General features: G+C 46.5%; 1 protein-coding gene and 2 non-coding genes across 4 annotated transcripts; 1 reads left to right on the forward strand and 2 right to left on the reverse strand.

Annotated features, from left to right (window-relative positions):
- Window positions 1–8230: 8230 nt before the first annotated feature.
- Window positions 8231–8302, reverse strand: trnaw-cca (transfer RNA tryptophan (anticodon CCA)). The gene has a single exon. It is a non-coding gene; the product is annotated as a tRNA-Trp (tRNA).
- A 4507-nt stretch (window positions 8303–12809) lies between these two features.
- trnap-cgg (transfer RNA proline (anticodon CGG)) lies at window positions 12810–12899 on the forward strand. The gene is given in 2 exon segments: window positions 12810–12845; window positions 12864–12899. It is a non-coding gene; the product is annotated as a tRNA-Pro (tRNA).
- An 11489-nt stretch (window positions 12900–24388) lies between these two features.
- On the reverse strand, window positions 24389–54146 carry LOC132812361 (gastrula zinc finger protein XlCGF7.1-like). 2 transcript variants are annotated; one of them, XM_060822928.1, is made up of 2 exons: window positions 54000–54146; window positions 24389–25785 (listed from the first exon to the last, which is right to left on the reverse strand). In XM_060822928.1, the coding sequence occupies exon 2, from the start codon at window positions 25433–25435 to the stop codon at window positions 24719–24721; it is 717 nt and encodes a 238-aa protein (XP_060678911.1). In that variant the 5' UTR covers window positions 25436–25785; window positions 54000–54146; the 3' UTR covers window positions 24389–24718. The 2 variants fall into 2 exon arrangements, with proteins under 2 accessions (XP_060678911.1, XP_060678909.1); XM_060822926.1 differs by lacking the exon at window positions 54000–54146 and adding an exon at window positions 38935–39081.
- Window positions 54147–72089: the final 17943 nt, after the last annotated feature.

A 72089-nucleotide genomic window follows, 5' to 3' on the forward strand; every position in this document is an offset into this window, starting at 1 on the left:
TACTGCTCCTCAGATGCTGCCTGATCTGCTGTGCTTTTCCAGCATTGCACTTTGATTCTGACTCTGACTGTCCAGTCCTCAATTTCACGTCAGTGTCTGACAGTCACTGAATCCATCGGCACTATAACAATTTTCGACTCTGATTCTGTGAGAAGGAACCAAGCTTTTTGGTTCCTGTTTCAGTCCGTTTTCAGCGTCAGTGAGACTGGAAGAGAGACCCGACTGTTGCAGCACTCTGATTGTGGAGCCAGAAAACGTTATACAGACTGGGAAGAGGAATTCACGGCAGGGAGATGCTGTACTCGCGTTTGTGTGCAGCTGAAGCTTTGGTCATGGAGAAAGCCAAGGAATCCCGTCCCTTGGAGAAGCCATGGAAGTGTGGCGACTGTGGGAAAAGCTTCTGTTTCCCTTCTGACCTGGAGTTTCATGGGTGCAGTCACACCAGGGAGAGGCCGATCTCCTGCCCTGAGTGCGGGACGGGCTTCAGCAATTCCTGCCACCTGCTGGGCCATCAGCGGGTCCACATTTGGGAGAGACCCTTCAGCTGCCCTGAGTGCGGGAAGGTCTTCAGCAATTCTTCCGTACTGCAGAGGCACCAGCGGGTCCACACGAGCAACAGGCGTTTCCCCTGCCCCGAGTGTTGAAAGAGCTTCAGCAATTCCTCCTGCCTGTTGAAGCACCAGGGGGTCCACACGGGAGAGAGACCCATCAGATGTCCCAAGTGCTGCAAGATCTTCAGCAGTTCCTCCATTCTGCAGAGGCACCAGCGGGTCCACACAGGCGAGAGGCCATTCGCCTGTCCCGAAAGCAGGAAGGTATTCAGCTATTCTTCCGTCTTGCTGACCCACCGCCGTGTCCACATATTGGAGAAAACCCTTCAGCTGCTCCAAGTGCGGAAAGGCCTTTAATGATACCTCTGCCCTGCTGAGGCACTAGCGGGTCCACACCGAGGATAGGCCATTCTCCTGTCTGAAGTGCGGGAAGGGTTTACCCAGGCATCCCACCTTCGGGTCCATACGGGGGGAGGCCCTTACTCTGCCCAGAGTTCGGGAAGACCTTCTGCAATTCCTCCCTCCTGCTGAGACACAGGCGGGGCCACACCGGAGAGAGGCCGTTCACCTACCCCAAGTGCAGGCGGAGGTTCTCATCATTCTGCACCTAGCAGAAGCACCAGCGGGCACCCCAGTGCTCCCAACAATCTGATTCTGCTGGTGAAACTGCTGTGGGTCACTGCAAGGACTGAACCCCTGCCCAATCTGACAGTGCTTATAATGGGAGAGTTGGTCGGATTTTTTTAGTTTTATGCTGTCGTGCTCCCCCACCCCGCAACTTTGCTTCCAGTGGGCGTTGCTGCTCGTTGAGACCAGGAGCTGTTCTCTCTAGTTTTTTTTCTGTCCAGTTAAAGAATTATTGGCTCTGTCAGGGAACTAGCCCCAGTCTGTAAGAAATAGCTGAATGCTTCAGAGTGTCGATTCGCATTCAGCAGTGACTTTGAAATTAAATTTATGGTTATGTGCCTGTGAACAACTCATTGTCGAAGGATTGCCCAACGGCTTGGCAATCCAGTGTTGGAAACTGTTTGCTTGAATTGATAATTTTTAAAATTCTCTTCCTTAATTTATGCCTTAAGTTTCTGTCTATGAGATGGTGTGGGACTTGATCAAGGGGCTTAAATCATTGCTATTAACTGAATTATCATGTTTAATTTTGCCCTAGTAAATTTGTGGTATTCATAATTGTTTGTTTTTGTTTAAATTATAATTCTGGTGTGCAAGATCTGTTCATCAAGTGTGGTTCTCTTGATGAAACTGCTGTGGGTCACTCCCAGGACTGAGCCCCTGTGCATTCTGACAGTGTGTGTTGCAGTGGGAGAGTCAGTGATCTTTTTTGATTTATGCCCTTGCCTCGCCTTGCCCCGCCGCCAACTTTGCTTCCATTAGGCATTGCTGCTTGTTGAGTCCAGGCACTGTTCTCTCTTGATTCTACTGTCCAGTTAAAGAATTGTTGGCTCTTTCTGGGAATGAATCCCAGCCTGTAAGAAATGGCTAAATACTTTGGGGTGTCTATTCACATTCAGTAGCGGCCTTTAAATTAGATTTTCAGTTACGTATCTGTGAAAAACTCATAGTCCAAGGATTGCACGAAGGCTTGGCAATCCATTGTTGGAAACTGTTTCTTTGAATTGGTAAGTTTAAAAAAAATCTTTCTTAATTTGCCGCTTAAGTTTCTGTCTCTGAGATGGTGGGGGACTTGATCAAAGGATTTAAATCATTGCTACTAATTAGATTATCTTCTTTAAATTTGCCCTGGAAAAGTTGCCGTGTTTAAATTATAATGTTGGGTTTTTGTTTAAATTATTATGTTGATGTGCAAGGTCTGTTCTTCATCAAGTCTGGTTAAGAACAGTTGAGAAATAGAGGGACATTGCATGTTTTAATTTCACTCTGTTGTGAATCTGGTGACAGTGACATTCATTTGTATTAGGTTGCTTACCCTTAGTTGTAATGTCTTCCAACCCAACTATTCACTGTGGTAGGAAGTTCCACAGTCTCACCACACTCTGAGGTTTTTCATGAAATTCTTAGTACACAATTGTAAGGGAAAAAGTTGACGAGGGCGGAATATAGGGTGTTAACTGCAAAAGCCAGGAAGACATTCGACAAAGTAAAACCATGACAATGTAGGGACAAATAAGGAACTTTGGCAGAAATGAAGAGGTCACACGTCAGAGTTCAAGATAATGGTCGTGACAAAAAGAAAAAGTACTCTGAAGATATTGGATATTGTAATTAAGCAAGTTTCTAGATGCTGTAGTTGGTTGAATACGATAACGTAACAGATGAAATAACCAAAACCACGAATGTAATTTGATGTCGGTAACCATAAAGCAAGTGTACACTATTGACTAATGTAGGTCAATTGCGTGCAAGAAGGCCATTCAGCACATCGAGTCAACATTGACTGACCATCCCACCCCAGACCCAGTTCGTTACCCTATCCCTGTAACCCTGCATCTCCCATGGTCAATCTACCCTCACCCGCATATCCTTTGGACTGTGGGAGGAGGCCAGAGCACCAGAGGAAATCCACGCAGACACAAGGGGAGAATGTGCAAACTCCACACAGTCGGCCCGAGGGTGGGATCAAACCCAGGTCACTGATGCTGTGAGGCAGCAGTGCTCACCACCGTGCCACCACGACATGCTGCTCTCTAAAGAAGTGAATTTCAAAGACTCGGGAACACTTGAGAGAAAAACAAGACTCTCTTATCTGAAATGAGAGGCTAGTCTCTGGGTGGAAGTGAGTGGACATTACATTTACATTAAGTCCTCTCCAGATGTTGTACAGCTCCATAAGATCATCTGTTTCTTCTAAACTCAAACTGATACAAGCCCAGCCTGACATCCCCTTGTCCCCGATTATAAGTTGAGTAAATCAGCGACCCTCGACCTCACTGGCATGACACAGGATGCCCTCAATCTAAGTTGACCTTAACTGTCTAACCTCTTGACCCCCCACGCCACTATGTGCAACTCAGCCCTAAACGAGAGCAGGGGAACTGAACAGACAGTAGTGAGGTGGACATTGCATTCCCAGAGAATATTATTCACGTGAAAAAGTTGTTCAGCACTCATTCGGATCATTGCGGGTACAATGTTTCCTGTCATTTAAATATCTTTGATCTCAATAACAGTCTAGTTTTGTTGTACATTGTGTGTGTTTTATCTGTGTTTCACGACATGATTTTCTGTTGCTGTCATTCCCATTAGGGGGTGTGAATTCAGTTCCAGATAATATTCTCAGTTCTGAATTTTCCTTGAGGACTAGTGTAGAACGTACTCAGTGTCAGTCATAATGGAAGAAGCTCGACAGTTTATTTAACCCTTTGCTGTCATTGTCTTGGAACTATATGAATGGGGAAGTGTAGAGGAGGTTTTACTCTGTATCTAACCCAATGCTGTCTCTGTCTTGGCTGTGTTTGTTGGGGACAGTGTTGAAGTAGTTTCACTTTCAAATTAAGAGTAGAGGAAGCTTTATTCTGATTGTGATCCCATGCTGTCCTTGTCCTGGGAGTTTTAGATGGCGTCTATAATTGCAATGAATGCAGACTTGGCTGTGGGAGTGGAGGGTACTTCTACCTGAGCAGACCCATCTTTGAGATTTCTGTGCTGATCAAGACAATCTCAGACACCTTCATTCACTTTTCCAACCAACCACAGGGTGGTTAAGGATGGTATAAATGCAGGCATTGCCAGCGATGCCCACACCCCATGTATGAATAAATACTTTCTGTTTATAAGTTACATTCACGTTCCAAACCCTCTAATGTATGATTACTTACATGGAAAATTCCTGTATGGTTGGAATATCATTTTAAAACATAGGAATGTGTCAACCATGTAGAAATATAACAAGAACAACAAATGGAGCAGGTAACAGGAAATGAGCGGGACCAGAATGCTGAATCAGTCTGACCTCCATGCCTGAGAGAGTTCTCCCAGATGTTGAAGTTACACCAGTGCCTTTTACTCTTGCAGCTTCCCAAACGTTTGTCTCTGATGTAAGATCTTTCAATGACCCGAAGAACTAACTGTTTTTATCTCCATAGCTGCTGCCAGACTTGCTGAGTAATTCCAGCCCTTCTGCTTTTTTCTTTTATGGGATTTGAGCTTCCCTACATCAGTGTAATGAAGAACTGCAGATTCTGGAGACCTGAAACACAAAAGTGCATAAATTGCTGGAGAAACTCAATAGGAATGGCAGCACATGTGGAGAGAGAAGCAGAGTTAGCATTTGAAGTGCTGTGACCCTTCCTCACAACAGTTCTGGACTCAGGCCAGGATATTGGCTCTGTTTCTTTCTCCCTCTCTCCACCGGTATTGCCAGACTGGCTGAGTTTCTCCAGCAATTTCTGTTCTGACACTTTCACAAGGTTGATATTTGTTATCCAACCCTAATTGCAAGGTATCTTGTTTGAGCCAATTCAGAGGGCAGTTTAAGAGTCAACCACATTGCTGTGGGACTGGAGTCACATGTAAGTCTGATCAGATAAGGATGGCAGTTTCCCTCCTGAAAGGACATTGTGAACATGGATTTTTATGACAATTAACGTCAGTGCCACCGATACCATACTGAGACTAACTTTGTGTTCCCCATTTATGATTTGAATTATTCACATCTCATCTCTTGCTGTGGTGGGATTATGAACTCATGTTCCCTGGATTACTCATCCTGTGACATTATGTCTAAACTGTTGCTTCCCATCCTTTGTTATTTTGTGTCTGCTCTTTACGTCTTTGTCCTCTGATGTTTGGGAAATTGAACCTGTTTAAAAGATTGCTCGAAACCTGCCCCTTTGACCAAGTCTTTGGTCACCTGTCTTAATCTGTGTTCCGGTCTTGTGATTTTTAAAGGAATTCTCATTATGTTTACGTGAAGCACATTGAGATAGTTAACTGTACCACAAGTATTATTAGAATGCAGCTTCTATCCCTATCTTAATATCTGAAAATAGAGGGTCATATTGTAAAAGTAGAAGACAAAAATTAGGATGATTTCTTTTCTTTGTGAGGGTTGTGTGTCTTCCTCAAAAGTTAAATATGTCACATCGATACACAAGTCAAATTTACACAGTTGTGCTGGCACGCTTGTGGAGCTCTGAGTTGTCTTGTCCTGTTCTCTGTCGGTGTGTCCTGATCTCGTGTGAAACATCTTCGCTCAGATGGCAATGAACCGGTGAAGTGTAACACATGACTTGCTGGTTTGCCCCATTTCCTGCAATAAAGAAACCAACGCCCGTGTAAGAAAAGACTCTCTGCAGGATTGCTGTGTCAAGACAAATTCTGAACACTAAGCAGGCTGCACAAAAATGCACTCATATCAATTTACCTGAGGGAAGAGTCTCCGGTGTCCATTTCTCTCTGTCCCGACAGCACAGTATCTTCCTATCTCTCTGTTAACAAGACCTTTGGAACACGTTCAAAGTTGCCCATTTCCTACGCATTAGTGTAACCGACTTCTCCTGCCTCACGAAATAGAGAGAGAGAGCAGAAGAGCGAGTGGGCTCCTTCTTCCACCAGACACAGCTTGCAAGTCGAAACAAAATGGTTCAATATCCACCAGTAGTCCTGCGAGCAGGGAGACAGAGTGAGAAGCAGATGTTCTTGAAACTCTATGCTGCTTGTAATTCCCGGAGTAATGTACAATGTATTTCGTACTCAGCAAGTCTCAGTTGCTTCAGGAGCTGGGCGCGCCCATGGTTCTTGGCTAGTTGGTCTCGGAGTATGATGCTAGCTTTGGGTTTTCTAGCATATACAGACGGTGGGAGGGGCTGGGTTCCAATCTCAGGCGAACCCTCATTTCTTAAATTGACCTGAGCAAAAATGCTGGGTCAGTTTTCTCAAAAAGCTGCTTCGTTAAATCAGATCGTACTGCCTGAATTAGGGATGGGACAGAGGTACCATTGCAGTGAACACGGCGAAGGGAAACACTTGCTCAAAGTGAAAACAAGTATTGCAGATTTTTCGCCCGTGCAATCCGAGTCTGAATGAATCCTCCACCTGTATTACGCTCAATTCTGAGGGTGATACTTCAGGAAGCGGGGAAGTGAAGTGATTGCAGACGGCGCTGAACAGGTTGAAGTGAATGGTACCGTGTACGAGGAATGTCAGCAATGAAGGGAGATTGGAAAGTTAGGGCAGCTCTCTTTGGTGAACAGAAGGCTGAAAGCTGGTCTGATTGAAGTTTTCCACATCATGAGGGTTTTAGACAGAGGAAATAATGCAGTGAAAATGCTCCCAGGCCTGAAAAGATCGAGAACGTTTTGGCAGAGATTTAAAGTCATCAGGAAAATAAGTAAAAGTGACATTAGGAAGACCGTTTTCGCACAGGGAGTGGGGTCAGTAAGTCGCTGTCTGACAGTGACAAAGAGGCAGATTCAATGGACACAAAAGGGAATTCGGTGGGCATGTTCAATGTAACAACGTGCAGATTTACAGGGAGAAGGCGACAGAATGAGACACTTATTTACATATTGTGTTGAACCAGCAGAGCTAAGGTGGGCTGCATGGCCTCAGTCTGCGCTGTCAGACATTTTGTGATTCTGAGTGAAATCGGAGTTAGACCAACAGAACGTGGAAAATTTGACAACGGGTATATTCTGCCCAACAGGATACTCCATCACAGCAATGAAGGTGTTTTGACATCATTCTCGAAGATACATGACACAATGCAGATTCAAAACTGAGTATTCCTTTGAATCACTGAGTAATTTGTTACAGTTATTCAGTTGGGGTGAGCGGAGTTGCGCATTGGGCACCACTCCAGTTGATCTGTCGAAGCCGTTTTCTCCTGTGTGATAGTCCCACCAGCACTCCAATTTGCTGTGCTTCCAGTCAGTAGATGCAGATTACTGTCCCATACTGATCCACGGGCCACGATGACCCAGCTGTGGTGACAAGCTTGTGAAGGTCTGAGTGCTCTTCTCCTGTTCTCTGTCGGCCTGCTATGATCCTAATCATCAAACCTCTCTTCTCCGAGATGGGAATAAACTGATGAAGGTGAAACACATCAGTTGCGGTGTGTTCCATGCGCAGGAGGCCCTGCAGTAATTCCCCACGCTGTCTCACACAGCAGCATCCTCTCGGTGAATTACGCTTGGCAAATAAAAACGATTGAACCAAATCAGTGTCCTCCATTGGATTTTACTGACACCGTTTATACAATTCAGGCTCACCGTTAACGTGGAGAGGGGCCGTCAGACTGTAGTTTCCGCTCCTTCTGTTGAATAAAGATAATTTTAACTGTGTCCAGTGAGAGGAAAGGATTTGCTGTTGGTGGGAAACATTTCTATCTGAACTCGTTTGTCACTCTGCTATGACAGAAGGAGCTGGGACCTCCTGATAGTTTGAAACACAAAGCTGATAATCTCTAGATTATGTTGTAAAAATATCGGTATAATGTTATTCACACCGCGCTGTCACCAACTGAATGAAACGGCTGTGTGTTTGAATCCCGTGATGAACAGTTTGTCTTTTATTTCTCACATTGGGGGTAGCTGAGCATTTACCCAAACACTGGACACACCACCTCCCTGATTCAGTGTTCACAAATCAAACTGACAGAAAAGCTTTACTGTGATCGAAAGTTTCCGGAAAGAAGATTTGGCTCAACAGAAAAACGGAGTAAACATCCTCCTTCCTTGGTTTGAAACATCAATGGTCGACTTCAGTGAGCCTGACGTGATTTGCACACGCAACCTTCTGATCTGGAGTCAGACGCGCTACCGTTGCGCCACAAGCTCACAGATGGCCAGTGGTCTCTATTCATGATTAAAGGAAATGATCGCACTTCAATGATTTTACGTTTTGAGTAGCAACGGAGATCAACAGTTCATATCTGTTCTGTTCCTCCCCCCTCTCTTTCTGTCTCTCGAAACAATTTCCAACTCTCTCTCAATGAAAATCTGAAAGAATTGTGGATGCTGTATATCAGAAACAAAAAAAACAGGAGTAGCATGTGACCCTTCCACAGAACTGATGGTGATTGGGAAAATGTCGGTTTATATGCTGGAGATATTGTGGGAGGAAGGCGGAGATCAGGACAGAGCCCAAAGCGAAGGAAGAACTGTTGGACAGATAAAGGAGTTGATAACGATCTGCGTGGGAGGGTGAATAACTGTTAATGGAGACTGTTCGTGGCTAAGTAGTGTGGAATGACAGACGATGTGATAACAAGGCTTGGTGTGTGTGGGAGGGACGAGGATACTATGGAGTTCAGGCCCTAGAATTATTGAATTCGATATTGGGACCGGAGGGATGTATGGTCCCCAAGTGGAATATCCGGTGCTCTTCGTTCTGCTGGTGCTGAGCTTCACTGGAACAATACAGCAAACCTGAGACACAGATGTTGGCCAGGGAACAGGGTGGGGTGTGGAATTGGCAGGCAGCTGGAAGCTCAGGGTCTTTTTTGCAGGCAGAGCGCAGATGTTCTGTTCAGCAGTCACCCAGTTTATGCTTCGGTTCCCCAATATAGATGAGACCACATTGTGAGCAGCAAATGCAGTAGACTGGTCGTGGGAAGTGCAGGTAAAGTACCACTTCACCTGGAAGGTAAGTTTGGGCGCTTAGATAGTGAGGAGGGAACAGGTAAATGGGCTGGCGTCACACATTCGGCAGTTGCAGAGGAAAGTGGCGTTGGACTATTGGGGTAGGAATGGGGGTAGGGTTGATGGGAATGAATGAAGTGTGGACCCAAGGCATAACTCCTGCCCATTTACCTATCTGTCAAAAAGAGGAATATGTTAAGTGTGTACAAGGAAATTTTCTAATTCACAATGTGGATGTACCTACTGGAGAGGGTGCAAAACCTAAGGCCAGCAACCCCAATTCTATTAACATTAGAATCGTGATTGAAAATAATATATCAGATCTAAAAGTTGAAGTTCTAAATTGGAGGAAGATTCAGGTATTAAGCAAGATCCTACAAAAGCTGATTGGGGGCAGATGTTCGCAGGTTGCTGGAAAATGGAAAGCCTTCAGATATGAGATAACAAGAGTCCAGACAAGTATATTTCAGTTAGGGTGAAAGGAAAGGCTGGTATATGTAGGGAATGCTGGATGACTAGAAAAAATGAGATTTTGGTTAAGAAAAACAAGGAAGCATATGTCAGGTATAGACAGAGAGATCGAGTGAATCCTGAGAGTATAAAGGCAGTACAAGCATACTTGAGAGGGGAATCATGAGGGCAAATAGGGGGCATGAGATAGCTATGGCAAATAGAGTTAATGATAATCCAAAGGGTTTTTATAAATACCTTAAGGACAAAAGGAAAAAAGGGAGATAATAGGGCACCTGAAAGATCAGCAAGGCGGCCTTTGTGTGGAGCTGCAGTAGATGGGGGGGGGGGGGGGGGGGTGGGGGGGAATACTGAACGGATATTGTGCATCAGTGTTTACTGTGGAGAAGGGCATGGAAGATATAGAATGTGAGAAAATAGATGCTGACATGTTGAAAAAATGTCCATATTACAGATGAGAAATTGCTGGATATCTTGAAATGCATAAAAGTGGATAAATCCCAAGGACCTGATCAGGAGTACCCTAGAACTCTGTGGGAAACTAGGGAAGTGATTGCTGGGCCTCTCACTGAGATATTTGTATCATCCATAGTCACAGGTGAGGTGTCGGAAGGCTAGAGGGTGGCTACTGTGGTGCCAGTATTTAAGAAAGGTGGCAAGGAAAAGCCAGGGAACTATAGACCGGTGAGCCTGACATCCGTGATGGGCAAGTTGTTGGAGAGAATCCTGAGAGATAGGATTTACATGTATTTGGAAAGGCAAGAATTGACTAGCCATAGTCAGCATGGCTTTAAGCTTGGGAAATCATGTCTCACAAACATGATTGAGTTTTTTGAAGAAGTAACAAAGTGGATTGATAAGGGCAGAGCAATAGACGTGATCTATATGGACTTCGGGAAGGCGTTCATCAAGGGTCCTCATGGGAGACTGGTGAGCAAGGTTTAATCTCATGGAAGCTGAAAATGTGTTGCTGGAAAAGCGCAGCAGGTCAGGCAGGATCCAAGGAGCAGGAGAATCGACGTTTCAGGCATGAGCCCTTCTTCAGGAATTCATGGAATGCAGGGACAACTAGCCATTTGGATACAGAACTGGCTCGAAGGCAGAAGTCAGAGGGTGGTGATGGAGGGTTGCTTTTCAGACTGAAGGCCTGTGACCAATGGTGTGTCAGAAGGATTGATGCTGGGTCAGCTACTTTTTGTGATTTATATAATGATTTGTATGTAAACGGAGGAGGTATAGTTAGTAAGTTTATAGATGACACCAAAATTGGAGGTGTAGTGGACAGCAAAGAAGGTTACCTCAGATTGCAACGGGACCTTGATCATGGGCCAATGGGCTGAGAAGTGGCTTTTGGAGGTTAATGTAGATAAATATGAGGTGCGGTATTTTGGAAAAACAAATCGTGGGTGGCACAGTGGTTAGCACTGCTGCCTCACAGTGCCTGAGACCGGGTTCAATTCCTGACTCAGACGACTGACTGTGTGGAGTTTGCACGTTCTCCCCGTGTCTGCGTGGGTTTCCTCCCACAGTCCAAAGATGTGCGGGTCAGGTGAATTGGCCATGCTAAATTGCCCGTAGTGTTAGATAGGGGTAAAAATGTAGGGGTATGGGTGGGTGGTGGGTCGGTGTGGACTTGTTGGGCCGAAGGGCCTGTTTCCACACTGTAAGTCTAATCTAAAAAAAATCAGAGCAGGACTTTTACACTTAATGGTACGTTCCTTGGAAGTGTTGCTGAACAAAGAGACCTTGGAGTTCAGGTTGATAGTTCCTTAAACGTAGAAACGCAGGTAGATAGGATAGTAAAGAAGGCTTTTGGTGTGCTTTCCTTTGTTGGTCAGAGCATCGAGGATAGATGTTGGGAGCTCATGTTGCCACTGTACAGAACATTGGTCAGGCCACGTTTGGAATATTGCATGTAATTTTGGTCTGCTTCCTATTGGAAAGATGTTGTGAAACTAGAAAAGGTGCAGAAAAGATTTACAAGGATGTTGCCAGTGTTGGAGGGTTGAGCTATAGGGCGAGGTTGAATAGACTGTTTTCTCTGGAGCGTCAGAGGCTAAGGGGTGACCGTATAGAGGTTTATAAAACCATGAGGGATATGGATAGGGCAAATAGACAAGTTCTTTTACCTGGGATGGGGGAGTCCAGGACTAGAGGGCATAGGTTTAGGAAGGGGAGGGGAAAGATATAGAAGGGACATAAGGGGCAACCTTTTCACGCAGAGGGTGATGCATGTACGGCATGAGCTGCTGGAGAAATGATGGAGGCTGGTATAATTACAGCATTTAAAATGCTTCTGGTTGTGTAGATGAATAGGAAGGTTTTATGAGGATTTGGGCCAAGTGCTGTCAAATGGGACTGGATTAGATTAGGATATCTGGGCTGCATGGACGAGTTGGACTGAAAGGTCTGTTTCCATGCTGTACATCTGTGTCACTCTGTGAGACTCCATGGGATTATCTGCCTAACAGAGCAGTTGAGACAGCTTCATGAAGTATATTGAAGACACAGTTGGATGGGTTTTTGCATGGTAGGGGAATTAAAGGTAGTCGGGATAATGCAGGTTGGTGGAGCTGTGATCATAATGAATGACGAAGCAGGCTTGACCAAAAGGTCCTCTCCTCCTGCTTCAGTTACTATGAATCTGCAATACTGCGTTTCCCGCGACAGCAGTTTTCCCACGGCACAAAGGAGGTTTTCTAAAATAAATTTAAACCCATTGCTTTGCTTGAACTCAAACTGCATTGACTTGGAGGAGAGTGGGATTTGCAAAGTGTCCTCCCCTCCACACGTGCCTCAACCTCAGGGCAGCTGTCCGGCCCGCCTCCATTGTTGACGTCACAATGCGGATGCAGCCCCGTCAGTTTCAGAGTGAAACTTCCTCTCTCTGGGCAGTATCTTGGAGCAAAGCAATGTCTCCCTCTTTCCATATACCATCCTCCAGCAGCGAGGGGGGAGGGGAGGTAGGGGTGGGTGAAACACTGTTCACGTGTAGCAACTGGAGTGAATCCAGGGAGGGGGCAGACACTCCAAAGGTGCTCAAATACTTTCTATCTCTCTTAAAACTATTTTCCTTGTGTATTCACTTAGTTTGGCACGTGTACAGTTTGCACCCTCGAAAAGGATTGCTTCTTTACTCATGTTCACAACTAAAAGGTTAGATTCTCATGGATCTGAGCAGCATTTAAGGGATTGGCACGTGTTAAAAAATTGCAGGCCTGCTGGGGCATGTGGCTCGTTGGTCTAGGGGTATGATTCTCGCTTCGGGCCTCCTGCTGCGTGGACGTGCGAGAGATCCCGGGTTCAAATCCCGGACGAGCCCTTGCTTCTTACATTGCCTTGTGCGAAAACGGCCAATCAATTCTCTCAAGAAGCAGCTTCGTTAAACGAGATCCGACTTCCTGAGTCGGGGATGGAGCAGAGCTACCATTACAATGAACGCGGCAAGGGCAACACTTATTCAAAGCGAAAACAAGTTTTACTTCACACAGAGGGTGGTGGGCGGTTGGAACGCATTGCCAGCAGAGGTGGTAGAGGCAGGCACGGTAGATTCATTTAAGATGCGTCTGGATAAATGCATGAATGGGTGGAGTAGAGGGATACAAATACTTAGGAATTGACCAACAGGTTTAGACAGTACATTTCGATCGGCTCAGGCTTGAAGGGCCTGTTCCTGGGCTATAAAACTTCTTTGTTCTTTGTTCTATATGATGTATATCTGATATTGTTGGCTGTTGTAAAAGTTTCTTTGTAATTATTATTCACCTTCTAATGTAGTAATGGAGTTACGTCCTTTTTTGTCATAATTTTTTATTTAATAGGCCAGCAGGAAGTCATTCAGCAATTTTACTGCCTTTCTTTTCTCCAGCAGTCTTAACATTTCATTTTCATATCCTTGATTCAGCTCCATTTCCAGCATCTTTGTAGGCAGTTTGTTCCATGTTATTGTCACTGAAATGAAGTTTTCCTCCATACACACCTAAGCCTATCTGTCTGCAAGATAGGCTGTGGCCTGGATAATATGTGATCAGCAGGCATCTGGCAATCTACAGGAATTGCCACCTTTGTTATGTTCATTTAACTGTACTGACAGTGATCACTTAATTTGTGATTTTTCTTTGCAGGAAGACGTGCAGAAAGAAATCTGAAAGCAAATGATACATCAACTTCTGACAGAGGCACTTGATTCATTGGGTCTTGAATATCAGCACCCATTCCAATCAAGAAGACATGTTTGCTTTTGTTTGCTTGAAAGATTTTGGATACTGGTGTGGCAGGAAGAATACTGAGACGCCGGAGTGAGGGAGATTCATTGCGCTGACTGTGAAAAGTGCTTCAAACCATTTACTCAGCTATAGGGAATCAAAATCTCACCCCTCACTGTGGGAAAGACTATGTCCCCGTTCTGTTTGTAATTTCAAACCCAGAGCAACACAAGGAAAGCTCCCTCAATGGGGGAAGCCGTGGAAATGTGGGGACGGTGGGAAAGGATTCCTTTCCCCATCCCTGCTGGAAACCCACAGACTCATTCACACCGGGAGAGGCCATTCACCTGCTCAGTGTGCAGGAAGGGCTTCAGTCGGATCAGCCATCTGCAGACGCACGAGTGGGTCCACAAGGGAGAGAAGCCATTCACGTGCCCCATGTGCGGGAGAGGGGTCACTCAGACAGCTGCACTGCTGACCCACCAGCGGCTCCACACCGGAGAGAGGCCATTCACCTGCTGTAAGTGCCGGAAAGGATTCACCTGCTCCTCCCACCTGCGGAGGCACCAGTGAGTTCACGCGCCATCGCAGGGGGATTGAAGGAGCGATGGCCGAGTGCCAAGTGCTTATGCACGAAACGCGATTCTCCTGCCCCTTGGATGCTGCCTGACCTGCTGAGCTTTTCCAACACCACGCTCTCGACTCTGATCTCCAGCATCTGCAGTTTTCACTTTCTCCTCGAGGGCAAGGTTGGACTTGTCTTTTATTCACTCATTCACTCCTTACAGCCTCTCCTTTGTTGTGGCCTAACTGCACATACATCAATGCAAGTTTCAGAAAGATTTTTGCAGCTTTTGTTTTGGAAAAAAATAACATTCTTCCCGACTTTAACGAAGTTTCTGAATATACGGTTTTAGTTATTCTCAATTTTAAACATCAACTATTTCCCACACGCCGTGTTTCCCAGGTAAAGTCATCACCATCCATTCTCTATCTCCCCTGAGAAAGACTTCATACCGCGATCAAAGAGGGTTGAGGCACGAGAAAGGACGATTGTGGGGGTACAGGGGATGAGGGGGTCGCTGGTGATGGTGGAGAAAGGAGGGAAATGGACAGGGGAACAGAGTGGGGTTCAGAGCGTTGGGGGGAGAATAGAGGGTGCAGTGTGAGGAGAGAGAATGGGCAGGGGGCAGTGAATGGGGAGAAAATGGACAGGGGGGCAGAATGTGAAGAGAGAGACGGCACAAATGCCACCTTCTCCAGGCCTGGTGTCAATGTCCCACGAACTGGAACCCACTTCTCCTACATTTCTTAAAATATGCTTGGCTAAGGCAGTGGAACCATATCATCCCTCCAGGCCATTCACACCAACCTTCCCAACAGCATCCCACTTAGACTCACTCGGTTACGCTACAGCCCTGCAGTTCCCCATGGCTATTTCCTGATGAAGGGTTTTGCCCGAAACGTCAATTCTTCTGGTCCTCCGATGCTGCCTGACCTGCTGTGCTTTTCCAGCTCCACACTGTCGACTCTAATATCCAGCATCTGCAGTCCTCACTTTCGCTCAGTAAGGGGTGAATGTTCTATTCCTAGTCTTTTAGATCTTTTAAAATCTTTCCCCCATATCCTAAGCCTCTACCCTCTAGTTTTGGAATACCTCTACCCTGGGGAAAGGACAGAAACGTTGAACAGACAGACAAAATGCAAAAGAAATAAAATGTAGAGGCACAGGGGAAAAAAATCGGCCAAATAAAATAGCGTCGGCATTTGTCTCCCGTATTCGCATTTGGACGCTTAATATTTGTTATGATCGGGAGGTGCCTGTGTTGGACTAAGGTGTACGTGCTCAACGTTGGACTGCTGTGCTGTATCAGAGTTGAATATTGTGGCGCTGGAAAACCACAGTAGGTCAGGCAGCAACTGAGGAGGAGGAGGGTTGACGTTTCAGGCACGAGCCCTACATCAGGAGTGATGTGTGGATAGACAAAGGGGCCTCAGTGTCCTTCTACACCAGTCACTGCCAGTTGTCAGAAAGTGCAACAAGCAATGAACAAAGCAAGTGGTATATCAGCGAGAGGAATTGAGTTCAGAAGTGGGATGTCTTCCTACAGTTAGGTCGGTTATTGAATTTATTCAAGGCCGAGTTCATGTGACTTTGAAGAACGAAGAAGTTATGGGAGGAGGCAAGAAAATGGTTTTAAGACCAGTACAGAACAGTTACAGAGTCATACAGCACAGAAACAGACCATTCAGTCGAACACGTCCATGCTGATGGTGTTCTGAAACTAAACTGGTCCCACCTGCCAATGACTGGCCCATATCCCTCCGAACTTTCCCTATTCATGTACTTATCCAAATGCCTTTTAAACATTGTAACTGCACCTGCATCCAGCAACTCCTCTGGACATTGATTCCGCACACGATCTACTCTTTATCTTTTAGAAAAAAGGTGCCCCTCATGTCTTTTTAAAATATTTCTTTCTTCACCTTCAAAATTTGCTCCCTAATCTTGAAACACCCACACTAGGGAAAGAATACTTGCCGTTCACCTCATTTATACCTCTCATGATTTTATAATCCTCTCTAAGGTCACCTCTCAATCTCTGATGCTCCAGTGAAAAAAGTCTCAGCCTATCCATCTAGATGCAGGTATGTTTATATCCAGTTATGAACTGTTCAATGCTGGTGCCAGCTGGAAATATAAATGACCTATTGCTGCTTCCAATTCTCTCACTGTGTCCAGGACGGCAGGAGACCATACAACATAGGTGCAGAAATTAAGCCATTTAGTCCATCAGATCTGCTCCACCATTCAATCACGGCATATATGTTTCTCAACCCCATTTTGAAATATGGACTTTGGAAAGGCAGATCAGGGCAGGATCTACACATTTAATGGGGAGTGTTGTTGAATAAACATACCTTGGAATGCTGGTTCATATCGGAGTCGCAGGTAGACAGGATAGCAAAAAAGGTATTTGGTATATTTGCTTTTATAGGTCAGTGCATTTCTATATAGATGTTGGGAGGTCATGTTGCGATTGTAAAGGACATTGATTAGGCCACTTTTGGAATACTGCATTCGGTTCCGGTTTCGCTGCTACAGGAAAAGTGTTACAAACTTTTGCAAGGATTTGGAAAAGATTTACAAGGCTATTGCCAAAGTTGGAGGGTTTGATCTATCTGGAGAGGCTGAATCGGCTGGGTTGTTTTCTCTGGATCATTGGGGGCTGAGGGGTTACTTTATAGAAGCTCATAAGGAGCATGGATAGGGTGAATAGCCAAAATCTTTTCCCCAGAGTAGGGGTTTCCAAAACTAGAGGGCATAGGTCTGAGGTGAGAGGGGAAATATTTAAAAGGAACTTTACAGGCACCTTCCTTACGCAGAGGGTGTTGTGTGTATGGAAAGAGCAGCCAGAGGAAGTGGTGGAGGCTGGTATAATTAAAGTATTTTAAAAGGCATCTGGTAATAGGGAGAATTGAGAGAGATATGGGTTATGTGCTGACAAATGAGACTATGTTAATTTGGGATATCTGGTCAGCAGGGACAATTTGGACTGAAGGAAAGCAGAAGTGTCATTGTGAAGACTGGACTTTCAGAGCAGCTTTCAAGGATGTTTCATCCTTACTGGGAGCAGAAGCTACAATGAAATCTTTCATTTGTGAGACAGCAACTGAGTGAGTGAGGACATCCAGAATATTGGTGGAAAGTGGGAATTTGTTTTAATGTGGAGTAAGTGATTCTATGATTTACCGCAGTTGTGTTTGCCATGGACCGCAGCACCAGAAACTCCCACCTTCTGCAAATCGAAAGTCAAGTCCCACCCTGCCCTCTTGTACGTGTGTTATCTAACTGCTTAATCATTTCTAGTGAACACAGCCCACACCTCCCGCTGCTGCCAGTAACCTTTACAATGCTGTTGAGACAATGCAATACCTGCAGTACTGAAAATCGTAAGGCTTCTAACGATACCAGTTACTGATTCACCGCTCCCACTGATGGACAGCATTGGAAATACAATGTTGGAGGCTGAAAGAAATGAGCAGTTTAAAACAAAAACTCACCTAACCCTTCACTAGGCTCCCTGCTCAGCACACTTTACTTCAATCACTTCAACAGCGTGGAAGCAGGCCATTCATCGCATCAAGTCCACACTGACCCATCCAACGAGCATGCCACCCAGACCCACGCTATCTAGTCGTTTCTGCCTGTGAGTGAGACTAGGTCACAAGATTAGGGAGTAGGTTTAAGACAGAGGAGAAGGAACTGCTTTTCCTGGAGAGTGGTGAATCTATGGAAGTCTCTGTCCAAGGAAGCAGTAGAAGCAGCCATATTCAAGACTTAGTTCGATGGGATTTTGTATAGTAGGTGAATTTAGGATAGTCAGGATAATGCAGGTAAGAGGAGCTGAGACGATGGATAGATGAGCCATGATCTTAATGAATGGTGGAGTAGCTCGATGGACCAAATGGCCTACTCCTGCTTCTATTACTGCGAATGTATAAACATGCATTTTTCATGGCCAATCCGAATCAAGGCAGGTGAGCAATGTAGTGATGTGGAAATTGAACATCAGAGAATGATAGAAAGGGACACGGAAAGTAAATGTCCCAGTCCAAAGATGTGCAGGTCAGGTCAAATGACCATGCTAAATTGTCCATAGTGTGAGGTTCATTAATCAGAAAGAAATGGGTCTGGGTGGGTTACTCTTCGGGGTGTCAGTGTGGACTTGTTGGGCCGAAAGGCCTGTTTCCACACTGTAGGGAATCTAATCTAATTAATCAAAACTGGATTCTACAGAACACAGAAATTGAAACTGAAGACCGTATGGCTGCAATGTGTGCTGCAATGTAACAAAACTGAACGAATTGACTGCACACATTGAAGAGAATAATTATGATCTGAGACTCCTTACAGGGACATGGCTTCAGGATGACAAGGATTTGATCTGAATATTGATGGGATACGTGACATTCAAGTTGAATAGGAAGCGAGGTGAAGATAGAGGTTTGGCACTGCTAATCAAAGCACTAATAACATGGTACTCTGGTGTCAGATTAGATTAGATTAGACTTACAGTATGGAAACAGGCCCTTCGGCCCAACAAGTCCACACCGACCCGCCGAAGCGCAACCCGCCCATACCCCTACGTTTACCCCTTACCTAACACTACGGGCAATTTAGCATAGCCAATTCACCTGACCCGCACATCTTTGTGACTGTGGGAGGAAACCGGAGCACCCGGAGGAAACCCACGCAGACACGGGGAGAACGTGCAAACTCCACACAGTCAGTCGCCTGAGTCGGGAATTGAACCCGGGTCTACAGGCGCTGTGAGGCAGCAGTGCGAACCACTGTGCCACCGTGCCGCCCACGGCTCGGCTTTCAGGTCCTGATTTCTCTGTCCTCTTCTCCCTGTTGCCACAGAGTAAGATGTTGTCTGTTCTTGGCTCAGCTGGCTTTCTAATGAAACTTTGAGCCCCTTTTACACCTTCCAGAGCAATAAAACATTCAGTCGATCAAGGCCCAATCCACAATATTCTCAGTCTGATAACCATCCAGACTGAGAGAGTAATCGGAGCAGGGAATAAAACAAGAAACATGAGACAAAATTAGACATAAATGCACATTTGGTGCTTAAAGTATGTTAATTAGATAGTAGAACAGAATTAGGGGTCTCCCAGGATTATTATCATCCCCTACTTGAGGAATTCTCTCTCCCTAAAAATATTTACATCAACAGAAATAAAACATTTGTTATCAAATAGACATAGAGATATACAGCACGGAAATAGACTTTTTGATCCAACACATCTATGCTGACAAGATGTCCTATATAAATCTAGTATCCCATTTGCCAGCATTTGGCCCATATCCCACCAAACCTTTCCTATTCACACACCCATCCAGATGCCTTTTAAAATGTTGTAATTGTACCAGCCTCCACCACTTCCTCTAGCCTATTTACCCTAAACATGCCCCTCAATTTTATAAATGTCCATAAGATCACCCCTCAGCCTCCGACACTCCAGGGACACTCCCCATCCTATTCAGGCTCTCCTTATACCACAAACCCTCCAACCCTGGCGACATCCTTATCAATCTTTTCTGCACACTTTCAAGTTTCACAACATCATTCCTATCCTGTCGTAGGGAGACCAGAATCGAATGCAATAATCCAAAAGTGGCCGAACCAATGTCCTGTACAGCTACAACATGACCTCCCAACTCCTATACCGAATGCATTCAATGGGCCAAATGGCTTATTTCTGCACCGCAGCGATTTAATGATTTGATTTTGTATCAGAGTCAATGTCAGTCACTATCTCTGGTTTATGGTGTGTCAGGGTGGGATCACTGGGACCAGAATTGCATGCAATACTCCAAACGTGGCCTAACCAATGTCTTCTACAGTCGCAACATGACCTCCCGACTCCTGCAGTCGTGCACTGACCAAGAAAGGCAGGCATATCAAACACCTTCTTCACTATCCTGTCTATGTGCGACTCCCCTTTCAAGGAACTATGAACTTACCATCGAGCCATACAGCATGATCATGGACCTTTGGTCCAACCAGTCCATGCCAACCATAATCCCAAACTAAATCAGTCTCTCCTGCCTGCTGTTGGCCTGTATCCCTCCAAACCTTTCCTATTCATGTACCAAAATAAATGTATTTTTATTGCACCCGCATCCACCGCTTCCTGAGGAGGTTCATTCCACAGATCAACCACCCTCTCTGTAAAATTAGTATTTGAATGGCAAGGATGAAATGGTTCATTAAAATAAACAGCTTCTACCAAACCCCCTATAGCAGATATTTTAGGAAATCTGGAGTCTCTCAAATCGGTATTTCCATGGAGTGGAGGAGGGAGTAAAGTGTTGGATTCACAGAGGTGGGCGTCTTCTGAGAGTGTAAAGCTAAAATTGCTGGAACTCAAACCGCATTGAGGTGGAGGAGAGCGAAAAGAGTTTGCAAAGTGTCCTCCCCTCCCCACCTGCCTCAGCTGCAGGGCAGCGCAGGCGCAGTGCGTGCCCCCACCCCATTGCGGATGTCACAATGTGGAGGTAGCCCTGTCAATTTCAGAGTGAAACTCCCTCCATCTGGGTAACATCTGGGAGCAAAGCACTGTCTCCCCCTTTCCATTCCTCATGCTGGGAGGGGAAAGAGAGGCGGCGGGTGCGAGGGGAGGGGGTCGAGTGGAGACTGTTCACTTGTAGCAACTGCATGGAGGGAGCAGGCTCTCCAAGGGTACTCAGATGCTCTCTGTCCCTCTCAAAGGTATTTTCCTTGTGTATTCCCTCAGTTTGGCACGTATAGAGTTTGTACCCTGGAAAAGGTTTGCTTCTTACCTCATGTTCAGAATTATAAGGGTAGTTTCTCATGGAACAGAGCAGTATTTAAGGGATTGGCACATTTATTTCAAATGTAGATATATGTTGCTTCATATGGTGTATATCTGATATTGTTGGCTGCCATAAAAACTTTGTGGCTATGATTTTACACCTTCTCATGCAGTAATAGAGTTATGTTCTATATTTCTTGTCTTTTTTATTTACTAGGACAGCAGGAAATCATTCAGTAACTTCACGGGCTCTTTTCCCAAGCAGCCTTGACATTTCATTATCATATTCTTGATTCAGCTCCATTTCCAGCACCTTCGTCGACAGCTTGTTCCAGGTTATTGCGATCTAAATTAAGTTTTCCTCCATACACACTTAAGGCTATCTTGTTGCATGAGGGTTTTCTGTGTCCTGCATAATATATGGTCAGCACTCATCGAACAATCTACAGGAATTGTTATGTTCATTTAACAGTACTGACAGTGATCACTCAATTTGTGACTTTTTTTGCAGGAAGGCATGCAGAAAGAAATCTGAAAACAAATGATACATCTTCTGACAGAGGCACTTGAGTCAATGGGGCTTGAATATCAGCAGCCATTCAATTCAATAAGAAATGTTTGCTTTTGTCTGTGTGAGAGATTTTGAACACTGGTATGGCAGGAATAATACTGAGACACCCGAGTGAGGGAGATTCAGTACGCTGTCTGTGAAAAATGCGTCAAACAATTTACTCAGCTTGGGGGATCAAAATCTCACCCCTCACAGTGGGGAGAGACTATGTATCCATTCTGTTTTTAATTTCAAACCCAGCACGACACAAAGAATGCTCCCCTCATGGGGAAACCATGGAAATGTGGGGACTGTGGGAAAGGGTTCCCTTCCCCATTGGGGCTAGACACCCACGGATGTATTCTCACTGGGGAGACGCCATTCTCCTGCTCAGTATGAAGGAAGGGGTTCAGTTGGCTGTGCAGCCTGCAGACACACCAGCAGGTTCACCAGCAGAAATGACTGGATAGGGCACGGCTTCATCCCCACAGTGCAATGAATCCCCACTTTCCACCAAAATCCCAGATGTACTCACTCACTCAGTTGTTGTCTCACAAATGCAAGATTTCATTGTAACTTCTTCTGTTCCCAGTCAGGGAAAAACATCTTTGAAAGCTGCTCTGAAAGTCCAGTCTTCACAACCACACTTCTGCTTTCTCCAAAGACAATTTGTGTTTGTGTCATATAGCACGGAAACAGATCCTTTGGTCCAATTCGTCCAATCAGATATCCTAAAATAATCTAGTCTCATTTGTCTGCATGTAGCCCATATCCCTCTGAACCCTTCCTATTCATATCCCCATCCAGATGCTTTTTAAATGTTGTAATTGTACCAGCCACAATCACTCCCTCTGGCAGCTCATTCCATACATGCACCACTCTCTGCGTGAAGTTGCCCCTCAGATCCCTTTGAAATCATTCCCCTCTCACCTCAAACGTATGGCCTCGAGCTTTGGACTCCCTTATTCTGGGGAAAAGATCTTGGGTTTTCACCATATCCATGCCTCTTACAAAGATCTGTAAGGTCACCCCTCAGACTCTGATGCTTCAGGTGAGGATCTAAAATTTGAATTTAGGTTATTGTCAGACGCAACAAGTATATGTAGATTTTTACTAAACACAAAATGGCTTTTCAATTTAAAATAATACAACAAAATGGCTGAGAATAATGATTGAACTCTGAACTTGTCCTGCTGTTTTGCAGAATTAAGCTAAAATCCAAAGATAAGAGGACAATGGACTTTTCTTAAAATGAATACTGACACATTAATTGACCATTTGAACTAACCTTAAATTATCATGCCATGGTAGCAGTTCATGTAATTAAGATCCCTTTCCCAGGAAATATCATTGGATTAACCTGCTGTAAATCATGTTATCTTAATTACAAAAGACTAATCAAATGTAATAAGACTGTACTGTCTCAAAAAAAACACAAATAAATAATGTGTAATTTTCTAATGTAATCACACATCGCAATGGAACACAGAAGCTTTAATCATTGCGTTGCTGGACAGAACTGCGTCAAGATGCCTTATTAAACTGATAACCTTGCTTTGTACAGACTGCATTTCATTGATTCTTTTGAGCGATCTCAGACCAAAAGGCCCCTTGAGAGGTCAAGACCTTCACGATGGCTAACTCAGCCTTGCCAATTCACCATACCCGCACATCCCTGAACACTAATTTAGCACAGCCAATCCACACAAACCTGCACCTCCTTGGGCACTATGGTTACTTTAGATGGTCAATCCACCCTAAACTGGACAAAGTTAAAAATCACACAAACCCGGGTTATCGTTCAACAGGTTTATTTGGAAGGAACAGCATTTGGAGTGCTGCTCCTTCATCAGGTGGTTGTGTAGAATAAGGCACAGAATTTATAGAAAAACATTAGTGTCCTGCCACTGAAGTGATATATTGAACAAACCTGGATTGTTAAGCCTTTCAACTTTCAGAATGGGTTGCAGATATTTCTACTTTGCTCAAAAAGTGCACAAACTGCAGGCAATCAATCCGTGTAATATTTTATAAATCCCTTGTAAATACTTTGAATCAGACTGGTTCTAGTTCCAAGATTGGGATACTGACAGACTCGAATCTCACACTTTTAATGCATTGTCTGGGCTGAGATGTCACTTTTTTTAAAAAAAAACCTAAAGTCATCTCGACAATGTGAATTAATAGTAGTTCTGGGATTCACAGATTAATGAACTGAAACCTGCAACTCATTCTAAAAGGTGAAAGACTTAACAGCAATCTTGGTTTGTTCAATATGTCATTTCAGTTGCATGACCCTGTGATCTTTTGCTATAAAATCTGTGTCTTATGATCCTGCTCCACAGTTACCCGATGAAGGAGCAGTGCTCCAAAAGCTCATACTTCCAAAAAAACCTGTTGGACTATAACCTGGTGTTGTGAGAGTTTTAACTTTATCCAGCCCAGTCCAACATTGGCTCCTCCACATAATTTCTTGCGAACACTGCCCACACCTCCTGATGCTGCCAGGAAACTTTACAACGCCGATGAAATGACACACTCTGCACTCCTGAAAAATTGACAATTTCTCATGATACTGGCTGCTCATTCATGACTCCATCTGATACGCGACTTTGGAAGCTTAGTGCAGGAGGCTGAAAGAAATGAGCAGCTTTAAAACAAAAACCCCCTTGGCGCTCAAAGCTTTCAATGAGAGTCTGAACCCAGCAGCAAGTTCAGGTAACCTTTATTGCAACCCAACTTTGTTACAGCTTCAGATCCCCTCAGCAAAAAGGCAGAGAAAAAGTAGCTTTTTAAACAGCTCAAAGTCAAAGCGCACACTCTTCCCCTCCCACCACTTTCTTTACTATTGGTCACCACTGAGTTGTCCCTTTGTAATTGGATCCTTGGTACAGCCTTAACCTGGAGGAAGTATTGCCTCACTCAGCAATTTCAACCCAGACCCTGTATAGCGCCATCTGCCGCAGTGGGATTCAAATCCGGGAGTCCCTGGAACTGGGTTGATGGTCCAGTCGATAATGGCACTCGGCCGTCGCTCCTTCAATCCCCCTGCGACGGTATGTGAACTCTCTGGTGCCTCCGGAGGTGGGAGGAGCGGGTGAAATACTTTCTGCACAGGGGGCAGCTGAACGGCCTCTCCCTCGTGTGGACCCGCCGGTGGGTCAGCAGGTTGGAGGCCTGGGTAAATCTCTTCCCACACTCGAGGCAGGAGAACGGCCTCTCCCCCGTGTGAATCTGCTGGTGGGTCAGCAGGTGGGAGGAATCGCTGAAGGCCTTCCCGCACTCAGGGCAGGGGAATGGTCTCTCCTTGGTGTGGACCCGCCGGTGCTTCAGCAGGGTGGAGGAATTACTGAAGGCCTTCCCACAGTCGGGGAAACTGAAGGGCCTCTCCCCCGTGTGGACCTGCTGGTGCCTCAGCAGGTGGTAGGAATCGCTGAAGGCCTTCCCGCACTCAGGGCAGCTGAAGGGCCTCTCCCTAGTGTGGACCTGCCGGTGCCTCAACAGGTTGGAGGAAGTGTTGAAGGCCTTCTCGCACTCGGGGCAGGGGAATGGCCTCTCCCCGGTGTGAGCCCGCTGGTGCCTCATCAGGGCGGAGGTGTGGGCAAAGCCCTTCCCGCACTCTGGGCAGGAGAATGGTCTCTCCCTTGTGTGGATGCGCCGATGAATCTGCATGGCAGACGGGAAACAGAAGCCATTCCCACCATCACTGCACTTCCACTGTTTCTCCACGGGGCAGGATTCCTCGGGTTTCTCCATGGTCGAAGCTTCAGCTGCACAGAATACCTTTCCAGTCCCTCCCGGCCATCAATTCCTGCTGCTACACGCCCCACACTCGATGTGCTGCATCAGTAGGGTCTCTCATCCAGGAACCAAAACGCTTTGCACCTTCTCACAGACTCACGGTTAAAAATTGTTTCCGGTCCCGCTGGATTGAGTGACTGTCAGACATTGACGTTAAAGTGAGGACTGCAGACGCTGGAGGGTCAGTGTCAAAATGTGTGGTACTGGAAAAGCGCAGGTCAGGCAGCATCCGAAGAGCAGGAGAGTCAACGTTTTGGGCATCAGGACTTCATGCGTCGATTTTGAATCTTCTATCTTCAAATACACTGTTAAAAAGAGATTACAAAGGTCATCACTGTCAGTGCAGGGTAGAAATTCTGTACAAGCAATTCTACTTTCTATGGAATATTCTTGTCTTTTGTTATTCCACAAAATTGAAAGCACCATCCCACTTTCACTCCCCTTCTTTCTCACTCTGATCTAATTCCCCTGAAGTTGCTGATTCAGGGTCTTACAGGGGCAGATGAGCAAAAACAGAAAGACTGACATCTCTCTGAATTTTGGATACCTCCACCTGAAAGTTAATATCTTTCACAACACTGGGATACTGCTGAGAGTGAGCAGGTCTGATTTTAGGAAGCAAAAAAAAAGTATCAATTCAGGGTGAACCTGCAATGACAAAATAGTTAACGACCCGAGAAGGTGGGAGCAAAATGAGATGTCAAGGCATTAACACTAATACACTTCAGTCAAACTCTGCTGCTTCCCAGTCAGGGCAAAACATGCTCTGAAAGTCCAGCCTTCACAACCACACTTCTGCTTTCACTGAAGACAATTAGAGTCACACAGCACAGAAACAGACTCTTTGGCCCAACCTGCCCAGATTTCCTAAATTAATCTAGTCACGTTTGCCATCACTTGGCCCCTATATGGGCTGGGTGCTGGCAGCTGGGACTAAATTGGGTTGGCTATCTTGTCAGCAAGGACGAGTTGGATCGCAGGGTCTGTTTCCATGCTGTACATCTCTATGACTCCAGTCGCATTTGCCACCACTTGGCCCCTCTCCATCTGAACCCTTTGTAATCATCCGCCCATCCAGATGCCTTTTAACTGTAGGAATTGTACCAGCCCCCACCACTTCCTCTGGCAGCTCATTCCATGAACACATCACCCTCTTCATGAAAACGTTGCCCCTTTTACATTTCCCCCACTGCCCTCACCCTGAACCTATGACCCTCCAGTTCAGGACTCCCCATCCCAAGGGAAAGACCTTGTCTATTTATCCTATCCATGCTCATGATTTTATAAAAGTCTATAATGTCACCTCTCAGGCTCTGGAGCAATGGGGAAAACAACCCCTGCCCATCCTTCTGTCCCACCTCACCCGGGTAATTAAGACAAATACCTGAGTTTGCAGCATCTGCTCCCTCCCCGGATTCACTCCAATTGCCACAAGTGAATAGATTTCCCCCCTCTCCCCCTCCCAGGATGAAGAGTTGCCCAAAGAGAGGGAGTTTCACTCAAACTGACAGGGCCACTTCCGCGTTGTGACGCCATCAATAGGTCGAGGGTGGGGGGACGAAACAAAAGGGGCGGGGCAAGGTGCACAGTTTGCAGGAATCCCTTCCCTTCACGGAATCCCCACAGCATGGAAGCAGGCCACTCGGCCCAACAAATCCAAACCAATCCTCGAAGGGGAACCCACCCACACCCATTCCCCTAGACCTGTTGCTCTACTCCCTGACTATCACACCTAACCTGCACATCCCTGGGCACTATGGATAATTTAGCAACCTAACTTGGACAAAGTTAAAAATCACAACACCACATTATAGTCCATCAGGTTTATTTGGAAACTCTAGCTTTTGGAGCGCTGTTCCTTCATCAGTTGGTTGTGGAGAATAAGATAAGACACAGAATTTATAGAAAAACATGACAGTGACCTGCCACTGAAATAATACATTGAACAAACCTGGATTGTTAAGTCTTTCATCTTTTCAAATGGGTTGCAGGTATCATTAATATGCAAATCCCAGTCTTCCTGGAAGGCACCTTCTCCATAAAACTTAAATTTTGATAAAGTGACATTTCTGTTCAGCTCTGCAAATGTAATTCTGCAAATATACATTCACTCCTGTGGACTTGTGTGGGCGCGCGCATGAGAGGGGAATGTCTATTTCCATCCTGCTTATCTCTGTCTATTTGAGAACAGATGTCTTACTTCTGTTGGTGTAAATATTGTTGTAAATCATAGCTGGGTTCTCAGTTAGATGTAAGAGAGAGAGATTTCCTCAAGTAGGACAGTCCCAGAATCCTGGGAGACCCCCATTTCTCCTTTACGTCCGAATGAACAAACATCAAACACGAGCACCTATTTGCTTCAAATTTGGTTTCATTTTTCTTGTGTGATTCCCTGCTATGATTACACTGTGTGTCTGGATGGTTGACAGGCTGGGAGATTGTGGATTGGGGCTTGATTGGCTGAATGCTTTATTGTTCCAGAAGGTGAAAAAAAAGGGGGTCAAAGCTTCAGCAGAAATCCAGCAAAGCTGAGAACAGACCGACATCTTACGCTGTGGGAACAGGGAGATCAACACAGGACCAAGAAATCAGGACCTGAAATCTGAGCTGACACCAAACTACCCTGTGATCAGCGCTTTCATTAGCAGCACCAACCCTCTACCTTTACCTCGCTTCCCATTTGACCGAACCCTCGATATTCAGGATCCAATCCTGGTCATCCTGAAGCCATGTCTCTGTTAGGAGTCTCGGATCATAATTATTCTCTTCAATGCGTGCAATCAATTAATTCATTTTTGGTGACAATACAGATAGATACTGTTTCTGGTTTCAATTTTTATGATCTTCAGAGTCCAGTTTTGATTGCTGGAATATTTACTCTCCTTGTCCTTTTCTATTGTTCTTTGAAATTCATTTCCCACATCAATACACTGCTCACTGGCCTTGATTTGGATTTTTCATGCTAAATTGCCTATAATGTCGAGGTTAGGTGGCATAGCCGTGGGAAATGCAGGGTTGTAGTTTCATATCCAGCCCGCTCCGCCATTCATTAAAATCATGGCTGATCTATCCATTGTCTCAGATCCTCCCCTCCCTGCATTGTCCCAGCTACCCTTAATTCCCCTACCATTGCAAAAACCCATCCAACTATGTCTTGAACATACTTAACGAAGCTGCCTCTACTGCTTCCTTGGGCAGAGAATTCCACAGATTCACTAAACTCCAGCAAAAACGGTTCCTCCTCATCTCTGTCCTAAATCTACTCCTAATCTTGAGATCTGTTTCATTCACCAGCAAAAATGACTGGGTAGGGTAGAGCTTCATCCCCACAGTGCAATGAATTGCCACTTTCCACCAAAATCTCGGATGCTGTCAGTTGCTGTCTCACAAATGCAAGTTTTCATTGTAACGTTTTCTGCTCCAATTAAGGGCCAAACATCTTTGAAAGCTGCTCTGAAACTCTAGCCTTCACAATCACACTTCTGCTTTCACCAAAGAAGATTTGAGTCATACAACACGGAAACAGACTCTTTGGTCCAACTTGTTCGGCCAAACAGATATCCTAAATTAATCTAGTCCAATTTACCTGCATGTGGCCCATATCCCTCTAAACCATATCCCTCTATTCATGTACCCATCCAGATGCCTTTAAAAATTCCCACTCACCTCAAACATATGCCTTCTAGTTTTGGACTCTGCTACATTGGGGAAAAGACCTTGGATATTCACCCTATCCTTACCCCTTATGAACGTCTATAAGGTCACCCCTCAGCCTTCAATGCTCTCGGGAAAATATCCCCAGCCATTTGAGCCTCTCCCTGCCACTCAAACCCTCCAACTCTGACAGCAGCCTTGTAAATCTTTTCCGACACCTTTCAAAGTTTCGCAACATTTTCCCTGTAAAAGGGTGACCAAAAATGAATGCAGTCTTCCAAACGTGGACTAATCAATGTCCTACACAGCCACATTACCTCCCAACTCCTATACTCAATGCACTGACCAATAAAGGAAAGCATACCAATTGCCTCCTTCACTATTCTGTCCACAGGTGACTCCACTTTCAAGGAACTATGAACCTGCACTCCAAGGTCTCTTTGTTCTGCAACACTCCCCTTAACTGTGTCAGTCCTGCCTGGATTGCTTGACCAAAATGCAAACCACATTTCTCTCCATCTACCACACTTTGGCCAATCAGCCCATCTGATCAGTTCTAATTTATAGTGAACTCTCTTTCCTTGCTTATTCTTTAGAAGTTGAAAATCTCTATCCCACACACACTCCCTCCATTCTCAGTTTGCTGAACCTAATCCCTGCTGTAACTCATCCTGAAGGATGTCGTTGACACTGGTTAATATGCCCACAAGCAGGAGGGTTCTAACTGAAACGTTATGAATACTGAACAGCCTGGAAAGAGTGGAAGTTGGGAAAAAAATTCCATTGACTGGAGAAACTAGAACTACTGGGCACAGCCTTAGAGTAAAGGGAAGACCTTTCAGAATGGAGGCAAAGAGAAACTTCTGGCATTTTGGAAACAGAACCAGTCTGACTCAAGATTGGGATACACACAGGCTCTGAGCTCACTCTTTCATTGAATTGTCTGAGCTAAGATGTCACATTTTGTTATAAAGCTTTATGTTTTGTTGAAGGTGCCTTACAGGAAGTTCTGAGATTTAGATTAATGATACCTGTAACCCATTCTAAAAGATGAAAGACTCAACAATCCAGGTTTGTCAAGATATCATTTCAGTGGCAGGACTCCATTATGTTTTTCCATAATTTCTGTGCCTGATGACCTTATTCTCCACAACATCTGATGAAGGAGCAGCACTCCAAATAAACCTGCTGAACTCTAACCCGGTGTTGTATACTTTTTAAACTTAGTCCAGGTGAGGGTGCATTGACCATGTTAAATTACTCATAGTACCCGGGGAAGTGCAGAGTGGATTGGCTGCGCTAAATTACCCATACTGCCCGATTGGGTGTATTAGTTGGGGGTAAATGCCAAGCAATCGGGATAGGGGAACGGGTGTCTGAGAGTTACCCTTTGGTGAGTCAGTGTGGACCCGTTGGGCAGAGTGACCTGCTTCCACAATGTGAGGATTCTCTGAAGGGAAGGGATTTTTGCAAACTCTGCAAGGCAGTGCGGGCCATCCGGCCGGCCATGTGCAGCAGGTGCAGTGTGGGGGCCCGCCTTCAGCTTGGCCCTGCCCCTTCCCAGCACATTACCCAGACACATCGCCCCAACCTCTTGCTCCATTGTTGATGTCACTGTGTGGAAATGGTCTTCTGAGTTTCAGAGTGAAACCTCCTCCTTCTGGGCAACTCTTTTTCCTGGGAGGGAGAGAGGGAAGGTGGGGGTTGGGGGAACCTTATCAAGCAGAGGATGGTGCGTGTATGGAATAAGCTGCCAGAGGAAGTGGAGGAGGCTGGTACAATTACAACCTTTAAAAGGCATCTCGAAGGGGATATGAATAGGAAGGGTTTAAGAGGGACATGTGTCAATTTCTGGCGAATGGGTCACTAGGTTAATTTAGGATATCTGGTTGGCATGGACTGAAGGGTTTGTTTCCATGCTGTACAACGCTATTACTCTATTTCTGCATCGTCAGAACCAATATCACAAGACTAGGAATAGGCCATTCACCCCTTCCAGCCTGTCCTGTGCTGTGGCCTAAGTGCACATACTTCAGTGCAAGTTTCAGAAAGATTCCAGCAGCTCTTAAAAAATTGACCTTGCTTTCAGACTTTAATGATGTTTCTGAGTGTATAATTTTACCTGTTCTCAATTTTAAATATAACCTATTTGTGGCCCCGCCTGTCTTCCGGGTCAACTTGTCAGCATCCATTCTCTCTCTCTTCATCAGCTTGATACACAGCGATCAAAGAGGGCTGGGGGAGGGCGCACAGCAGGGAAAGATAATGGACGGGGTGGGCTGAGGGAGGGGGACAAGAGAGAGAAAATGGACAAGGGTGCAGAGGGTGGCATGACAGAGAGAATGGAGGTGGTGTTGGGGGGGAAGAGATGGAATGGACACAATGCTGTGGTTCATGGAGGGCAGTGGACTGGGGGCACAGTGGGTGGCAGGCGAGAATGCACAGGTCGCCGTGGGTGGTGGTGGTACATTTCATTTCAATGCAGAACATTTCTAACAATAGTTGTGAATTCTGTCTGGGCCCCAATGTCATGTCAGACTTGACATTTTTTGTTAGAAAAGCTCTTCATTTAAATTACATTCTTGAGAATGCTATTTAAAACACGTTCTGGGATTAACAAACCAAAGAGCAGAAATCCATTCTAAAAGATTTAAATCTAGAATTGTTTAATGTATTACATCTGTGACACTGGACTCCTTTGGATATAAATTATGATCATGATCCTATTCTCCACAACCACCTGATGAAGGAGCAGAGCTCTGAAAGCTAGTACTTCCAAATAAACCTGTTGGACTATAACATTATATTGTATGATTTTTAAGTTTACCCACCCGAGTCCAACACCGGCTCCTCCACATTATTTCTACTGATCACAGCACACGCCTCCCGGTGCTACCAGTAAACTTTACAATGCCAATGAAACGACAAACTCTGCACTCCTGAAAAAATTACATCTGATACACAACATTGGAAACTTAGTGCAGGAGGCAGAAAGAAATTAACAGCTTCAAAATAAAAAGCTTTGTGGTTCAAAGTTTTCAATGAGAGTCTGAGCCCAGCAGTAAGTACAGTTAACCTTTATTGCGATCCAACTTTGTTGCAGCTTCAGATCCTCCCAGCAAAAAGGCAGAGAAAATGTCGCTGCTTCTTAAATAGCTCAAGATCAAACACCCCTTCTCCACCTCCTCCCCACCCACCGAGTACCCGGGGGCTGGAAGGATCGGCAGGGGTGATAAGTCAAAAGAACTACAATTCCTCTATTACAGTCCGACTATTCTAGGGAATAAGACTAAAGAGGCTCTGGAACAGAACAAACTGGGATTATCAAAGCTGCGTCTTTACTCTATGCAGAATCGGTATGCTTTAGACTATACACTCGCCCAGGAAGGTGAGGTCTGCACCACTGTCCAAGATAAATGCATTATTTACATTCCTGATTGCACTGGCAATTACTAAGATACAACATGAGATCCAGGTGCTCCTTGAAGGTACCAGTTGGAGAAAATGGGGATCGGGGTTTTGGTACAATTGGCTTATCAATTTAGCTACATATGTCAGAATAATTTTCTTCTGTTTGTTGGTATTGGTCGGTATTTATTTGCTAGGCTTATGAGGACCTTTAGTGATATAGATTTGCCCCAGAAGATGCTCTGTTTGCAATGCCATGGCTCACCCACTTGTTGATGGCAATGATAAATATGACCAGATGAGCTGCAAAGATGGTGGTGCCACTCTACAGGATATTGAAGGCTGGTCCACCTTGAAGGGCATTTAGAGTCATAGAGACGTATAGCATGGAAAGCGACCCTTCGGTCCAACCCGTCCATGCTGACCAGATATCCCAACCCAATCTAGTCCCACCTGCCAGCAGCTGGCCCATATCCCTCCAAACTCTTCCTATTCACATACCCATCCAAATGCCTCTTAAATGTTGCAATTGCACCAGCCTTCACCACATCCTCTGGCAGTTCATTCCATATACGTACTACCCTCTGCGTGAAAAAACCTGTCCCTTAGGTTTATTTTATATCTTTCCCCTCTCACCCTAAACCTCTGCCCGCTAATTCTGGACTCCCCAGGGAAAAGACTTTGCCTATTTATCCTATCCATGCCCTTCATAATTTTGTAAACCTCTATAAGGTCACCCCTCAGCCTCCGACGCTCCAGGGAAAACAGCCTCAGTCTGTTCAGCCTCTCCCTGTAGCTCAGATCCTCCAACCCTGGCAACATCCTTGTAAATCTTTTCTGAACCCTTTCAAGTTTCACAATATTCTTCTGATAGGAAGGAGACCAGAATTGCATGCAATATTCCAACAGTGGCCTAACCAATGTCCTGTACAGCCGCAACATGCCCTCCCAACTCCTGTACTCAATACTCTGACCAATAAAGGAAAACATCCAAACTATCCTATCTACCCGCGACTCCACTTTCAAGGAGCTATGAACCTGCACTCCAAGGTCTCTTTGTTCAGCAACACTCCCTAGGACCTTATCATTAAGTGTATAAGCCCTGCTAAGATTTGCTTCCCCAAAATGCAGCACCTCGCATTTATCTGAATTAACCTCCATCTGCCACTTCTCAGCCTATTGGCCCATCTGGTCAAGATCCTGTTGTAATCTGAGGTAACCCTCTTCACTGTTCACTACATCTCCAATTTTGGTGTCATCTGTAAACTTACTAAGTGTACCTCTTATGCTCGCATCCAAATCATTTATGTAAATGACAAGAAGTAGAGGGCCCAGCACAAATCCTTGTGGCACTCCACTGGTCACAAGCCTCCAGTCTGAAAAACAACCCTCCACCACCACCCTCTGTCTTCTACCTTTGAGCCAGTTCTGTATCCAACTGGCTAGTTCTCCCTGTATTCCATGAAGCTAACCTTGCTAAACAGTTTCCCATGTCGAACACCTTGCTGAAGTCCATCTCGATCACATCTACTGCTCTGTCCTCAATCTTCTTTGTTACTTCTTCAAAATACTAAATCAAGTTTGTGAGACATGATTTCCGAAGCACAAAGCCATGTTGACTATCCCGAATCGGTCCTTGACTTTCCAAATACATGTACATCCTGTCCCTCAGGATTCCCTCCAACAACTTGCCCACCACCGAGCTCAGGCTCACAGGTCTATAGTTCCCTGGTTTGTTCTTACTACCATTCTTAAACAGTGGCACCATGTTTGCCAACCTCCACTCTTCCAGCACCTCACCTGTGACTATCGATGATACAATTATCTCAGCAAGAGGCCCAGCAATCACTTCTCTACCTTCCCAAAGAGTTCTCGGGTACACCTGATCAGATCCTGAGGATTTATCCACCTTTCACCATTTCAAGACATACAGCATTTCCTCCTCTGTAATCTGGACATTTTTCCAAGATGTCATCATCTATTTCCCTAGTCTATATCTTTTTTATCCTTTTCCACAGTAAATACTGATCCAAAATATTCATTTAGTATCCCCCCATTTTCTGTGGCTCCACACAAAGGCCGCCTTGCTGATCTTTGAGGAGCCCTATTCTCTCTCTAGTTACCCTTTTGTCCTTAATATATTTGTAAAACCCCTTAGGATTCTCTTTAATTCTATTTGCCAAAGCGCTCTCATGTCCCCGTTTTGCCCTCCTGATTTCCCTCTTAAGTATACTCCTACTTTATTTATACTTTTCTAAGGATTCACTCGATCTATCCTGTCTGTACCTGACATATGCTTCCTTCTTTTTCTTAACCAAACCCTCAATTTCTTTAGTCATCTAGCATTCCCTATAGTTACCAGCTTTCCCTTTCACCCTGACAGGAATATACTTGCTCTGGATTCTTGTTATCTCATTTCTGAAGGCTTCCCATTATCCAGCTGTCCCTTTACCTGTGAACATCTGCCTCCGATCAGCTTTTGAAAGTTGTTGCCTAATACCGTCAAAATTGGCCTTTCTCCAATTTAGAACTTCAACTTTTAGATCTGGTCTATTCTTTTCCATCACTATTTTAAAACGAATAGAATTATGGTCACTGGCCCCAAAATGCTCCCCCACTGACACCTCAGTCATCTGCCCTGTCCTATTTCCCAAGAGTAGGTCAAGTTTTCCACCTTCTCTAGTAGGTACATCCACATACTGAATCAGAAAATTGTCTTGTACACACTCTCCTCTCCATCTAAACCTGTAACGCTATGGCAGTCCCAGTTGATGTTTGGAAAGTTAAAATCCCCTACCAAAACCACCCCATCATTCTTACAGATAGCTGAGATCTCCTTACAAGTTTGTTTCTCAATTTCCCTCTGACTATTGAGGGGGGTCTATAATGCAATCATCCCTTTCTTATTTCTCAGTTCTACCCAAATAACTTCCCTGGATACATTTCCAAGAATACCCTCCCTTAGCACAGCTGTAATGCTATCTCTTATGAAAAATGCCACTCCCCCTCCTCTTTTGCCTCCCTTTCTATCCTTCCTATAGCATTTGTATCCTGGAACATTAAGCTGCCAGTCCTGCCCATCCCTGAGCGATGATTCCGTAATTGATATGATATCCCAGTCCCATGTTCCTAACCATGCCCTGAGTTCATCTGCCTTCCCTGTTAGGCCCCTTGCATTGCTATGTTCCCCTGAGAATCCATCACCCCCAACATTTTTCAAAACAGCATACCTGTTTGGAGTCTTTTGTGGATATACCCATTTCAAACAAGTATGCGGTTTTGGAAAATGTAGAGGGTGATGGATTCTCAGGGGAACGTAGCACAACGTAGAACGTAGAGGATTCTGTAGTCCGAGGTACATACAGATGTTTCTGTGGCCAGCAGAGAAAAAGCAGAATGGTGTGTTGTTTCCCTGGTGCCAGGATCAAGGATGTCTCAGAGAGGGTGCAGAATGTTCTCACGGGGGAGGGGGGGCCAGCAGGAGGTCATTGTCCACATTGGAACCAATGACATTGAAGAGAAAAGGTTGAGACTCTGAAGGGAGATTACAGAGAGTTAGGTAGAAATTTAAAAAGGAGGTAATATCTGGATTACTCCCAATGCTACAAGCTAGTGAGGGCAGGAATAGGAGGATAGAGCAGATGAATGCATGGCTGAGGAGCTGGTGTATGGGAGAAAGATTCACATTTTTGGATCATTGGAATCTCTTTTGGGGTAGAAGTGACCAGCACAAGGAGGACAGATTGCACCTAAGTTGAAAGGAGACTAATATGCTGGCAGGGAAATTTGCTAGAACTGCTTGGGAGGATTTAAACTGCTTGGGGAGGGGGGGGGGGTGGGACTCAGGGAGATAGCGAGGAAAAAGAGATCGATCTGAGACGGGTACAGTCAAGAACAGAAATGAGTCACACAGTCAGGGCAGGCAGGGACAAGGTAGGACTAATAAGTTAAACTGCATTTATTTCAATGCCAGGGGCCTAACAAGGAAGGCAGATGAACTCAGGGCATGGTTAGGAACATGGGACTGGGATATCATAGCAATTACAGAAACATGGTTCAGGGATGGGCAGGACTGGCAGCTTAATGTTCCAGGATACAAATGCTACAGGAGGGATAGAAAGGGAGGCAAAAGAGGAGGGGCGAGTGGCATTTTTGATAAGGGATAGCATTACAGCTGTGCTAAGGGAGGATATTCCTGGAAATACATCCAGGGAAGTTTTTTGGGTGGAACTGAGAAATAAGAAAGGGATGATCACCTAATTGGAATTGTATTATAGATTTGTTTGGATTAGCCTTCCCTTTCCATGATCACGGTGCGATCAAAGGGAGAAATGAGGGTGTGGGCATCTGGGAGGTAGGACAAAATGGCTGAAACAGCTGCACAAAACGGCTTCTGCTTGGCTAATTCAGTTGGAACTGAGTCAGGCAGATACTCATGACTCAGAACAAATATGAAACCATAGACTGACGTAAATCCGGTGAAAAAAAATTGCAACTGCAAAAGCAACAATGTGAACCTAACCACTAATTGCAGAAGTAACAGCTTAGCCCTAATCACCAGACAAGACAAATACAATTCCAAGAACGGACTGCTTACAAGAAATTATGATAGACTCAGTCAAAAGTGGACAAGGACTTTGTGGGATCTGATTGGTTGTTAATATGTGATCATGTTGCATGTCTGACTATAAACAATGTACACAATGCAAAATCTGTAAAAGTCAGCGGATTCTTTTGGCGGTCTAGGAGTTCTCATCCTTCTGGGCTGATCAGAGTCTACCGACCCGGCCGTATCAAAGAAAAGACAATTGCTTGTGTGATTGACAAAGAGTCATTTCCAGGTGTGCTTATTGACAGGATCTGGGGAGCAAAATGAGACATCATGGTGTGGAAAATAAGAAATGTAGCTTGCTGCAGACGATATAGAAAGGTAGTTGTTGAAAGTGCTAGTTGAGTGTAATTTCTGTAGATGGGGGAGGGGTGGGACGTTATACAAACGGTCATGGAATTCTTGTAGTATGTAGTATACTTAAGGCTAAGACTTTAATGAATATATGGGGTCTTTTAAAGAAGTAGTTCAAAAAAATATAGTTTTAAGCTAGGAAATAACTATGGGGTGTTGTAGCTGACCACAAAATAAGGGTATTTTTACAATAAAACTTATAGTAACAAGACAAAGAATGCAGTCATCCAAGGGCAGCCTGGTACAGAGATAAGGAAAGCGAAAAACAAGTGAAGTAATTGTCTTAAGGTTAGTCCCAAATAAGGGAATGAAATGAACTAAATGATTATGATAGGGTAAGAATAGGGAAAGGGGTGTGAGCATGCAACACACAAAGTGTATAAAAATGATTGCATAACTGATATCTTTGCACTCTTTGCCAGGCTAGCAGGGTGTCTGGACTTGCAAGTTTGCAATAAATTGTCCTTGTTTCCATGGCTTTGTCTCCGGCTGATTTATAAGTGAGCTTTGTTTCTAACAATGGCATTTACACTAACAGCAGAGAGAAACTGAGCATACAGACATGACAAACATTAGTGGCAAGCCAGAATCACAGATGTACAGTATAGAAACAGTCCCTTCAGTCCAACTTGTTCATGGCGACCAGATATCCTAAATCAATCTAGTCCCATTTGCCAGCACTTGGCCCATGTCTCTCTATCCCTTCCTATTCATATACCCATCCAGATGCCTTTCAAATGCTGTATTTGTACCAGCCATCACCACTTCCTCTGGCAGCTCATTCCTTGCACGCACCACCTGCTGAATATATGAGTTGCCCCTTTTAAATGTCACCCTTACTCTGAAGCTATGACCTATCCAGGGAAAAGATCTTGTCTATTTACCTTATCCATGTCCCTCCTAATTTTGTAAAAGTTTGTAGGGTCACCCCTCAGCTTCTGGCGCTCGAGAGAAAACAGCCCCAGCCTGTTCAACTGAAACGATTGACAAGTTTCACAACATTCTTCCTCTAGCAGAGAGACCAGAACTGCACACAACATTTCAAAAGTGGCCTAACCAATATCTGGTGCAGCTACAACATAACTTCCCAATTCTTATAATTAGAGGATTGGGAAAGTTTTCAAAACCCACAAAAAAGAATGGAGGGACAAACTAATCTTTTGAGGGTCAGCTTGGACATCAGGGCGGGGGGATGGGAATGAGGGAAGGAAACTGAATGCGCTGGAGCCAAGGCGTAGGAAGAACAGAGGATACAAAACCGGCTTGAAGCTGCAATGAGGAATATTGCATGTGCTGTACTTGCAGCTGTTGCAGTTACTGGTGGGAATCGGGTGCATTTTAAACATAAAAACAAAAAAGCTATCTACCCCTCCGCCATCCCAACGTCGATTCTTCAGTTCCTCTTCACCTGGGTAACTAAGACACATACCTCAGTTTGCGGAGTCTGCTCCCTCCCTGGATTCACTCCAGTTGCTACCAGTGAACAGTTTCCCCTCCTCCCATCTCTGTTTCCCTCCCAGGATGAAGAGTTGCCCAAAGGTAGGGAGGTTCACTTTGACATGGCGACTTCCGCGTTGTGACGTCACTAAAGGAACGAGGGGCGGGGCGAGACCGTCAGCGGACCACCGCACTGCGCATGCGCTGCCCTGCAGGTTGGGGAGGACGACACTTTCCATAAACCCCTCACTTCAGAGAATTCCCAGAGTGCGGAAACAGGCCCCTCGGCCTCACCGCCCCGACCCTCCCAAGGGTGACTCACCCACACCCACTCCCCGATCCCCACTGCTCGACATTTAACCCTGAGTCATGCACATTACGCCGAATTTAGCATGGCCAATCCACCCGAACCTGCACATCCCTGGGCACGATGGAGAATTTAGCATGGCCAATCCACTTTATCCTGGATAAGCGTTAAAATTACACAACTCCAGCTTGTGGTCCAACAGGCTTCTTTGGAAGCAGTAACTTTTGGAGTGTCATAGAGATGTACAGCATGGAAACAGACCCTTCGGTCAACCTGTCCATGCCGACCAGATATCCCAACCCAATCTAGTCCCACCTGCCAGCACCCAGCCCATATCCCTGCAAACCTTTCCTATTCATATACCCATCCAAATGCCTCTTAAATGTTGTAATTGTATCAACCTCCACCACATCCTCTGGCAGCTCATTCCATACATGTACTGTCCTCTGCGTGAACAAGTTGCCCTTTACGTCTCTTTTATATCTTTCCCCTCTCACCCTAAACTTATGTCCTCTAGTTCTGGACTCCCCGACCCTAGGGAAAAGACTTGGTCTATTTTTGGAAGCAGTAACGTTTGGAGTGATTTGGGTTCAATTCTGTTTCGGGCAACTGCCTGTGTAGCATTTGCACATTCTCCCAGTGTCTGAGCGGGTTTACTCCCACAATCCAAAGATGTGCAGGTTAGGTGAATTTGCCATACTTAATTGCCCTGTCGTGTTAGGTGCATTCGTCAGGGGTGAGTGTAGGGGAATGGGTCTGGGTCGGTTGCTCTTCGGAGCGTCGGTGTGGACTTTTTAGGTTGAAGGGCCGTTTCCACACCGGAGGGAATAATTATTTATATAAAATGCCCCCGATCCATTAGAGTGCCCAACATTAGTTTTAATTGGGTAGTAGAAATCTGAAGTATAATTGTTCGCTTCAGGACATTCAGACTTGAATGAATTTGGCACCGGACACATTGGGAAAGCATTAAAGACTCCGTTGTATTTCACCGGGTTGTGGACTCATGCAGAGACACGAACAACTTACTTTGAAAACAGTGTTTGAGTTGCAAATGGGACGGCTGACAGATATTGAGAGTTTGCACACTTGGTTAAGCAGCTATGTGTCATAGCCAGGACTTAGGAGGCTCATCTCCCTAATTTGGACTGTTCTGGAAAGCGTGTGCTTCGTTAGCCTTGAAAGGAAGGAATAAACAAAAGCTGACAAACTGAGATATGAAGAAAGTTGCAAAATGTTACAGAGATACACACACAGGCAGAAGTTTGCAGAAAAGTTAACACTACATAATCTGGTTTCAATGCACATTACCCTGGGTATGGTACTGATATCGCAAGGGCCTCAAAGGGTACTCCCTCAATACACAAACCAAAATGTGGGTGACCCTTGCTGAACTGGTTTGTGTTCATTTTTTGCTGCTGCCTATTGCCTAGTCCCTCCTACCTACCTTTTATCTTAGCTTGCTTGGCACACCCTCCTCATTCCTGAAGAAGGGCTTCTGCCTGAAACGTCAATTCTCCTTCTCCTCTGATGCTGCCTGACCTGCTGCGCTTTTCCAGCAACACATTTTTAGGCTGCTGCCTACTTCAGTTGATGATGTACATTATTGTTAACACTCACAAACCTGGTAGCACCCAGATTTTCAGAAAGCAGCTAGGAAAAGATCTGAAGCCTGTTTAATTTGTAAACAAACAAGATGCATACTCTAAGAGGGATGCCCTGGGTTTGTTAACCACCTCCTGGCCTGGTTGGCCTTTTTTACTTGGCTACAAATTGCTCATATAGTATCACCTCCCATACATTGTCATGAATATTGTCTAATAAGAGTAGATTTATTTAGTAGATGAATCAAAACCATCTCAATGACTGAAACAGCTGACGCTGGATTGTTGGACAAGTGGGAAATATTTGCATCGGTTAACCAAAACACTTCAAAGCTTACAGTCATGGGTATGTCAAGTCGAAGAGTTAGGACCGGGGCATTTTGGAGCCTGCTTCCTCGGTCAGAGAATTCCACAGATACACGACTCTCTGGGAAAAGCAGCAGCCCTCACTTCCTCCTCCTCATCTCTGTCCTAAATCTACTCCCCCAAAGCTTGGGGCCTAGTCTCAGCCACCAGCAGAAATGATGGGATAGGGTAGGGCTTCACCCTCAAAGTGCAATGAATTCCCACTTTCTCCCAAATTCCCAGATGTACTCACTTAGTTGCTTGCTGTCTCACAAATGAAAGATTTCCTTGTATCTTCTTCCGGTCCCAGTCAGGGCAAAACATCTTTGAAGGCTGCTCTGAAAGCCCGGTCTTCAAAACCACACTTCTGCTTTCACTGAAGACAGTTAGAGTCATACACCACAGAAACAGATCCTTCCACCCAACTCCTGTATGCCAACTATATATCCGAAATCAATCTATTCCAGTTGCCAGCATGTGGCCCATATTCCTCAAAACCCTTCCTCTTCATGTACCCATCCAGATGCTTCTTAAATATTGTAATTGTACAAGCCTCCACCACTTCCTGTCAGCTCGTTCCATATATGCAAAACCCTCTAAGATAAAGTGGTCCCTCAGGTCCCTTTTAAATCTTTGCCCCCTCAGCCCAAATCTCTACCTTCTTGTTTTGGACTCTCCTACCCGGAGGAAAAGACCTTGGCTTTTCACCCCTATCCATGCCCCTTATAAACTTCTATGATGTCACCCCTCAGCCTCCAACACTAAGGGAAAACAGCCTCAGCCTATTCAGCCTCTCCCTCTCTCTCAAACTCTCCAACTCTGACACCAGCCTTATAAACCTTTTCCAAACCCTTTCAAGTTTCACAATATCCTTCCATAGGATGGAGATCAGAATTACACACAATATTCCTCAAGTGGCCTAACCAATGTCCTGTGAAGCTGCAATATGACCTCCCAACTCCTTCACTCAATGCTCTGACCAATAGAGAAAGCATACCAAACATCATCGTCACTATCCTGTCTACCTGCGACTCCACTTACAAGGAACTATGAACATGCAATCCAAGGTCTCTTTCTTCTGCAACACTCCCCGTGTCTAAGTCCTGCCCGCTTGCTTGACCAAAATGCAACACATCACATTTCTCTAAGTTCAACTCCATCTGCCCCTCCTTAGCCTATCAGCCCATCCAATCAATTCTAATTTAAAGTGAACTCTTTCCTCTCTTATTCCTTAGAAGCTGAAGATCTCCATCCCACACACACTCCCTCCATTTTCAATTTGCTGAACCTAATCCCTGCTGTACCTCATCCTGAAGGGTCTGGTTCATGCTGATTAACAGGCCCACACTCAGGGGAGATCTAATTGAAACATACAGAATACTGAACAGCCTAGACAGAGTGGATGTTGGGAAGATGTTTCCATTGATAGGAGAAACTAAGACCCGAGGGCACAGCTTTAGAGCAATGGGAAGACTTTTTAGAATGGAGATAAAGAGAAACTTCTTCAGTCAGAATGGTGAATCTATGGAATTCATTGGCATAGAAGACTGCAGAGGCCAGGTCACTGAGGATATTTAGACTGAGATAGCTAAGTTCTTGAGTATTGAAGGAAATCGAGGGTGACAGGGAGAAAGCAGCAGAATGGCGCTGAGAAACTGATCAGCCACAATTGAATGGTATGAGCAGACCTGATGGGCTGAATAGCCTACTTTCTGCTCCTATGTCTTATAGTCTCTTGCTGTCCAAGACACAGAATTGGGAGCAGGAGTCAGCCATTTGGTCTTTTAAGCCTGCACCAGCATTGAACAGATCACAAATGGATATGGATCTCCCTACATCGAGATGCAGAAGCTGAAACTTTTTTCACTGGAGCATCGGAGGTTAAGAGATGTCCTTAGAGAGGTTTAAAAAGTCATGAGGGGTATAGGTGAGGTGAATGGCAGGTGTCATTTCAAGATTAGGGAGAAAACTTTTAAAGTGAGAGTAGAACTAGTCTAAAGACATGAGGAGCACTTTCTTTTTTAAAAAAAAGAGTGGTTGGTGTGTGGAATGAATAGTTACAATGTCTAAAATACATTTTGATCAGTAAGTGAATAGGAAAGGTTCGGAGGGATATGGGCCAAACACAGGCAGGTGGGGTTAGTTTAATTTGTGAATATAGTCAGCATGGATTAGTTGACCTGAAGGGTGTGTTTCTATGCTGTATGACTGTCACTGTTCTGTACTAGCCTTAAAACTATTTTCTTGCCTTCCCCAATAACCATCCACTTCTCAGTTGTTCAAAAATGATATGAATTCAGCCTTGAATATATTCCATGACCCCCTAACTGCAGGAAGGCATCCCCACCATTAACCTAAATTCCTATTGCTAATATATCACTTGCCTTGCTGATAGCTTGCTGCACCTGTCTGACAACTGGCAGTGACTGGTGTAGGAGGACGCTGAGACCCCTTTGCATATTCACACATCTTTCCTGATGAAGGGCTCGTATCTGAAATGTCAACTTTCCTACTCCTTGGATGCTGTCTGACCTGCTGTGCTTTTCCAGCGCCACATATTTTGACTCTGATCTCCAGCATTTTCAGTCCTCACTTTCTCCACTTCCCAATATGTCACCATTTAAACAATACACCTCATTTGTGATGTTTTTTCCACAGCAAAGGCTATAACTTCACACTGTGGTACTGCACATGTCAGGTGTTTGAGGCACAGACTTGGACCAGCTTTTCCAGAGTCTGGCCTCTTTCTGGATTCACTCCCTTTCTTTTCAGTTGCTGCAAGTCAACAATTGGATCGCAGCATGAAAATAAAAGAAATAGAAAAGGGAGTGAGAGAAGAGAGTGCAGTTGGACAGAGGAAGGAAATTACAATCTTGGATGAATCTCAATCTTCATTCAGAGAGAGAGGGATGAGCGGCAGCAGCAGCTTCAGAAGCTCATGGGTCAAGATTAGAGTGGTGCTGGAAAACCACAGGTCAGGCAGCATCCGAGGAGCAGGAAAATCGACGTCTCAGATTCAGACAATAGGGCTGTTCTGAATGGTAGGAGGACCAGGCTTCTCCTTCCGGTGTTCCAGTGCTCCTCATTGGTCCGACAAATGAAATTCATGCACCATTTTTACAGACAGACAGAAGCATGTGCAGTTTTTTTGCAGACACTGGTGAACATGCGCAGTGCTTGCTGACACCGAGGAGCACGCACAGTAGGCTCTGTAGATATACTGGTGTAACTGACACATTCAACTGGCCAAATGCCAAAAGGAGGAAAAAAGGATAGAGCCACAATTTTGTTTCACCTTCCCACCCCACGGCTCGACATAACCGCGCATGCCCCTTGCTATTCTCCTTACCCTCACCCCTGATGATTTTTCAAATCTCAATAAGGTCATCCCTCAACCTCCTCCATTCCAGTGAAAAAGTCCCAGCCTCTCCCTATAACTAAAACCCTCCAGTCCTGGCAACATCCAAGTAAATCTTTACCGAACCCTCTCCAATAGCATTCTTCCTATTACAGGGTGACCAGAACTGTACTCAGGACTCCAAAAATATGGCCTCACCAACATCCTGTACAACCTCAACATAGAACAAAGAAAATTTACAATCCAGAAACAGGCCCTTCAGCCCTTCAAACCTAAGCCAATCCAAATCCCCTGTCTAAACCTATCGCGCAATTCCTGAATCTGTATCCCGCTGCTCTCCACCTACTCGTGCATCTAGACAGATGCACCTTTTCTTTTTATAGATATTTTTTATTGAAAATTTAACATGTTTTTACAAGTTTACAAATAAAAAAACACAAGTACAAACACTAATATACAATTAAATCTTAAATAAAATAGCCAAAACCTGTCAAACAAAAAGAGATAGAGAAAAAAAAGAAAAAAAACAAAACTCAACTAACTACTAACCTAACCTATAACTAACCAGAGTGTATGATCAAATATCTTACATTATTCAAAAGAAAAAAGGATAACATAGTAATTAAGTAGTGAAGTACACGCTCATAATGAGTTAACATAAGTCGCAATAAAACCGTAATCATGCGGGATTCCTCTCCCAAGGGGCCCCAGACCAGCCAGAACTGCTACCTCAACTAGATGAAAGCCCTTCAAAGAATGGCCGAAATATCTGTATTGATGGAATTTAAAAAGGGCTGCCATATTTTATAGAATAATTCAATTTTTTGGTGCACCATATTTGTAAGGAAGTCAAGGGGAATACATTCCATGATTAATCTGTGCCAATTCGGAAGTCCTAGAGGGCCCTCTGCCACCCAGTTTACTAAGATATTTTTCCTTGCATAGAAGGAGAGAATGGAAAATAATTTCCTCCTGTGCACAGCCAGAGAAGGTCAGCTCAAGAAGCCCAGAAGAGGAGATACTGGATCTACTGTAATTTCCGTTCAAGATTTCTGTCAGGGTGTTTACTACTATGGTCCAGTATTTGCAGATCTTATGGCATGTCCATAAACGGTGTGTAAGAACGCCCACCTGTTTTACATTTGGGATACATGGGAGATGCTCCTGCCCTAAATTTTGCCAATCCTTCCGGTGCCACATGGCCCCTCTGAAGTATCTTTAACTGAATGGCCGGGGTTCTGTTACAAATGGAGATTTTTTTTGGCATTTTCCCAGATGTCATTCCACATTTCTGTAGAAATTTCCAGCCCCAAATCCTGATCCCATGTTCTAAGCAGACAGTCCATATCTTCCGACACTTCATCACGTAATAAATGATAAAGAGTTCTGACCGAGGGTACACCCATTGGCCACAACACTCTACGTTCTCTATCTGATTTATAGAGAACATCTAATAACGTAGTCGTCTTCTGTATGTAGTCTAGAATGCAAAAGTATCGAAAGAGGTCTCCATTAGGTAATCCAAATTTCTGATGCAGCTGTTCAAAAGACATCAGGACCCCCTTCTCAGGCAGATCCCCTAAACAGGAGAGCCCCCTGGATCTGGATGTGGCATCTGTAAGCCCCGGTTGAAAACCCCATGCCCCCACTATAGGAGTATAGGGGGATGTTTTATGTGAATTACCCTCGTTTTGCTGCATTATATTTCAAGCTTTAATTGTATTTAGTACTGTAGGGTTTCTACAGTGGTCCGTAGTGATTTTCATCTGATCTAAAAATAAGAGGTTAATAATAGGGCACTGTACTTGAGAAGCCTCGATGTCCATCCAGATTGATTGCGGTTCAGATGTGACCCAATCGGCTATGTAGCTTAACAAGGAACTTAACTGATACATCCTGAAGTATGGAAAATCCAGCCCTTCCCTCTTGCCTGTGAAAGCTGTAGCTTCCTTAGCTTAATGAGGGGCTGTCTAGGATTCCAGATGAAAGAACCCAGCCAACCATACAATCTGCGCAGTGCCGGCCTCGGCAGCACCACCGGAAGCATTCTCATAGGGTATAAGAGATGAGGCAAGACATTCATTTTAATTAGGGCTATTCTACCTAGCCAGGAAATTGGAAGGTCGTCCCAACATTGAAGGCCCTGTCTTACCCTTTCCAATAGATGCACAAAATTGATACTGGAGTGATAAAAATGCCTAAGTATAAGAAACCCTCCAGAGACCACCGAAAGGGGAAGTGGGATCCATCCAATAAGTGGGACATACTAGTGAGGCATGGCCTCCGATTTTGAAAAATTAATTTTGTAGCCTGAAAATGCACTAACTGTATTAATAACTTGGATTAAGTGAGGCACGGACATCAGAGGATTACTAAGAAAAAGGAGATCATCATCTGCATATAGGGTAATTTTATGTTTTCCTGTACCAACCCTCGAGGCCTTTATATTAGAGTCAGCCTGTATCGCTTTCGCCAGTGGCTCAATTATTAGCGTCAATAGCAAAGGTGAGAGGGGACATCCCTGACAGCAGCCCCTACCCATAATGAAGCTATCTGAGCCTAATTCATTGGTGATCACAACTGCTTTGGGATCATTATACAGTGTTGAGATCCATTTGGCAAATACATTTCCAACACCAAACCTTTCCAATGTATAGAACAGGTATGACCATTCAACCCTGTCGAATGCCTTCTCCGCGTCCAATCAGACTACTATTCTAATATTACCAGATGATCTACGGCCCTTAATAAACCCAGTCTGCTCCTCTTTTATGATATATGGCAGTACCCTCTCTAACCTCAATGCTAATGTTTGAGAGAGAACTTTAAAATCTACAGTTAGCGAGATGCACAATCTTCTGGATCCATTCCTTTTTTGAGAATAAGGGAGATATTCACTCTTTCAGTGAAGGCAGGAGGCAGCCCTGACTATTTGTGTAGTTACATGCGTCCATAAGTGGGCCAGCTAATACTTCTGTGAACTCTTTGTAAAATTCAACCTGAAAGCCCTCTGGGTCAGGTGCCTTACCACTCTGAAATTGCCTGATTGCATCAAGTATTTCCTGGGTTGTTAGGGGAGCATTCAGGACCAATACCTATTCCGGGGTTAAGTCCGGAAAGGCCAGGCTTTTAAAAAAGGACTGCATCCTCCTGGCTCTATCTTCACAATCCTGCAATCAGAATAAAACTTTCTGAAGATTGTGTTGATCCTTTTAGGATCATGAGTCAGAGAACCACCATTTTCCCTGATAGCCGTGATAGCTTGAAGGGCCCTTTTCTTCCTTGCGAGAAATGCTAAGCATCTACCAAGTTTAATCGCCAAATTCATATAATCTTTGTTTTGCAAATATTTCCCGTTTGGGTGAGCATGGTATTCAGAGCTGTCCCAAGGGCCGTAATTCTTTGTAATTTGGCAACAAAAGGTTGGTCAGCGTATGCTGTTTCAGCTGCTTTTAAGCGAGCCTCAAGTAGACGCTGTTGTTCTCCCTTTCCAATGTATGAAATGGTCAGACCTCGCGCATAAGCTTCAATAGTCTCCCACGTCATTGACGGATTACTAGCCGTACCTGAATTGATTTCAAAGAAAGCTTTAAATTCAAGAAAAATATTTTGCAAATTTACTATCCTTCATTAAGAAGGAATCCATATGCCAATGTCAGGGGGATGCCTCACTGTTCGTAGCCTTGATTTCCACGTACACAGCAGCGTGATCAGAAATTATCATATCACCTATTTTACAGGATGATATGGAATTTAAAGAAGTCAAGGGGGCAAAAAAATGTCAATTCTAGTGTGACATTTATGTGGATTAGAGTAAAAAGAGAAATCTCTGCCTTGTGGGTGGAGGCACCTCCACACATCTACTAATCCTAATTCTTGATTCAAATCCGCCAATTGTCTATATCGGGGGGATCCACCCGCAGTACTCTTGGGAATCCTGTCTATTTCTGGCTCCATAATGCAATTAAAGTCTCCCCCTATAATTGTATGACGAACACCGAGAGCCATCAGTATGGAGAAGACTTCCGTTATAAATTTGAAATGATGCGCCGGGAGACAATACTGGTTTAAAATCCCATATTCCTCTCCATTTATAAGGGTTTCAATTAGTATATATCGTCCAGATTCATCTTTTATCTGACTTCGGATTTTGAAAGGAAGATTCTTCCAAATAAGAATGACTACTCCCCTACATTTTGAGCTGAAGGAAGAAAAGAAGGCCTGATCAAATCCACTCTGTTGTAATTTCAAATGTCCTCTATCCAATAAATGGATCTCCTGTAGAAGAGCTATATCAACCCTTTCTTTTTTGAGGTTTGATAATATTTTCTTCCTTTTGATTGGAGAATTACTCCCCTTGACATTCCAGGTGCACCATTTAATCGAATGACTCACCATAATCGTCCAGGCAAGTCCGAGACCCCCCGGAGGAGAAACACCATCCAAAACACCCCAAGAATGGTCCATAGAAAATTCACAAAAATAGAGATTCTTTATTACACTCACACTAATATAATAAAAAAACTATTTCAAAATAAAAAAAAACATAACATTTAAACGGAGATTTTCCCCCTCGTGTCCGGGGAAATCACTTCCTTTCTGAAAACCCATCATATCCTCTCCCGACCAGTGCCCCACCTTCGACCCAGGCACCCCATAATAAAGCGAAGAAAATTCAAGTGTACGACCAAGCTAAAGTTAACAGTGAGTAACCTACCCTCCTCTCCCCACCCACCCACCCCAATACCTAGATGTATTTGGTGATGTTAATACCAGGTATAAACATATAAAACTATAAAATTACAGTCTCAGCAGATAATAATTAATTATGGTAATACAAAATGACAGGGGGAAATAACCCAGCTTTAAAAGAGAAAAAAATAAGACAAAGCAGAGACCCCACCTCACCTAAATCTACTAGACCACCCGGCCTATATATACTTACAAAAAAAAAGGGGAAAATCGCTGAGTGGAGAACAAATAAGCCACACACCCCCCACTCCCTGGAGATAATATTAAACAATAAAGTTATAAAAGAAAAAAAAGGGTGAACCGGAGAAGGGGGAGGGCAGAACAACATCATTCACCACACTAGTTAACTCTTACAATTTATCTAAGAGAGTCCAAAACTTCCTTGGCCTTCTCCAGTGATCCAAAGTTATACACTGACCCTTCACGGCTAAAACGTAGCGCCGCTGGTTAGCGCAGGGAGTACTGAATGTTTAAATCCCTTAAACGCCCTCCTCTTCTGGAGCAGAGCTGGGGAAAAGTCCTGAAACAGCATAATCTTGGGTCCTTTGTAAATCAAGGCTTGGGGATCTTTCCCAAGATTTCTGGAAGCTTCCAGGAGCATCTGCTTCTCCTTAAAGCATTGCAGTTGGAACCGGACCAGGTGGGGGCGCTGGTCCAAGCCAGGCTTGTGTATTGCAACCCGGTGGGCCCATTCTACCCTGACCTGGCCTGATCCAGCCTCCAGATTCTATAACTGCGGAAGCCACTGCTCCAGAAACATTGTAAGCTGGCCTTCCTCTTCCCGTTCGGGAAGGCCCAGCAAACAAATATTTTTACGTTGACATGATCTTCCAAGGCCCGGACTTGCTGTTCGAGAGTCCGGACCCGACCCACGGCTGATTCTGCAGCAGCCTCGGAAGTCGCGGCCTTTGGCTCCGCCTCTCAAACTCGACGTTCGATTCTTTTAATATCTCAGTCGTGCTTCTGCAGCGCGACCGAGAGCGACTCCCACCTGTTCCTGGACTCTTCTATGAAGGGGTCGATCTTCTCTTCAAACTTAGAAATCACTGCAACAAGGTTCGCCACCATAGTTAAGTCCCCTGGGGCAGCTGCAGACGCCTCTGCTGCAGCTGGGGAGCGGTTCCTATGTACTGCGAGCATTGTTTCCTTTAGTCATTTTAACGGGGCATGAAACTGCTCAAGTTTGGTGCAAAATAACTAGCTGTATTTAAATGAAAGCTATTTAAATAATTTGGCAGGTGTGGTGGAGGCAGACAGCCCACTTTGCCTGAGGCTTGGGAAGAGCACTACAGACTCAGACTTGCTGGGTCGCTGCCATCTTGGATATCTCCCCCCCACGCACCCCCCAAGATGCACCTTAAATGAATCTACCGTCCGGGTCTCTACTTCTGCTGGCAATGCATTCCTGACATCTATCACCCTCTGAGTAAAGTACTTTCTGTGTGCATCTCCAACATGATGTCCCAACCCCTGTACTCAGCAGGTGAACAATGAATTCTGGATTAGTGGTGCTGGAGGAGCACAGCAGTTCAGGCAGCATCTGAGGAGCTGAGTAAAATCAACATTTCGGACAAAAGCCCTTCATCAGGAATAAAGGCAGAGAGCCTGAAGCTAGAGGAGGGTGGAGATGGGGAGAAAGTAGCATAGAGTATAATAGGTGAGTGGGGGAGGGGATGAAGGTGATAGGTCGGGACGGTGGGGGGAGACGGTGGAGTGGATAGGTGGAAAAGAAGATAGGCAGGTAGGACAAGTCATGGGGACAGTGATGAGATGGAAGTTTGGAACTAAGGTGAGGTGGCAGAAGGGGAAATGAGGAAACTGTTGAAGCTCACATTAATGCCCTGGGGTTGAAGTGTCCCGAGGCAGAAGATGAGGCGTTCTTCGTCCAGGCATCTGGTGGTGAGGGAGCGGCGGTGAAGGAGGCCCAGGACCTCCATGTCCTCGGTAGAGTGGGAGGGGGAGTTGAAATGTTGGGCCACGGGCGGTGTGGTTGGTTGGTGCGGGTGTCCCAGAAATGTTCCCTAAAGTGCTGTGCTAGGAGGCATCCAGTCTCCCCAATGTAGAGGAGACTGCCTTGAGAGCAACGGATACAATAAATAATATTGGTGGATGTGCAGGGAAAACTTTGATGGATGTGGAAGGCTCCTTTAGGGCCTTGGATGGAGGTGAGGGAGGAGGTGTGGGCGCAGGCTTTGCAGTTCCTGCGGTGGCAGGGGAAGGTGCCAGGATGGGAGGGTGGGTTGTAAGGGGGGGGTGGGGGGTGGACCTGACCAGGTAGTCATGGAGGGAACAGTCTTTGCGGAAGGCGGGGAGGGAAATATATCCCTGGTGGTGGGGTCTTTTTGGAGGTGGCAGAAATGTCAGCGGATGATTTGGTTTATGTGAAGGTTGGTAGGGTGGAAGGTGAGCACCAGGGGCGTTCTGTCCTTATTACGGTTGGAGGGGTGGGGTCTGAGGGCAGAGGTACGGGACGTGGACGAGATGCGTTGGAGGGCATCTTTAACCACATGGGAAGGGAAATTGCGTTCTCTAAAGGAGGAGGCCATCTGGTGTGTTCTGTGGTGGAACTGGTCCTCCTGGGAGCAGATACGGCGGAGGAATTGGGAATATGGGATGGCATTTTTGCAAGAGGTAGGTTTTACTTATGTGAACAATGAAGGCAAGCGTGCAAAACACCTTCTTCACCCCCGTCTATCAATGATGTAACACCCCTAGGTCTCTGTTCTACAACACGACCCAGGCTCTAACATTACCTGTACAAGTCTTGCCCTCCTTTATTTTAGTAAAATGCAACCCCTCCATCATACACACGCTCTCTCTCAGACATACACATACACCATCCTCTCAACACACACACCCTCTCGAAGGCTCATTCTCCATCGCAATCACACGTTATCAAGCATGTACACATGCAAATACACACTCATTGATGCACAGTCTTATACACAAACTCACACACACGTTTTCTTGATGAAAAGCTTTTCCCCAAAAACGTTGATTTTCCTGCTCCTGGGATGCTGCCTGACTTGCTGCAACACCACACTCTCGATCCTAAACTTATTATCCTCTAGTTCTGTGCTCCCCCATCCAAAGGAAAATACTATGTCTATTTACCCTATCCATGTCCCTCATGACGATATAAAAGTGTATAAGGTCACTCCTCAGACTCTGGCACGCTATGGGAAACAGTCCCAGCCTGTCCTAATGTCCCTCCTCACCTGGGTAACCAAAGTACATACCTGAGGTCGCAAAGTCTGCTCCCTCCCTGGATTCACTCCAGTTGCTACAAGTGAGCCTGCTCCGCAATCATGAAGACCATGGCTGATCTATCCATCGTCTCATCTCCTCCTCCCTACACCATCACAAGGAACCCCTTAATTCCACTGCCAGGCAAAAACCCACCTAACTGGGTCTTGAATGTACTTAATGAAGCTACCTCTATTGCTTCCTTTGGCCAGAGTATTCCATAGATTTTGATGAAGGCCTTTTGTCCAAAATATCGATCTTCCTGCTCCTCGGATGATGCCTGACTTGCTGTGCTTTTCCAGCACCACTAATCTAGACTATTCCATAGATTCACGACCCTCTGGGAAAAGCAGTTAAGCTACTCCCTCTAACCTGGAGGCCTAGTCTCTCTTACCAGCAGAAATTACCGGACAGGGTAGGGCTTCATCCCCACAGTGCAATGACATTGGGAAGATGATGTTTCCATTGGTAGGAGAGACTAGGACCAGAGAGCACAGCTTTAAGAATAAAGGGAAGACCTTTAGGAACAGAAATAAGTGATGCTGCCTTTTCTGCTGATAGCGAGGAGCATGGATAATGTGTTGGTGACACCAGCAGGCAGGTGCGCTGTTGTTCACACCAAGGAGCAGACACAATATGCTCTGCGGCAATGCTGGTGTTATTGACAGATGTTAAGAATTCAAATACCGAGAGGAGAAATAAAGGGTAGAGCCACAGTTCTTTTTCCCCCATGTGGCCCAACATTTTATAGCTTTTGCATTTTGTCTGGCTACTCACTTTTTTTTGAAAATGTCTTTTCGTCAGTGTAGGGGTGAGGTTCACAACTAGAGGGCATAGGTTTAGGGTGAGAGCAGAAAGATATTAAAGGTACCCATGGGGCAACTTTTCCATGCAGAGGGTGGTGCATGTATGAAATGAACTGCCAGAGGAAATAATGGAAGCCAGTATAATTGCAGCATTTAAAACACATCTGAATGGGTACATGAATAGGAAGGGATTAGTGGGATATGAGCTAAGTGTTGGCAAATGGGACTAGATTAATTTAGGATATCTGGTTGGCTTGGACCAAATGGGTCTGTTTCTGTGCTGTACATCTCTATGACTCTAAATAAAAAGTATATTCTTCCAAATAACAAACCAAATCCATGTTAACAAGGCTGAGTGCAGCATATGCTTTACTAACCATTTTCAACAGGTCCTGCCCCTTGAATGACTAAGGAACACATACATGCTGGTGCATAGTATCCTTCACTAGTATTTACACACTACCCTCAGCAATTGCACAAGTAACAACAAAGGGTAAACAGCACAAGGATTAAAACAAACAGTGAGGGGTAAACAGCACAAGCGCCAGTAAAAGCAGATGGAAAGTGAGTGTAAAATGTGACTATGACAGGACAGGCCCCACATTCCTTCCCCTCCGTCCCCCCCACAACCTGCCTCACCTTTCACCTCCCGGGCCCAGTACCTTCCAGGTGGCCCCATAGTTGACACAGGGGCCGCCCCACGACCAGTAGAACTCCACCACCCAGGCGGCCGACCAGTTCCCAAACAGGCCCTTAACCCCATCCGCCTCCAGAATGGTCACCGGCTCCTGCCTGCTGTACAGCCGGCCGGTGTGGCCGTGACACAGCAGCTGCACCAGGAAGGCGGCGGTGACCAGTGACGGGGGTCTGCCCCGGGCCGCACGGCGCCATTTTCCTAACGGCCGCCGCTTCCCCGCTCGAGCGACTTCTCCTCCCAACCGCCTTCACCCCCGCGTGACGTCTGCACGGGGGATGGGCGGGGCCGGGGGAGCCTCACCGTCACCAAGCAACAGCCACCTCGCGCTACAACTGCTCATTCACAAAAACAAACTCTCCTGTCTCGCTCTGCAGCTGCAGGGGGGACACTGCCACGTTTCGAGGAGCCCTGTCTACATTGGGAAAGCTCACGGCTCCATTTAAACAGATATTCCGACATCTAACGGAACGGCCTCATATCTAAAGGGGGCAATCTGCATTTTAAAGGGACATGGACATTTTAACGGGTATTTCCGCAAATACAGGGATGTAAATGGACAAGATTACATTTCAAAGGGATGTGGCACATTCAAAGGGATGTCTTAATATGTAAAGTGACGCAGTTATATCTAAATGAATCTACATTTCGAAGAGACGTTACTCTATTTATAAGTAGAGACAATAGGTGTGAATTCTGTCTGTGTTCCAATGTTGAGTCAAACTGACATTTTTCTTAGAAAAACTCTGCATTTAAATTACATTCTTGAGAAGGTAATTTACAGATTAGAGTGTAGGTTAGGGAGAATTGGCCGTGCTAAATTACCCATAGTGACCAGGAATATACAGGTTAGGGTGGATTGGCCATGGAAAATACGGCGTAAGGGGTTGGATATAGGTGGGATACTGTTCAGAGGCCAGAGTGAAATAGATGGGCTGAATGGTCCACTTCCACATTGTCGGGATTCTGTGACCCTCCCCACAAAGGGGCATTTTATCTGCATCTATCCTGTCAAGCCCCTTTCAGAATTTGACTGGTTTCAATAGAGGTATACAGCACAGAAACAGACACTTCGGTCTAATTCGTCCATGCCGACCAGGATTCCAAACTGAACCAGTCCTACTTGCCTGCATTTGGCTCATATCCCTCTAAACCTTTCTATTCATGTACCCATCCAAATGCTGTTTCAATGTTGTCACTGTACCTGCATCGACCACATCCTCAGCAAGTTCATTCCACATGCAAATCACCCTCTTTCAAAATGTTGCCCCTCCGGTTCCTTTTAAATCTCTCTCCTCACATTAAAAAAAAGTCCCCCGAGTTTTGAGTTTTCCTACGCTAAACAAGAGCCATTTGCTATTCACTTGCCTCCACTCCTCATGAATTTATCAACCTCAATGAGGTCACCCCCAACTTCCTGTGCTCCAGTGAATAAAGTCTCCTTATAATTCAACCCTCCAGTCCTTACAACATCCTGGTAAATCTTTATTAAACCCTCTCTAATAGTATTCTCCTATTACAGGGCCACCAGAACTGTACTCAGTACTCTGAAAGTGACCTCACCAACATCCTGTACAACCTCAATATGATGTCCCAATCCCTATACTCAATGGTGTGAACAATGAAGGGAATGTTGCGAAATGCCGCCTTAACCACTCTGTCGAGCAGTGATGCAACTTCCACAGAACTATGTACCTGAACACCACGACCCCCCACCTCCCCCATGTCTGTCTGCTCTCTAACACGATTCATGGCCCGATCATTATCTGTACAAGTCCTTGTTTTAGCAAAAATGCAACCCCTTGCTTTGATTAAGCATCTCTCTCACACACATACTCTATCTCAGACAGACAGACAGACACACACACACCCCTCAACACACTCTCAGCCTCATACTCCCTCACACTTCCCTTTCCCAAGCATGCACACGCACACTTCTGCGCACACTCACACAAACTCACATGCACACTCTCTCATGCACTCACACACAACTCTTTGGGGTGAATTTGTATTGGCAGAATTATATTTGCAGATACATTCAATTTTGTTCAAAAAGCGCACAATCTAATATTTTACAAATTCCGACTTTGGAAACAAAACCAGTCTGATTCAAGGTTGGAATACTGACAGGTTCAAATCTCACACCTTTAATGCATTGTCTGAGCGGAGATGTCTTTTTTTTTATAAAACCTTAAGTCAACTCAAGAACATTGTTACATATTAATGAACCAAAGCCCGCACCCATTCTAAGAGATGAAGACTATCTAAGTTTGTTCAATATATTCTATTAATTGCATGACATTTGATATTTTGATATAAGTTCTGTATCTTATGATGCTGTTCCATGAGGCTTATGTGTTGATGAGGCAAGATGGTACAGATGAAGCGATAGAGAATTACAGATCACCGAGGAAGGATTGAAAGAGAGGGTTAAGAAGAGCAAAGAGAGGACACGAGCAATCTTTAGCAAATAGAATAAAGGAGAACCCGAAAGCTTTCTATAGGTATGTGAGGAATAAAAGGATGATTAGGGTAGGAATAGGGCCAGTCAAAGACAGAAGTGGGAAGTGGAGTGTGGACCCTGTAGAGATCAGAGAGGTGCTAAATGAACATTTCTCATCGGTGTTCACTCAGGAAAAGAATGAGGTACGAGATATTAGACTCGAAAGGATCAAGGTTAGTTACGCACAGGTGTTATCAATTCGAGAAGGAGTGAAAGTAGACAAGTCCCCTGGGCTGGATGGGATATATCCGAGGATTCTCTGGGAAGCTAGGGAGGAGATAGCAGAGCCTTTGGCTTTGATATTTGAGTCGTCATTATCGACGGATTTAGTATCTGAGGACTGGAGGATTGCAAATGTTGTGCCCTTATTCAAGAGAGGGCATAACTACAAATTGAGGGGTGATAGCTTTAAGACAGATGTCAGAGGTAAGTTCTTTACACAGAGAGTGGTAAGGGCGTGGAATGCCCTACCTGCTAAGGTAGTCAACTCAGCCTCATTAGGGAGATTTAAACAATCCTTAGATAAGCGCATGGATGATTTTGGGATAGTGTCGGGGAATGAGCTGAGAATAGCTCACAGGTTGGCGCAACATCGAGGGCCGAAGGGCCTGTTCTGCGCTGGATTGTTCTATGTTCTAAACTTAGTACAGGAGGCTGAAAGAAATGAGCAGCTTTAAAACAAAAACCTCTTGGAGCTCAAAGCTTTCAATGAGAGTCTGAGCCAGGGGGTAAGTTCAGGTAACCTTTATTGCAACCCAACTTTCTTACAGCTTCAGATCCCTCCCAGCAAAAAGACAAAGAAAAAGTAGTTGCTTTTTGAACAGCTCAAGGTGAAAGTGCACACACCACACCTCCCCTGTCCCTACCCCCCCGCCCCTCACTGTCTTTACTATTGATCAGCACCAAGTTGTCCCTTTGTAACTGGATCCTTAGTACAGCCGTAACCCGGAGGAAGTATTGCCTCACTCAGCAATTTCAACCCATACCCTGTCTCCAAGTAAGTTTCTCCCCGCTCCTTTGCCAGTGGGGGGAGGGCAGTGTAGAGTCAACCAGACTGCTGTGGGTCTGGAGTCACGTGTAGGCCAGACCGGGTAAAGGATGCAGCTGGAACGATTGAGTGTATTCTTTCCCACAATGGCAGTTCCCTTCCCTAACAAGGGAGAGAGTGAATCAGATGGGGGTTTTCTCCCCCCGCACCACCCCCTCCCTGAAACGGTCTCATTGTTAGATTCCGAACTCCACATTTCTGACCGAATACCAATTCTGCCATCTGTCATGGGGGGATTCAAACCCGGGAGTCCCCGGAACCGGGTTGATAGTCCAATCGATAATGGTACTCGACCGTCACTCCTTCAATCCCCCTGCGAAGGCACGTGAACTCGCTGGTGGCTCCGCAGGTTGGAGGAGTAGGTGAAGCCCTTCCCGCACTGAGAGCAGGTGTACGGTCTCTCCCCAGTGTAGACACTGTTAGGACAGGGGTCCCGTCCTTGCGTGTTCGTTTAGGAGGAGAGACCACAGACGCTCAATTGTTTGGCTCAAGCAGGCTTTATTGCAGAATCGTAGCTGATACAGTGAATCACCATGCATTCACTGGAGAAGGCGCACATTCTGCCTTCCCCCTACAAAATCGCCCTTGATATACTTTTCTAAGCAAAGCTACGTGATCTCTCGCATACAAAGCGTTTCTTGTGACAGGGCCCATTTGGCCTTGGCAGCTATCCACAAGACGGTCTCAGTCTCGTAAACAACAGTCCAGCCGCCTGTTATTGAGCTCGTTTGGCCTCGGCAGCTGCGCTGAGCAGAGCCTGTTATTGAGCTCACTCGGCCTTGGAGTGGACGGTTTCAGTCTTGTAAACAGCAGCCCAGCTGCACAGGCAGTTTCGGTCAGCAGTCCAAACAACAGCTTCGCAGCGCCCCCCCGATTCCCCAAGCAACAACTACAGTTCTACCCTCCCGAGACCTATATTCATCCCAACACCTCCCAGGATTAAGCAAGTCCCGCAGATTCTGCAGATCACTTTATTGGTCAGAGCACTGAGTATAGGGGTTGGGGTCTGGACAGGACGTTGCTTAGGCCACTTTTGGAATACACAGGAACCTCGATTATCCAAAGGACACATGCAGGGTGTATTTCAGTCGCTTGACGATTAGATCCCTTACAGTGTGGAAACAGGCCCAACCAGTCCACACTGACCCTCCGAAGAGTAACCCACCCAGACCCATTTCCCTCTGACCAATGTACCTAACACTACGGGCAATTTAGCATGGCCAATTCACCCTGACCTGCACATCTTTGGACTGTGGGACGGAACCGGAGCACTAGGAGGAAACCCACGCAGACGCGGGGAGAATGTGCAAACTCCACACAGTCTGTCGCCTGAGGCAGGAATGAAACCTGGGTCCCTGGTACTGTGAGGTAGCAGCGCTAACCACTGAGCCACCGTGCTGGTTCATCTAATTCTGGATAATCGAAGTTCCTTTGTATTATGTGTACTTCTGGTCTATCGGAAGGATGTTGCAAAACTTGAAAGGGTTCAGAAAGATTGACAAGGATGTTGCCAGGGTTGGAGGGTTTGAGCTACAGGGAGAGGCTGAACAGGCTGGGGTTGTCTTCCCTGGAACGTCGGAGGCTGAGGGTTGACTTTAAGAGAGGTTTATAAAATCATGAGGGGCATGGATAGGGATAGACAAAGTCTTTTGCCAGAACTAGAGGGCATAGGTTTAGGGTGAGAGGGGAAAGATTTAAAAAGGGTCCTAAGGGGCAACATTTTTCACACAGAGGGTGGTGTGTGCGCGTGTGGAATGAGCTGCCAGAGGAAGTGGTGGAGGCTGGTACAATTGCAACATTTAAAAGGCATCCACTTGGGTATCTGTGTAAGGAGGGGTTTGGAGGGATAGGGCCAATTGCTGGCAAATGGGACTTGATTAGTTGAGGATATGGAGGAGTTGGAGCGAAGGGTCTGTTTCTGTGTTGTACATCTCTACTTCAGGAGGAAATGCGCAGTCGCAGGCTCGCAGAGCCACTGGATGCCAAGGGGATGAGAGCACAGCAACTGCAGTGACCCTCCCCCATCCCACCCAGGGTTCAGCCCTGGGCGGTGACTCACAGCGGCTGGCCCCGTCACTTGTGCCCCTGCTGGTGCCGCAGCAGGTGGTGGGAGTGAGCGAAGCCCCTCCCGCAGACAGGGCAGGTGAAGGGCCGCTCCCCGGTGTGAAGCCGCTGGTGCTGCAGCAGGTTGGACGACTGGGTAAAGCTCTTGCCGCAGACCGAGCAGCTGAACGGCCTCTCCCCGGTGTGGACCCGCTGGTGGGTTAGCAGGTTGGACGAGCGGGTGAAGCCCTTGCCGCAGACAGAGCAGGTGAAGGGCCGCTCCCTGATGTGGAGCCGCTGGTGGGTCAGCAGGTTGGACGAGCGAGAGAAGCTCTTGCCGCAGACGGAGCAGGTGAAGGGCCGCTCCCCAGTGTGAAGCCGCTGGTGCTGCAGCAGGGTGGACGAGCGGGTGAAGCTCTTGCCGCAGACCGAGCAGCTGAACGGCCTCTCCCCGGTGTGGACCCGCTGGTGGGTTAGCAGGTCGGGCGAGCGGGTGAAGCCCTTGCCGCAGACGGAGCAGCTGAACGGCCGCTCCCCGGTGTGGACCCGCTGGTGGGTTAGCAGGTCGGACGAGCAGGTGAAGCCCTTGCCGCAGACCGAGCATCTGAACGGCCGCTCCCCGGTGTGGACCCGCTGGTGGGTTAGCAGGTCGGACGAGCGGGTGAAGCCCTTGCCGCAGACGGAGCAGGTGAAGGGCCACTCCCCGGTGTGGACCTGCTGGTGGGTCAGCAGGTGGGAGGAGTCGGTGAAGCCCTTGCCGCAGACGGAGCAGGTGAAGGGCCGCTCCCTGGTGTGGACCCGCCGGTGGGTCAGCAGGGTGGACGACTGGGTGAAGCACTTGCCACAGACGGAGCAGGTGAAGGGCCTCTCCCCGGTGTGGAAACGCTGGTGGGTCAGCAGGATAGACAGCTGGGTGAAGCCCTTGCCGCACACCGAGCAGCTGAACGGCCTCTCCCCAGTGTGGACACGGCGGTGGATCTCCAGCACGGAGGGGGAGCGGAATCCTTTCCCGCAATCCCCACACTTCCACGGTTTCTCCATGGCGCGCGGAATGCCTCCTGAGACTTCCTTTCCCCACAGTGGGCAAACTGGCTCAGGCACGTGCCCCTGTGGTTCAGGTAAAGACGGTGTGCACCTGCTGGTGCCGCAGCAGGGTGGACGAGTGAGAGAAGCCCTTGCTGCAGACGGAGCAGGTGAAGGACGCTCCGCGGTGTGGACCTGCTGGTGCCGCAGCAGGGTGGACGAGTAAGGGAAGCCCTTGCCGCAGATGGAGCAGGTGAAGGGCCGCTCCCCGGTGTGGACCCGCTGGTGATTGTGCAGGCTGGACGAGTGAGAGAAGCTCTTGCCACAGACGGAGCAGCTGAACGGCCTCTCCCCGGTGTGGAGCCGCTGGTGGGTCAGCAGGTGCGACGAGCGGGTGAAGCCCTTGCCGCAGACGGTGCAGGTGAAGGGCCGCTCCCCAGTGTGGACACGGCGGTGGATCTCCAGCATGGAGGGGTAGCCGAATCCTTTGCCGCAATCCCCACACTTCCACGGTTTCTCCATGGCGCGCGGAATGCCTCCTGAGACTTCCTTTCCCCACAGTGGGCAAACTGGCTCAGGCACGTGCCCCTGTGGTTCAGGTAAAGATGATACTTTAAGAGCCTACTGAAGCAGACAAAAACGTTCAAAGAATTTTCCCCTTCTGGACTGAAAGAGGGACGTCTCTCCTGTCCCACGAATCAAGGGGCTCTGTCAGACCTTCACATGGTACTCAGTTGGGGAGCTCTACCTGCAAAGCTGCTCTTCTCATATCCTGTGAAAAGGGGATTACAAAAGTCATTGCTGCCTGCACATGACAGGAATTCAGAACAGATCATTCTAGTTTCTGTAGAACTTACCTAAAAAAAAATCAAGTTACAATATGCAGATGCCAGTGTTGGGCTGGGGTGTACAAAGGTAAAAAAATCACACATCACTAGGTTGTAGTCCATTAGATTTGTTTAGAAGTTCGAGCTTTCAGAGCTCTGCACCTTCATCAGGTAGCTAGTAAAACCTCCAGGCGAAAAAGACAGCAGATGCTGGAGATCAGAGTGATGCTGGAAAAGCTCAGCAGGTCAGGCAGCATCCGAGGAGCAGGGAAAAAAAAAATCGACGTTTCGGGCAAAAGCTCTTCATCAGGAATGAGGAAAGAATGAGGACACTTTCCTCATTCCTGAAGAAGGGCTCATGCCCGAAACGTCGAATCTCCTGTTCCTCGGATGCTGCCTGACCTGCTGCGCTTTTCCAGCAACACATTTTCAGCTCTGATCTCCACCCGACACACACACATTTCTTCAATTCTCACTCTGCTGTGTCTGATATTACCCGTCCCCCAGTATTGTCCAGAAAGGGACTGATTACCTAAAAAAGCTGTAAATCTCCATCCTACACACTCTTTAACTCTTGCTGTACCTAATATCCCACCTCCCCCCATGCTCCAGCAGGATCTGACTGATGCTCATTGACTGAGCCACACTCACCTCTTCCTGGACACAGGGACCCTCCAGACCAACACAACATCAGCTCCCCTTAACCCCCCCCCCCCCCCCGCAACGGCGCATCTGCAGGAGCAACCGGTCACGTGAATGGAGGGACCGCCGTCGTCACAGAGGCCGCGCGTTGATTTGACGGACCGCCCGCCCGCCCGTGCGGCGTTCCAGCCTTTCCCATTGGTCCACCGCGCCGCGCGTCACGCGGCGGCACTGGTCTTTGTGAGGCCCAGGCGACCTCTCTCCTCCACTACCTTCACGTGCCCCTCCCTTAACCGTGACACGGGGAGGCATGACCAATGGGGAGCCTTGGAGGACCGGAAGGAAGGCTGGTCCTCCTACCAATCAGAGCATCCCCTCATTGTCTGAATGCGGAAGTTGGATCATGAGCTCCTGCTGCTCTCTCTCTCTCTCTCAATGAAGATTGAGTGTTACCCCAGACTGCACCAACCTCTGTGAGTACAGCACCCTCTCTTCTCACCCCTCCTATTCCATTTCTTTTCTCATTTTGGGATTAAACTGTTGGTTTGTAGGAAGTGAAGTGAAAGGAGGTGAACTCAGGAAAGGTGCAGATGCTGGATGCATTGGTCTAGATCGCTGTCTCTGTGTGTGTCTGTGTCTCTCTCGTGTCCTTCATCAGGAATTGCGGAGGGGGGTGGGGTGGGGTGGGGTGGAAAGGGTGCTGAGAGATAAATAGGAAGGTGGGAGTGGGGCTGGGGGTAAGGTAGATGCAGGTTGGGGGGGTTGATGGCGACAGGGTGGAGCAGATTGGTGGGAAGGAAGATGGACAGGTGGGACAGTTCAAGAGGGTGGTGCTGAGTTGGAGGGTTGGAGCTGGGGTGGGAGGGAATGTGAGGAAACTGGTGAAATCGATGTTGATGCCATGTGGTTGCAGGGTCCTAGGCCACCTGATACCTGGAGGAAGAATGCCTCTGCATTGGGACCCTCCAACCATACAGGATCAATATTGATTTCACCAGTTTCCTCATTTCCACCCCCCCCCCCCCCCCCCCCGCACCCCCAGCCCAATCCCAGATACAACCCTCGAACTTGGGACTGCTCTTTTGAACTGTCCCACCTGTCCATCTGCCTTCCCATCTATCTGCTCCACCCTCCTCTCTGACCTGTCACCTCCTTCCCCTGCTTTCATCTACCCATAGCATTCTCAGCTCCCTTCCCCCAGTCCCACCTCCCTCCCATTTATCTCTCAGTCCCTTTGGGCCCACCCCACATTCCTAATCAAGGGGTTATGCCCAAAACGTCAAACCTCCTGCTCCTCAGATGCTGGCTGACCTGCTGTACTCTTGCAGCACCAGACATTTTGGTGCTTATTTGTCTGGATGTTCTGATGTGACCCCTTCGCAGATGTGAAGTCACATTCGAGAAAAACTCCTTCATGGAATGTGGGCTTTTTTTTTTGGCAAGGCCTACAACGTTTTCGTAACTAACTACCCTTCAAACAAGAGGATTGCCAGACTTTAGGGGGCATTTTAAAACTCAAGCATGTGAGCCATCATATGCAGGCAGCACCAAGTTAATGCTAGCGGGTTTCCTTCCCTGAAGAGCTTTATTGAATGAAATAGGTTTTCAGAAAAGTTTCATTCTCTCAATGACTGAGACTAGTTTTCAATTCAGATTTTTAAAAAAATTTAAAGTTAATTTCCCCAAGGTTTGTTTTTACTGGTATTTGAACCCATGAGCCCAGATCATTTGCCTGGGGCCTCTGGATTGCTGGTCCAGTGTTGTTGTTATAACACCGCTGACCCGCCTGGACAGCATTGAGAGTCATACAGATGTATAGCACACAAAGGCACCCTATGTGCAACTGGTGCATGCCGAGCACATAGCCAAAATTGATCTAGTCCGATGTGCCAGCATGTCCCTCCAAACCCTTCCCATTCATATTCCCATCCAGATGCCTTTTAAATGTTGCAATTGTCCCAGCCTCCACCACTTCCTCTGGCAGCTCATTCCACACACGCACCACCCTCTGACTGACAAAGTTGACCCTTAGGTCCTTTTTATGTCTTTTCCCCTCTCACCTCTAGTTCTGGACTCTCCCACCCCAGGGAAAAGACCTTGTCTATTCACCCTATCCATGCCCCTCATCATTTTATAAACCTCAATAAGGTCACCCCTCAGCCTCCGATGCTCCAGGGAAAACAGCCCCAGCTTACTTAGCCACTCCCTATAGCTCAAACCCTGGCAACATCTTTGTAAACATTTTCTGAACCCTTTCAAGTTTTGTTTAACTGAACAGTAAAAGTCATACTGGACAGGGATATATCATAGTGTTACTATGCAATATGTATTTATTTACGGCTGTATAAATTTGATTTATAATTATTTCTAGTTATATCATAGTGTTGTAGCCATGTTATGTATTCAAAGTTTGTGAGAAGATTTGTAGCTCGGGTGCTCGTTGTTGTGGTTCTGTTCGCCGAGCTGGGAATTTGTGTTGCAGACGTTTCGTCCCCTGTCTAGGTGACATCCTCAGTGCTTGGGAGTCTCCTGTGAAGCGCTTCTGTGACCTTTTCCCCGGCATTTATAGTGGTTTGTCTCTGCCGCTTCCGATTGTCAGTTCCAGCTGTCCGCTGCAGTGGTCGGTATATTGGGTCCAGGTCGATGTGCTTATTGATTGAATGTGTGGATCAGTGCCATGCCTCTAGGAATTCCCTGGCTGTTCTCGGTTTGGCTTGTCCTATAATAGTAGTGTTGTCCCAGTCAAATTCATTTTGGTTGTCATCTGCGTGTGTGGCTACTAAGGATAGCTGGTCGTGTCGTTTCGTGGCTAGTTGGTGTTCATGGATGCGGATCGTTAGCTGTCTTCCTGTTTGTCCTATGTAGTGTTTTGTGTAGTCCTTATTGTGTACAAAATCCCATACCGAAGGAAAGATCACAGAAGGGCTTCACAGGAGGCTCCCAAGCACTGAGGATGTCACCTAGACAGGGGACGAAACGTCTGCAACACAAATTCCCAGCTCGACGAACAGAACCACAACATGTCATGTATTTCCAGTCATACCCGTTACAGGACAGGAGAATACTGGGCTCAATGCTGACTGTGTGGATGAATCTAGTCAGACTCATTCCTCTCCATATCTACAGAGTCCTGTAAGTGTATTCCTCTATAGGGTCCCTCCAGTCTCACTTGGGTATTGATCGACTCCACTACAGTCATCCTCAGAGCGAGCACGTTCTAGGTCTTGTTACCAAAGCAAAGTTCTTGCTCTGATTCTTTTTCCCCTCCCCCCACATCTTGGTCTGTTAATATGGTAGAAAGAGAGGGGTGGGGGGCAGATAACTAGGTTAGCAAACTGCATGAGGGTGGCATGATGGCTCAGTAGGTAGCACCGATGCCTCATAGTGCCAGGGACCTGGGTTCGATTCCAGCCTCGGGCGACTCTCCGTGTGGGTTTCCCCCGAGTGCACTGGTTTCCTCCCCCAGTCCAACCTTGTGCAGGTGAGGGCTGGTTGGCCGTGCTGAATTGTCCAGAGGGTTCAGGGATGTGGAGCTGAGGTGCACCTATCAGGGGCAAATATAGGGGAATGGGTCTGGGTGGGATACTCATCACAGGGTCGGTCTGGACTTGTCGGGCCGAAGGGCCTGTTTCCACAATGTAGGGGTTCTAATTCTTAACTTTTCTCGGTGCTAGATCTGCCAAATGTCAGGAATCAGAAAAATTGGGAGGGAGCGTATTAGGTACGGCAGTAGGGAGAGTGTGTGGGATGGAGACTCAAAGGTTTTGGGTTATGGGCGTGGAATGAATATTCCGTGAAATCGATCTGTTAAACTCTGAGATTCTACGTGATACTGACAGCGATGACTTTCTAATTTACAGGCTTTCACAGGAGGATTTACCTGCATATCTTGAACTAATTGCCTCAGCCAGCTTGACTCATTGGGACTGGAATTTTATCGATCTTTTGAGTGGAGAAGGAGGATTGTCCCGCCTGCTTCCAGAGATCTGACTGGTAAAGCACTGAGATGCCGCTGTTCGAGGGTGGAGGGAGCTTTACCGGAGCGGAGAGTTAGCCAGCCGGCCCCCCGCAGCAGAGTGGGACGTCAGAGGGAGCGTCGAACCTGGAGGGAGCCCGCGCCGTGGGGAAACCGTGGAAGTGTGGGGAATGCGGGAAGGGGTTTCGAGTCCCCTCTGAGCTGGAGATCCACCGGCGCGGTCACACCGGGGAGAGGCCGTTCTCCTGCCCCAAGTCCGGCAAGGCCTTCATTGGGTCCTCCAAGCTGCTGAGGCACCGGCGGGTCCACACCGGGGACAGGCCGTACCCCTGCCCCGAGTGTGGCAAGGCCCTTCACCCAGCTGTCCCACCTGCAGACGCACCGGCGCCTCCACACACCAGGGAGAGGCCTCTCACCTGCCCCGGGGGCGGCAAGGCCTTCAATCGATCGCCGACCCTGCGGACGCACAGGCGCCTTCCCAACGTGATCGCACGGAGTTGAAGTCTGCAGCGAATCCCACCCAGGACTGGGGGGGATCGTGCCCCGTGGGGGGATTGTGCCCCGTTCGAAGACAGTGGGTGAAGCGGGAAGGGAGCGAGGCTTCCTTTCTGCCGGACTGGCCGCTCTCGCTCCCTTTGCTTCCCGTGGGACCGATGCTGTTTGAGGCTGGGACTGCACGTTCCCCGGGCCAAAGATCTGCAGGAGCTGAGGAAGTGCACTCCTTTCACACCGGATGGTAAATCATGTTTGTCCCATCTATTTCAGTCTTAAATACCCTCCGTGACCTGGCCTCCCAGCCTCCTGTGGCAGTGAATTCCCCAGATTCCCCACTCTCTGTCTGAAGAGGTTTCTCCTTATCTCCGTTCTAAAAGGTCTAAGGCTGTGCCCTCGGCTCCTGGTCTCTCCTACCAATGGAAACATCTTCCCAATGGCCACAGATAGATCAAAGTCAAATACAATAGCCTCTATTCCATTGAGTGTCCAGCACACTTTATAACACTTTGTAAAATCAGGAGGGCCATTGATGAGGTGAGTGGCAGGTGTCTTTTCCCGATAGAATAAAGAATATTCCAGCACAGGAACAGGCCCTTCGGCCCTCCAAGCCTACACCGATCCAGATCCTCTATCTAAACCTGCTGCCTATTTTCTCAGGATCTGTATCCCTCTGCTCCCTGCCCTTTCATGTATCTGTTGAGATACATCTTAAATGACGCCATTGTTCCCGTCCCTACCATCTCCGCTGGCAACACATTCCAGGTACCCAGCACCCTCTGCGTAAAGAACTTTCCATACATATCTTAAATCTTTCCCCTCTCACTTTGAACTCATGACCCCAGATAACTGAGTCCTCCACTCTGGGGAAAAACATTTCTTGCTATCCACCCTGTCTATACCTCTCATGATTTTGTTGGCCTCAATCTGGTCCCCCCTCAACCTCCGTCTTTCCAATGAAAATAATCCTGATCTATTCAAACTCTCTTCATAGTTAGCATCCTCCATACCAGGTAACATCCTGGTGAACCTCCTGTGCACCCTCTCCAAAGCATCCACATCCATTTGGTATTGTGGCGACCCGAACTGTACATGGTATTCCAAATCTGGCCGAAACAAAGTCTTGTATAACTGTAACATGACCTGCCAACTCTTGTACACAATACTCTGTCCGATGAAGGAAAGTGTGCCATATGCCGCCTTGACCACTCTACTGACCTGCATTGCCATCTTCAGGGAACAATGGGCCTGAACACACAGATCTCTCTCTACATCAGTTTTCCCCAGGACTTTTCCCATATTACGTCACTGCTCGAGTCCTTCATAGTGCCCTCCTTCAGCACAGCTGTGATAGCTTCTCTGACTAGTAATACAACTCCTCCACCTCTTTTACCTCCCTCTCTATCCCACCTGAAGCATCGATATCCTGGGATATTTAGTTGCCAATCTTGCTCTTCCCTTAACCAAGTCTCAGTATTAGCAATAACATCATCCTCCCAGGTACGACTCCAAGCCCTAAGTTCATCTGCCTTACCTACTACACTTATCGCATTAAAACCAATGCACCTGAGACCACCTGTCCCTTTGTGTTCATCATCTGTTCCCTGTGACTCTTCCCCTTTGTCACACTGACTTTATTATCTCGCTCCTTACAGGCTTTAGTTACTACCTCCTTCCTGACCACGAACCTCCTCATTTGTTTCCCATCCCCCGCCACATTAGTTTAAACCCTCCCCAGCAGCATTAGCAAAAGCACCCCCAAGGATATTGGTTCCAGTCTGGCCCGGGTGTAGCTCATCTGATTTGTAATAGTCCCCCCACCCCCAGAACTGGCCCCAATGTCCCAACAATCTGAACCCATCCCTCCTGGAATTTTATCGGTTCCCATGCGATTCCCCATCATTCTGTTCAAACCTATTGAATTCATTGCCAATCGACTCGATCCCTCCTGATCCATGAATCCTCTCCTCTCAGGAATCAATTTGATGAACATTTGTTATCTTCCGTGTATCGAAGAACTTCTCTTTTCAATCCTCCCACTTCCTCCAAACTAAAGGAGTTGCCATGGGCACCCGCATGGGCCCCAGCTATGCCTGTCTCTTCGTAGGATATGTGGAACAGTCCATCTTCCGCAACTACACTGGCACCACCCCCCACCATTTCCTCCGCTACATCGATGACTGTATCGGCACTGCCTCGTGCTCCCACGAGGAGGTTGAACAGTTCATCAACTTTACTAACACCTTCCATCCCGACCTCAAATTCACCTGGACTGTCTCAGACTCCTCCCTCCCCTTCCTAGACCTTTCCATCTCTATCTCGGGCGACCGACTCAACACAGACATCTACTATAAACCGACTGACTCCCACAGCTACCTGGACTACACCTCCTCCCACCCTGCCCCCTGTAAAAACTCCATCCCATATTCCCAATTCCTTCGTCTCCGCTGCATCTGCTCCCAGGAGGACCAGTTCCAACACCGCACAGCCCAGATGGCCTCCTTCTTCAAGGACCGTAGATTCCCCCCAGACGTGATCGACGATGCCCTCCACTGCATCTCCTCCACTTCCTGCTCCTCCGCCCTTGAGCCCCGCTCCTCCAACTGCCACCAAAACAGAACCCCACTGGTTCTCACCTACCACCCCACCAACCTCCGCATACAACGTATCATCCGCCGGCATTTCCGCCACCTCCAAACGGACCCCACCACCAGGGATATATTTCCCTCTCCTCCCCTATCAGCGTTCCGCAAGGACCACTCCCTTCGTGACTCCCTCGTCAGGTCCACACCCCCCACCAACCCAACCTCCACTCCCGGCACCTTCCTCTGCAACCGCAGGAAATGTAAAACTTGCACCCACACTTCCACACTCGCTTCCCTCCAAGGCCCCAAGGGATCCTTCCATATCCGCCACAAGTTCACCTGTACCTCCACACACATCATCTATTGCATCCGCTGCACCCGATGTGGCCTCCTCTATATTGGGGAGACAGGCCGCTTACTTGCTGAACGCTTCAGAGAACACCTCTGGGACGCCCGGACCAACCAACCCAACCACCCCGTGGCTCAACACTTTAACTCTCCCTCCCACTCCACCGAGGACATGCAGGTCCTTGGACTCCTCCACCGGCAGAACATAACACGACGGCTGGAGGAGGAGCGCCTCATCTTCCGCCTGGGAACCCTCCAACCACAAGGAATGAACTCAGATTTCTCCAGTTTCCTCATTTCCCCTCCCCCCACCTTGTCTCAGTCGGTTCCCTCAACTCAGCACCGCCCTCCTAACCTGCAATCTCCTTCCTGACCTCACCGCCCCCACCCCACTCCGGCCGATCACCCTCACCTTGACCTCCTTCCACCTATCACATCTCCATCGCCCCTCCCCCAAGTCCCTCCTCCCTACCTTTTATCTTAGCCTGCTTGGCAAACTCGTCTCATTCCTGATGAAGGGCTTATGCTCGAAACGTCGAATTTCCTATTCCTTAGATGCTGCCTAACCTGCTCTGCTTTAACCAGCAACACATTTTCAGCAGAGCTCAGAAATACGAAGGGTGCAGTAACAATGTTGGGGCTATACTACAGGCCTCCCAATAGTGAGCGTGAGATAGAGGTACAAATATGTAAACAGATCATGGAAAGATGTAGGATAGGTGGTGGTGAGAGGAGATTTTAATTTTCCCAACATTGACTGGGATTCACTTACTGTTAGAGGAGCAGACTTTGTAAGGAGAATCCAGGAGGGTTTCCAGAGTAGTATGTAAATAGTTCAACTCAGGAAGGGGCCATATTGGACCTGGTGTTGGGGAATGAACCCGGCCAGGTGGGTGAAGTTTCAGGTGGGGATTACATTGGGGATAGGGATCACAATTCCGTAAGGTTTAGAATACTCATGGACAAAGACGAGAGTGGTCCGAAAGGAAGAGTGCTTATTGGGGAAAGGCCAACTATACCCAAATTCAGCAGGCGCTGGGGAAGTGTGGATTGGGAGCAGCTTTTTGAAGGAAAATCCATATTCAATATTTGGAATGCTCTTAAAGAGAATTGATTCGAGTTCAGGAGAGAGATGTCTCTGTGAAAATGAGGGATGGAATTGGCAAGATTAAGGAACCATGGATGACAGGCGAAATTGTGAGACTTGCTGAGAGGAAAAAGGAAGCATACATAAGGTCTAGGCGACTGAAGACAGACAAAGCTTTGGAAGAATAACGGGAAAGTAGGACCAATCTGAAATGAGGAATTAAGAGGGTTAAAAGGGGCGATGAGATATCCTTAGCGAGCAAGGTTAAGGACAACCCCAAAGTCCTTTATTCATATATAAGGAGCAAGAGGGTAACTAGAGAAAGGGTGGGCCCACTCAAGGACGAAGGAGGAAAGATGTGTGTGGAGTCAGAAAATGGGCAAGATTCTTAATGAGTACTTTGTGTCAGGTTTAACTGAGGAGAGGGACAGGGTGGATGTTGAGGTTAGGGATAGATCTTTGAATACTCTAGGGCAAGTCGGCATAAGGAGGAGGAAGTGATGGGTATTCTAAAAAGGCATTAAGGTGGTCAAAGTCCCCAGGTCCTGATGGGATCTATCCCAGGTTACTGAGGGAAGCAAGAGAGGAAATAGTTTGGGCCTTAACAGATATCTTTGCAGCTTCCTTGAACACAGGTGAGGTCCCAGAGGACTGGAGAATTGATAATGTTTTCCCCTTGTTTCAGAAGGGTCGCAGGGATAATCCAGGTAATTACAGACCTGTGAGCTGGATGTCAGTGGTAGGGAAGCTGCTGGAGAAGATACTGAGGGATAAGATCTGTTTACATTTGGAAGAAAATGAGCTTATGAGTGATAGGCAGCATGGTTTTGTTCAGGGAAGGTCATGTCTTAGCAACTTAATACAATTCTACAAGGAAATGACAAAATTGATTGATGAGGGAAAGGATGCAGATGTCATAGACATGGACTTTATTTGGGCATTTGACAAGGTTCCCCACGGTAGGCTGACGGAAAAGGTGAAATCACATGGGGTCCAGGGTATTCTAGCCAGATGGATAGAGAACTGGTTGGGAAACAGGAGACAGGGATAGTATTGGAAGGGAGTTTCTCAAAACTGAGACGGTGACCAGTGGTGTTCCACAGGGCTCCGTGCTGGGAGCACTGCTGTTTGTGATATATCTAAATGATTTGGAGGAAGATGTAGGTTGCCTCATTAGCAAGTTTGCAGTTGACACTAAGATTGGTGGAGTAGCAGATAGTGAAGAGGATGTCAGAGAATACAGCAGAATGGAGAATAGACTGGAGAGTTGGGCAGAGAAATGGCAGATGGAGTTCAATCCAGACAAATGTGAGGTGATGCATTTTGGAAGATCCAATTCTAGAGCAAACTATACAGTAAATGGAAAAGTCCTGGGGAAAACTGATGTAGAGAGAGATCTGTGTGTTTAGGCCCATTGTTCCCTGAAGATGGCAATGCAGGTCAGTAGAGTGGTCAAGGCGG

Source organism: Hemiscyllium ocellatum, unplaced genomic scaffold, assembly GCF_020745735.1.
Source record: "Hemiscyllium ocellatum isolate sHemOce1 unplaced genomic scaffold, sHemOce1.pat.X.cur. scaffold_268_pat_ctg1, whole genome shotgun sequence".
NCBI lineage: Eukaryota > Metazoa > Chordata > Chondrichthyes > Orectolobiformes > Hemiscylliidae > Hemiscyllium > Hemiscyllium ocellatum.

Coding starts and splice junctions, on each gene's coding strand:
- LOC132812361 (XM_060822928.1), bottom strand. CDS start 25,435: ATGGAGAAACCCGAGGAATCCTGCCCCGTGGAGAAACAGTGGAAGTGC.